The 72,089-nt window shown below is 39.8% G+C and overlaps 2 protein-coding genes across 5 annotated transcripts in view; one reads left to right on the plus strand and one right to left on the minus strand.

Moving 5' to 3' along the window:
- The window catches only part of PPP2R2C (protein phosphatase 2 regulatory subunit Bgamma), a 200,622-nt gene extending 193,708 nt beyond the window's left edge, over positions 1-6,914 (plus strand). For 2 of the 4 annotated variants that reach the window (XM_031048435.1, XM_031048436.1), the window contains exon 9: positions 4,092-4,586. In XM_031048435.1, coding sequence (XP_030904295.1) covers positions 4,092-4,383 — 292 coding nt within the window. In that variant the 3' untranslated portion in view covers positions 4,384-4,586. Of the gene's footprint in view, positions 1-4,091 lie in introns of all 4 variants that reach the window. The other 2 variants (XM_013128901.2, XM_005148501.1) reach the window with 2 other exon arrangements.
- Positions 6,915-18,895: 11,981 nt separating this feature from the next.
- Positions 18,896-53,978, minus strand: WFS1 (wolframin ER transmembrane glycoprotein). Its single transcript, XM_005148500.2, has 8 exons — positions 53,857-53,978; positions 51,705-51,902; positions 32,202-32,284; positions 28,813-28,957; positions 27,789-27,959; positions 27,053-27,133; positions 23,182-23,327; positions 18,896-21,598 (listed from the first exon to the last, which is right to left on the minus strand). Exons 2-8 carry the CDS (start codon positions 51,895-51,897, stop codon positions 19,790-19,792), a joined length of 2,628 nt encoding a protein of 875 aa, XP_005148557.1. The 5' UTR covers positions 51,898-51,902; positions 53,857-53,978; the 3' UTR covers positions 18,896-19,789.
- Positions 53,979-72,089: the final 18,111 nt, after the last annotated feature.

The following is a 72,089-nucleotide window of genomic DNA, read 5'->3' on the forward strand; positions in this document are numbered from 1 at the left end:
TAGCAGCGGCAGCCATATCACTGCCATTTGGTGGTTTTTCCTGCTTTTCTTTTGCTTTTCTTCCCTCTTTGAAAGTTATTATACTTTAATCAGTGCCGCCTGTAGCTGTGGTGGTTCGAGCTGGGCACATTCTATCAATCAGCAGCTTAGCTCCAGCCTGAGCTATCAGTGTGCTGCTCCTCAGCATGCACTGGAGTGTGTTCTGCATCCTAAGCACCCCTGCATGGCTGAGATCATGGTGCCTCTGACCACAGGTAGCACAACTTTTAACATGCTTTACAAACAGAAGTAAAGGTGATTAGGCAGAGCTTTTATGGGCTGCTTCCTTACACACGTATGAATTAATGTGAGACATTTGGGGTGAGAGGCTTTGTTTGATTTCTTGAACCAGCCTCACTTGCAAGGGTTTTGTACAAGCACTTGTCATAACACTGCTGTGCAGAGTAGGGTCTGGGAATACAGAACAGACTCTTCCTGTACTCAGCTACAGTTTTTATTCTAATATATGTATGTACATAAACTTCTCCTTATTGCATACATTCCATTATTGCACATTATATTTTCCTGAACAGGAATAAATTACAGGCTTACACCTAGTTCTCGCTCTCTTTTATTGTTATTTTAAGCAGCAGGTAAGGTTATAATCCATCTGTGCTTGTGACCTTGAACAAGAATGGGCACTTTCTCATTTACATAATGCTATTTTTTACTGAGCCATTAAACTGCAGAAAAACAGGGCCAGCATGGAAAGTAGTCATCTACATATGTTTAAAAAAAATAACTGCAGTAAATCCGACCGGAGAAAGCAGACTTCTGAAAAGACGCGTGTGTTCAAGAAATTAAAAAGCAAATGGACTGTAAAGGCAGTTTTACTGCAAGCAAAACCTCCTAAAATAAGATCCTTGACATATACTGCTCTATGCATTTGGTGCAGTGGTACTCTGCCTGCATCAACACTGCTTCCCTGGCAGTTCCTGCCTTCATCAGTGGGATGTTCCCCACTCCCCTGGAACCACAGCTCTGCAGCCCATGGCCTACGGTGTTCCAGTGTTATGATGAATCTGATTCCAAGTTTTGCCTGAGGGGAGAAAGCCCACAGTGCTGAGCTGGGCTGTTTGAATCACAAACTGTGTGTGCTAGCGCTGAGATATGAAATAGCCGCGACTTTTTCACATTGTGAATAACCATTACAGCAGGAGCTGTAAATGACAAGACATGGTGATTTGGAGGGAGTGAAGCATTAGATTTACTGCTGTTGATTCAGTTTCTGAAATGGGCACTAATCTTGACCCATAGGCTTTCTGCAGCTTCTGGGATATGTTTTATCAAGCTGTCACACTGACTCTTGTTTTTTTTGCTTGTGGGGATGTTAAGTTGTGCCTTACTAAGCAGGATTGTGACAGACCTTTGAGGATGGGGTGCAGGTAAGGGAAACCTCACTGCAGACACCCCAAGGGCTAGCTGCAGCTACACATGGCCAAAGTCTCTGTACTCATCCCCAAACTGAGCAGCCACTGGTGTGCTGCCTGGAGAGCTCAGTAAAGCAGCCTCCTGACAGGGTGAAGGCTGGAGGTGATCTGTTGCTGAGGGCAGTGTGTGCTGTGTCTCTGTGCTACACCCTTCTGATCTGAAGCAGTCTTCTTTAGTGCTTCAGGAGCTATAACAAGCTCAGTGTGGAATCAGCTGTCATCACACTCCAGTATGCCATCAGCAAATGTGGAAGCAGGATGGAGCTGGCAGTCCTGTTAGTGATTCACAGGGTACAAATCCAGCTCACCCGCTCTAGTTACCCCGCAGTGGCTCTGAAGTGAGCAGAGCTGCTGTCAGTCAGTAGCTGTAGGGTAAGAGCAGTTAGCTGCACAGCTCCCATTTCTGCCATTTTCAGTGCATTATTCATTTGTATTACAGTAGCTTCTAATGGCCCCAAATGAGATCAAGGCAACACTGGCTGGAGGCTGTGCACATAGTGTAAGACAGCTCCTAAATCCAGGAGCATCTAATCTAATCAGCTAGTGAGCTTCTGTATGGTGCAGGGTATAGTTTATGCCTTTGAATTCTCCCATGATTGCATATGCTGTGCTTTCCTGGCCAGTGTGCTGCTCAACACAGCTTCTCCCCAAGTGGGAAACAACAGCAGAGTGCTAAAGCAACTGTCATTGGAGATGGATTTTAGTTTGTTAAATGTGAAGCAGGTGAACTATGCTCTGTTGGGCTGTACTAGAAAGGCAAATAGCTCCTGATTGCCTGAGTCTTGGAACTGTGCAGCTTTTCCTGTGGAGACCTGACTGTTTGGGGTGGATGCCCACTTCCAGAATGGAAATTTTGAAGAGACTCCCTATCTGCAGCTAAGACAGGAGAGTTGAGCATGGCCCTGTCTTTGCATATGGAAAAAGTTCACAGGGGATGAGCTTTCGAGAACGGGGGTCTGAAACCCATGATTATGCTAATCCAATAACCTGGGGGCCATGGATGAAATCCTGAATTCATTAAAGTTAGTGACAAAATATCCTCCCCTAGGGACAGGGGGAATGAAGCAACTGGCAATCCATTATTTCAAACTACAAGCTGATTAATGGGGTAATTTGTATACAGATCGAGGGATGTTTTCTATCCCTTTCTCCCAGACCCAGAAATATATCCTGACTTGAAGCTTCATTCAAACTTTATAGAAGAGATGACAGAATCCTGTTTATCAGTGTATTTATTTCTAAGCATCATTGTAAATACAAATTTTAATGGTGTTGAGACCTGCAAGGTGTATGGTCTCAGAAAGGAAATTGGTTTATTCTGGAAAGAATTTACTTGTGCAATCTCTGTCACTTTTCAGAACATTTTGAAACACTTCAAATTATTCATTACAATACATAATTCAATAGTAAATCTTATTAGTGTATCAAAATGTTAGAAATGCATGGAAATTTTTTAGAAGCTTTTTCTGTGATCATGGTAAATCTCAGATGTCAGAAAAGGCAAAGCTCTGGGGAAAGAGAATAGTCTGAAATAAGTGATCCTTAATCATAGAATAATAGAAGAGTTAGGGTTGGAAAGGACCTTAAGATCATCCAGTTCCAATACCCCTGCCATGGGCAGGGACACCTCACATTAAACCATATCACCCAAGGCTTCATCCAACCTGGCTTTGAACACTGCCAGGGATGGAGCATTCACAACTTCCCTGGGCAACCCATTCCAGTACCTCACCACCCTAACAGGAAAGAATTTCTTCCTTATATCCAATCTAAACCTCTGCTGTTTAAGTTTCAACCCGTTACCCCTTGTCCTATCACTACAGTCCCTAATGAATTGTCCCTCACCAGCATCCCTGTAGGCCCCCTTCAGATACTAGAAAAGCTGCTATGAGTTCTCCACGCAGCCTTCTCTTCTCCAGGCTGAACAGCCTCAACTTTCTCAGCCTGTCTTCATATGGGAGGTGCTCCAGTCCCCTGATCATCCTCGTGGCCTCCTCTGGACTTGTTCCAACAGTTCCATGTCCTTTTTATGTTGAGGACACCACAACTGCACACAATACTCCAAGTGAGGTCTCACAAGAGCAGAGTAGAGGGGCAGGATCACCTCCTTCGACCTGCTGGTCACGCTTCTTTTGATGCAGCCCAGAATACAGTTGCTTTCTGGGCTGTGAGCGCACACTGAAGCCGGCCCATGTCCATTTTCTCATCGACCAACACTCCCAAGTCCTTTGCAGGGCTGCTCTGAATCTCTTCTCTGTCCAACCTGTAGCTGTGTGTAACAACTTGTAAAAAGCTGAAGGGTTATTAAAAATAACTTTTTAGGACATATTACTTCTCTTGTCTTATGAAGTTACTCTCATGATACTGTGATCCTGACATTCCTGCATGCTTCGGCTTAACTGTACTTTTCATTGCATACTCTAGAAGGGAAAGGGAAGACAGTAGTAGAAAACTGTACACTCTGGGGAGTAGTGGGGAATCTCCTGGTTTATGTTCTTTTCACAGCTGAAGCCAGAAGCTGTCTCATTCTGAGGTCAAAGCTCAGCTGTCTTGAGCCCATCAAAGTTGACTTCCCACAATGCTGTTTAACTCTTTGTTCTTGTTCTTTCTCTCTCCCTACAGTGTGATAATGACTGGTGCATATAACAACTTCTTCCGAATGTTTGACCGGAACACCAAGCGGGATGTGACCTTGGAGGCATCCCGAGAGAGCAGCAAACCACGAGCTATTCTCAAGCCCAGGAGGGTCTGCGTTGGAGGCAAACGGAGGAAAGACGACATCAGTGTTGACAGTTTGGACTTTACTAAGAAGATCTTGCACACAGCATGGCACCCAACCGAGAACATCATTGCTATAGCAGCGACAAACAATCTGTACATATTTCAGGATAAAGTGAACTCAGAAATGCACTAGATTTATCAATATCCATCTATATTTACAAACCAGCCTCTTGAGAGTTGTAGAAGGATGTGATCTTCACAAAAATTGTGGCTTCTGTGGTGGGATTTGTAGGTTGCATCCTTTCATCCCTCAGCCTGTATCTTTATTGGTGGCAAGCCAACTACTTCAAATTTTCCATCACTGCAACTGTATAAGTAAAAGGCACGACTGCAAATCCAGTACTGTGGTCTGTATTGGTTCCTTTAAACAAACAGGGGTATTTATCCACTTTCAGAGTGTTCCCGAGGAGAGCTGAGGCTCCTCAGCTCCCGTTAGTCTTTTCAAGGTTCTCAGTGGCTCCCAGGGCCATGCTCTTCCTGTGCCCTGCCTGCTTTTGCAGTCCACAGCATTTACCACATTGTTAGAGCTTTTTGCTTCAATCTCTTGATTATTTTTTCAGTAACATTTTCCTCTTTTAACTAAGCCAGGCCTGTTTGAGTGAATGAATAGCACATCCTTTTAGACCATGTGGCACATTGGGAGTGGCCTCATGACACTTACACCTGGAAGCAGAATCCCTGCCAGTTAAAAGCTGCCCTGTCTCACCTATCCCATTCCCTTCTTTACAACACCCTCTTGTTTATTTATGTATTCACATTGCTTTGTGCTTCAACTTCCCAAGTGTCAGACTGGTATAGTTACTCAGCCGGCTTACTTTAAGATGTTTCTTCTCCATAGATCTCTTTGCCCTATTCAAAACAATAACAAGTACCTTCATCACGTGGAGGACTATGTAAAAACTTGGCATTGCCACTTCTGACTGGTCAGACACAGCCTGGCAGTTGACATACAAACCTATCCTGCCATCTGGGGGTTGGAGTTCTGGAAACCTTGGCTAGAAGTGCTGTCCTTGAAGGCAACAGTCAGCTTCAGTGGGAAGAAAGTTACGTCACTGCTAGACACTTCAGAAAGTCCCTCGTTTGTTGATTGCAGCGTGGTTATTTTAGTCGTGGCCTTGGGGAATACAGGCAATGTAACTGTAAAAGGAATGGTGCTGAGGGATGTGGCACTTGTCAGTGAATTTTAACACTTTTAAATGAGTCCACTGCTGGGAGACAAAATTATTCCTGGAGAAATATGAAACATAAGAAGCTCCAAACCCAACCAAACCTTCCACGTACACACTGTTAGATCTGTCTCTGGTTTAAAATGAATAGTGATGCATAAATGGGAAAGTACACACAAACAGTGTGGCACATACAGGAATTGTATGGGAACAGTGCAGCGGGCAGGGAGTCCTCTTAATCTAGGAAAAGAAAGTTCTGCTGCATCCCTAATAGCTCTGGCAGAAAAATTAATATCCCAAAGGATTTCTCCTCAAACCACGAATAAAAGAGCACAACTCACGTGACCTGTTAATCTGCCCATATTAAAACTCCTCAGAAAAAATAAATCTCTAAGCCATTATGCACTGATTTCTTGGTAAGTGAAGAATGTAGCAATGAAGGGATCTGCAGGCTTTTATAATTTGGTTTGGGCAGAAAGGGTGAAAATCTGCTTACAAGAACTAATAAAACAAAACTTTTATATGACAACACAACACATTAACTCTGTACTTTTTAAGTTTTCTAGATCAGTGCTGTGTACTTTGTGTGTAGAAGCACAAACACATGTGCATCACTTCCCAAACACACCAAACATACAGTATGAAATGTGTAGGTTCTTTTGAAAGGGAATTGGGAGCGTTTATAAGACAGTATATGCTGTAGCAGGCATAGACAGTACATGTACATATTTATTCGATGAAATTTAACAAAATTGCCTTTTCCCCTCACTTGTAAACAGGTTTAAGAATGTGGTAAATTGTATAGAAAACTTGTTAATGCCAAAATACTGCTTCAAGGGTGTCACTATTTCTTTGACTTTTGGCCTCCTCCATTAACCTTTGCAGCTCAAAAACAAGTAAAAATAATGCTGTCAGATCATACTGGCATTTACAGCTAGAAGTACTGTAAAACATATATTTAGCTTTTAACATTCTCAAGTTCTATAGATAACTTATTATAAAGCAGATCTTAATAAATACCACAGTTTTTTGTTTTTAATTTGAAGTACCTTACTCTGTTACAGCTTTGGGTACCAAAAAGAACGTTAAAATTAAAGAAAGAAATATATCTTTGGAGCTTTATAGAACTAATGAAATGCCCAACCAAAATACCATGAAGTGATTATAGAGGAAATAAATAGAAACCTTTCAAAGACCAGTATTCCGTTCCTGTCTTTGACATCTCTACTGCAGATCGGTTTCCTGGTTTCTTGAATGTATGGAAAGTTAACATCGTCCTTGTGAGCGTTTCCAACTTTTCTTTTTCTTTTTAATTTGAGCTTTCAGTGGTGTAGAATAAGTGATGGTAAAGTTGGTAAAGCTGATTGATTGTTTTGAAAGCTGTTGTTCATGGCTGCATTCTTTGTGTTGCACAAATTAGCTAACTGTTGTTGAATAAAAATATAAATATGTTAATACCAGCTTTTTCAATAAAACTACAACCAAAAAGGCATAAATAGATGACTTCCAGACACAGCTTATTTTTAAGCTAGACATGAAAGAGTTGTTTAGCTCCTTTTAACAGAGGAGGAAGAGTCACAGGGATTGGGACTCACAGGACAAGCTGCTGCTATGTGAACCTAAGGTGGTGTGGCAAGTAGAGAGGTGAACACAGTGCCCAGAAGAGGGTTAACCTGGGGGTTTAGCATTATGATGAGTGTGTGCAGACAGTTACAGCAGAACTGGAGATAGGCTTTTGATTTACCCCTTGGACCAGCTTTTTCCTCTGCTCATAGCCCAACATAGACTTAAGGAGGTTGGAGTCTCCAGTTTCCTACAGATGGAATGAGGGACATGTGCAACATAAAGGGACACACACAAATACAGGGTAAAAAATGGCACTGGTGTCACCACTGGCCAGGCTGGACACCTTCCAGCACAACAGGCCATGAGGGCACGTCTGGGATGTGTCCAGGCCCGGCCTCCTAAATCAGGCAGACATTGGCCTAGGTGACATACCAGAGGGCTACCAGCAGAGCAGTGTCCCTGTTCCACTCTCCCCCCACTTCCTTTCTACCTCTACAACAGGGGAAAATAAATACATACATAAATAGGTTTTTAATAAGAAGGGGAAAAGTTGCACACACACACACACTTAAAGCTAGGAAAGCATTCACTTCCCAGTGATGCCTGACCCTCCCCATCCATCGTGATGCTTGCCCCAGATTTTGGACTCTTACTTTGAATCTCAGCTAGGGCTGAGATTATTTATATTTATTTACATTTACCTTTACATTTCTATTTATCTTTATATTTATAAAGCATCTGTCACCATACTGATGGTGATATCACCTGTCTGCATGTTCTGTATGGAGCCGTGGGCTGCGAGAAACCACATGCCCATCAGCACACACGCGTTAGACACTGAAAGGCTTAGTCCTTTTCCTGGATGCAGACCAAAATAAATATGCCTCAGCTGTTGTATTAGGCAGTGTGCTGATCTGCACAGCTCCCCCACAGTTTACATGCTAATTCCCCCCCCCCCTTCTTTGGGAAGACACAGTCAATCCCACTCATTTAGGTGGACAAATATGGCTAGGCACTGAAGAGCTGAAAATCAACACTTCAAGCAATGCCCTATTTACCTTCCCAGTTCCCCTTTTCATCCCTAAATACCCAGTAGGACCAGGAGCCAGATGGCAAACTCTGTGCATTTTTCACACTCATACTTAGTGGCTGTATACAGAAATTTAACCCTTTATTGTTGGGGGTACTGACAGGAGCCACCTGCTTCTGTTTGCAGCCAGCAAACTCATCCTGCTTTCGGGCAGTTAAGTCCTTTGGAGCCTTCCAAGGTTGTGGCTATTAATCCCCAATGAGAGGGCAAGTACAAGGATTGTTTGCCTTCTATGTCCAATTTTCACTAACAAACATCATTATCAGCAATTTGCTCCCCCTCCCAACAGTAATCCTTTTCCATTTGCAGTCTTCTCAGCAAATCGCATTAGGTCTAAAATTAGAGCATGAATTCACTTATCTTGCTTATGTGGTAGAACCTCAGAATGCAACAGGACAACCGGAGTGGGCAAGATTCAAAAACTTGGGCCTAATTTCAGAAGATGCTTGGAGACAAGGTATTTCTTTGGCTCTGTGAAACCAAGGTAAGCCTGGCTGTTGTGTACAGGACAGGTTGCTGTGCACACTGGAGAGGTTTGTTTTTAGAGGGCACCATGAGAACGCTTTTCTTAGAAGTGGATGGTTTTTTCCCTCTCTGAAGTTGGAGAAGGATCAAACTTGTATTCCTGTGACAGCTCTTCAGGCAGTCAGAGATCCTAAATCTGGTCCCTGACGCAAAACATTTCACGTGAAGCACCTGACTGAGCAGACTCCTTGGCTATAAAAGCTGCCATGAATATGGATCAGCCAGGCAAGGCACAGCTCATTACTTGTCTTGCCATTTACCAAGTGGAGACAGTCAATGAGTGGGACAAGATCCTTAAACCAACAATTCCATGAAGCAATTATTTTAATTAGCGTGGTGATGCTATGTATTCTTTTTATAACATGGGCATTAACAAGAATAAAACCTGATCTAGTGACTCTGTTGAAGGACAGCCACTCCTTGTTTAAAAACCAGTAATAATCATAGTTATAGCATGTGTATGTCTCCTGCAGCAGCCTCATCCAACACATCTGAGTAGATTCCCAAGCAGATTAACTTTACATACAGGACCAAGTTGCAATAAACTGACTGTGCTCTAGGGAGAGAAGTACTTTGCTCAGAGAACTCCAGAAACCCCCTCACCACCTTTTGTGGCTTCATCATCATTTGTCCAATGGGAGGAATAAGTCTGAGGAAAAATTCACTGTAAATGATAAGTGATAAGTAACTGAAACTGGAATTAGGGTGTCAGATTTGGAGCAAAGAGGTTGGTATTCGTCTGTGCTCTACCTGTACAATAAATGCCGCATGGGCAGGACACCAGAGTGAGACCCCACTGTCAATGACTTGTGCCAACATCCCAGCCCCAGCAGGGTCTAGCTTTCATTTCTCCTTGGGGAGCCTTGAACATACCCAACAGCCCTGGACCAGGCTCCCTTGCACGTCAGTGGGAAGATGCAGAAGGAAGCAGAGCTTTCTCACAGATAGGCAAGATACTGTGACCCCTTTGTGACACACGAGACAACGCTCACAGTAAATTTATGCACATCTCGGATTGTCCCATGGAAGAGGTGGGAAGGAAAGTGTTGCTGGTTCAGTTACCAGCCTGTGACATCTCTGCTAACACCTCTCTGTGATGGACAGCTGCACTCTCTGTTCCTCACATCTATTGATCTGCAAACCCAGATAAATGCTGCTGCATCAAATGCACTCTATCAACATGCTCAGAATACTCTCTGCAATCTCAGCAGGTAAAGACTTTCTTAAGAATTAAACGAGAGAGCAGCTGTTCTGGTTTACACCACCTTCCTCCACACGTCTTGTGAGACCAGGCTTCTTTGTAAAATGTTTGGCTATTTCATGCTGCTATTGTAATATCTCTAATGAGCACCCAGGAACCCAGAGCTCCCTTTAAATCTGGTATCTCCTGATCACTTTGTAGAGCTGCAGGGAATCTTTCTTTGCACAGCTTACCCCCAAGGTCCTGTCAAACCAGTCCCAAACCCAAACTCCCCTGATATCCACTCTTTGCTATAAAAGAGTGGTCCTTGCTCAGGAAGGTCACTTGCAGCCTGAGGCTAAGCCCAAGTGTGGGACAAAGATTTCCCTTGCTCCCTCTACACAGGCTGTCCCCACAGACCCTTACCCCGCACACACCTTGGTCTATTGTGCTGATTGTTTGCCCTTTGTTACCTTTCTTTCCAGCTCATCCTACATTCTCCATGTTCTCCCTTTAGCATCCTCCTTAGGCCACATCCAGCGGCCAGAAGCCACTAAAATCCCATTGACTCCCATCACTGGGGCAAGCACAGCCACCTCTGCAGGCTGCAGGAGCAGTTTCTCATTGGTATAGCAATAAGTGCCCTGTAATCTCCCTCTCTCCTGTCAGAGAAGAAAGCCCCATTTGCCAATACACTATATTTGAAGTGCAAGGTTTACAGAATCAGACTAGTTGTATCTTAGCAACCACCAATGCATTAAGAAAGCAGCTGAACTGTTCAAACCTTCAATTAAAACATCCACCACAGAGAGGCGACTCTCCTGTACAAGACACAAATCCCTTCCATGCATTCACCAGGAGGGATGTGGCCACCTTATGCACATCCACTCACCAAAGTGACCCTGCCTGAATCTTCCCCCTTCCCAACATACATTACTCGGGTGCTGTTATGGCCCATACCTGCATCACTTGCCCTCTTGCAGGAAGTGAAGCAGAGAAAAGGCACCCTTTTGCAGAGACACCCTGAGGGCTTTTTATTGGTCTCACCCCCATGTGAGCCAAAGCAACATCTTCAAGAGTTTCCAAGGGGAAATAAAGAAATCCCAGAGTGAAAACTCAGTAACACAGGAACAGGGCTGTGATTGTCCTGCCTGAGATGCTGTGATGCAACATCTATGATCTGATTTGTACAGCTTAGAAGTGCAATCTTCTCCCTTCCAGTACAACACCTTCAATATCACTCTTCAGATGCACCTTTCCCTTAGTTCTCTTCTTCCACAGACTTGGGCTGATGGCAGACCAGAGCCAGGCCCTGCACTACACACCCCACACAACAGCTTCTATGAGGTTTTCTTACCACCCCTGCAGCAAACCTAGATTTCATCCTGGACCTGACAAAGTTACAACAAACTCAGTGGGGCTTCTGCAAAAGTCAGTTTAGACAAACCACCATTTTCTGCCCCCAAAATGCTCAGTAAAGGAAGTCTCACCACACTATGTTCCATTTCACATTATTCTCAGCTACCGGATCCATGTTGTGTGATGACACACTGCAGCACTAGGATGAACCCCAGCACACTGCAAAGAGACTTTATAGGGCATCTTTATTTCTTGAAAACAAATAGCTGTGAATAATCCCTCAAAGGAAGCTGCTTGAGGAGAGCACTGAGGAGCAGCACAGAGCCCCTCATCCATAGGCTGACAGTTGCTTGCACAGAAATGTAGCTCTTAACCTCTACCTGCAATCCATAACCAGCTTCTGAAGGGAGTAGGAACACATATGGCATTACAAATGCAGGTGTTTGTATAATCCACAGACTCCATGGGATGAAGGAAGGTAGCAGCCATTGTCTATCTTGTTCTAAAGATGTTCTAAAGATTCTAAAGGAGAAAACTACTGTAATAATTACAGCAAAATTAAAGCAACAAAGGAATTCTCTCAGGATGACTACCAGTCCCAAAGAGTACCCATGCTATATGAAAGCTGCAGTATAAGGCATGTGCACATACTCTGTGTATCCATCTGTGCTTAAAGACTGTGCTACCTCTGAGCTGCAAGACAGAAGAGCCGCCCTGGGCTAAAGAAACTTGAGGATGTAGGATTGAAATACTCCCATGGAGATTCACATTTTAAACAACGATTAAAGATCAATCGAACTGTTACCAGAAGCAGCATTAGGAGAGATTTATGAATCATGCGTTTATAACTCTAGGAAAACACCTTCTGTAAAGAGAAGACTGAAAAATCCATTTATTGCAAAACCATTTGCAGCGCTCATCATCTGCCTGTCACAGTGGGTGCAGGGCATGCACACAGTGTGCTAGCTGTGGGCTGCCTTTGGTGGTCAAGTCGGTCAGTTCCTTGAATGTGCTTTCTTCCAGAACGTGCTTTGAACAGAATTTAGCCCCAAAAGGAAATAAACTCAATTTGCATTGCATCCTTTTGATGGAATATGTTTTGAACTTGAAGTTCTTTTAAAACTAGATGGCTCTTAGGGTATTCGGGCAGAGACATCCATCCTGACCTGCAGGTGGTAGCTTCAGCTTTGATTGTAGACATTCGTGATCAGAATTTGGTCTATAGACTACTTCCAAGCATCTAAGCCCTATTAAAACAACATTTCCATTACCTAATTAATTGTTTGAAGCTATTTTCAGTGGTTATTTATTGAAGTTGTAGTTTGTCACCTGAGGCAACAGCAAGGCTTGTTGTCGTGGAAACCTCTCTGCTGTCACCAGTGCTGAATAGGGAGGGAGGAACCAGAGAGGGAACTACAGAAAGATGCTTTTGTTGAAATGCCTCTCTCTTCAAAGTGAAGAAATTATTTCAAGATAAAGACAGGCCAACCGAGATCAACACACTCTGATTTCTGAGGCATTACAGGGGCTCTGGGCTGGGTTCAAGCCCTTTCTAATTTAGCATGACATAGCTCCTGCTGTCAAGCACTGCTGTCTCCTGGGGTTAACAGCAACGTTTACAAGGCCCTTTCTGATGCCAAACTTGCTATTACTGCAGAAAATTCCTGCCATGTTCAAAAATAGAACAAAACCCCTCTAACAACTTGCTGTCATCTCCCCATTTGATTTATAAAAGATGAACATTCAGTCTTTCAGGTCTTCACCTGGGCCATGATCTTGACACAACCTTTCTGCTTTCCCAAACCTACACATTAATTACAATACACAGAGATCTCAAGGAACAGTTGCAGCTAGAATTTCCCTTAAAGCAGCATGTCTCCTGCCTAAGTTTTAACTAAACTCTGCCACAGATTTTCTTATTGTTTAGCTTTGGAAATTGAATAAAACATTAAAGTTATGCAAACCCCAGATTTTTATTTTTAACTTTAGTTTGTTGCACCTAACCCATAAGACACAGTAAGAACCATAGCTCCCACCAGAAGGTCCATCAGGTCCATAAGTCGTCTCCAGTCGCATTACAAACAGAAGCACATAACGCAGATCAATGCTGTTAGATTTAAGTTAAAAGATCCCAGAGCCAGGAACCTTCTTGATGCTGCTGAGCTGCAAAGCCGCCACACTGCACGTTTCACAAGTTTGCCATGCACTGTTTCATATACTGTTAGTTTACCATTACACAGGATTTTATCACCCAAAAATAGGGTTTCTTCCCCTCGGTTTTCACAGCCTTGTGTTGCAGACTCACCCTGCAACAATGCATTTACCAGGCCTTTGTGCAATGCTGTTTGTAACTGGCAGCGAGCTGGGTCTGCAAATGGTTATGTGCCTTTCAGAAGAGATTATTCTTGCTGCGTTTCCCCTCCGAAATGGAGTAAACCAGAACCTGGTTCTTTTGTTCCTTGGCGGAGCCCTTTGGAGACAGCAGCGGAGGAAGAGAAACCGGAGCGTGAGGCTGGAGCGCCATCTGATGGCAAAGCACACATGTGCGGTGGTCACCGGCCGAAGGACCCCAACCCACCCTGTGCGGAGCATCTGCTTGCAAGAAGCACTGAAGATGCAAGGCAAACAAGCACACAGAGGCTACAGACACAGATGCGCTCTATCTGGACATTAATGAGCCACATGTAACTGTTTAGGCAGTGGCCCTATGGTAGGACAGGATTAGACCCCCTAGGACTGTGTTTTCTGACGTTTAAAGAACATATTGAAGTGTAACTCATCAACAGTTGAGTGATATTTTGTACCACGGTGCTTTTGGCATCCTGCATCAAACTGCAGATGAGAACTAAATCATTGTCAATAATTAAGACTGGAAACTGGAACTGTTAATTACTTTTGTACATCATTCACTGACATCTCCACAAAGCCAATGCAGATGTCACTAACACTGACTAATCCAGCCTCATAACAGATGAAATGCCAACCCAAATGAAGCTACAAACTTGTCTACAAAATTAAGGGATTTTAAGTTGGGTTTAGTTTAAGAGCTCTTTCTCTTAAAACTTTGTTTTTCTGAAATGTACACCAATGTGTAATTATTAGATTCAAGAACAGGGTTGAGGGGTCCATCACCCGCCATTACAGTGGGAATAAAATCAGCTGCACTGACAGCTGGAAATGCAAGAGCTGTAGCACAGCTGTGGGGCAGCCTCCCTGTGACTTGAATGGGATCGACAGAGGATGCAAGGGAAGTTTTCTTTTTTTCTCAGAAGAGCAGGTGCATCCCCAGGACAGCAGAGCCTGCAAGGCAAGGACCCACAGTGTCAGCCAAGGCTCCACTGAGAGCAAATGGCTAGGCCATGTGGGCTGAGGTGGCAGTGGTCTAGGGGTAGAAGCTGCTTTATACTTATCCATAGATCAGCAACAGATGTGCAATTTAATGCTGGAACATATTTTCTAAAAATAGGTGAATTATATCATCACAAAGGTTAAAAACTTCACTTCCCACTTATATTAAGATGCAGGATACTGAATGGCAACATTCTGACCACCGTGTGTTATATAGATGGTTATATGAATACCACATGTCACAGTGTCAAATAGTAGCTTCCCAAGAGCAACCCAACTGCACCATGCTCTCTGCTTTTATATTTCTCCTATTGCCAAGTGTTTATTTGGTTTTTCAGCCACAGTCTTTTGAGCTCCATTAAAGCAGCTTTGGAGGTGTGATGCTTCTATTCCACACACTTACAACATTCATACTGCTCAAGCAGTGAAGGTGAGTACTGACTGAACTATTCTCACTGACAAGTTTCAGGCGCTGCAGACCATCCTAAATGAAGAGACCATCTATACAGTGTGCAGAACAAGACAGGCTGTGCTAGGGACACTCAAGCTTCCTCTCCAAACGTCCCATGACAAAAAGACCCTGATGCACATCATCCAGACCAGCATCTTTAAAAAAGACTGTGCATAGAACAAAAGTTGCAACAGAAACATTTTGCCAGGGGTGAGACTAACTCCCCTAATACACAGGATTACAGAGCTCCTGGCCAGGATCAAAGCCCTCATGGTGCTGCAATACGGCTCAGCACCTTCTCTGGCAGCGAGGGAACCCCTGACAAACCCAGCTCCATTAAAGCACTCAGCTGTCTGGAGCAGAGGCTGCTGCCACCTCACTGTGGCTGTACAAGGTGGTGCCTCAGCCCTGAGATTCCCCATAACAATTCCACCTGGATAGTGCCACCAAAAGACCTACCATCATCCAGCAGTGCTCCTGTACTGCTGGAACCAGGGTAGCAGAGACATCAGCACACAGTGGCACTGGAGTAGCCATGCCTGCATGTGACCTGCCTCAATTCTGTTACTGGTGGCAGGTGGGGAAATCCAAAGCTAACTGAACACAGCTGCCTTTGGTAAATCCAGCCCCATCCCACTGGAGCAGTTACAAACCTTCAGGTAGAGCCCTCTCTTCTCTCTTTGGAATGGGGATCTGCAGGAGGCAGGAGGATACAGCAGCCTGTAAATGTATTGGGGTCGATGGTGCAGCCAGATCCATCACAGAGAGCAGGTTCTGATGCAGCTAGCATGAAGAGAAGTGCCCCATCTTCGAGCAGGCAGTGCTACCAGTCTCCAGGAATACACCTATAAGCCTGTGTTGGGCTGTGAATGTCTGGGCTGCCAAGTCAGTATTATCACTGTACTGGGAGCACATGTTTGTTTTTATTGTGAGTTTGAAGATAGAAGCCTATTGTTTGGAAGCAGCTGTAGGAAAACCTGCACATTCTTCAGGAGGAGCACTGGGAATGCCCTGGAAGACACCGGAATTCCATTGCTTTATTTTCCTTGTTGCAAAGTGAGACAGTTAAGGAGGAACTCACATCCCAACATGAAGGTTGTGAGAAATGGGGAGAGGGGAGCTAGGGCTAAAAGAATCTACCAGATGGCAAAGATCAGGGCTAGCACAGGGCTCTGAGGATGTGCTGCTGTGCATGAAAGCTCCCGGGGCACATTTATGTGGGTGTGAGCAAACTCCAGTGTCAGGTGGCTCTGGTACAAAACCAATGCATGCACTAGCTGGGTAAGTTATACACAGGCATTCCCACATGACATGTGTGCTGGGCACACAGCTGCTTCCTGGCTAAAAAGCTCTTGACCAATAAAGTCCTGCTCTCTTGTTTCTGTTGTATTTCTGGAAGTCTGATTGTATCTGCATGGACAGTATCCAGCAGGATTGCACAGATCCTGGGTTTTAGCAGCAGCTGTTGCAGCCCCTCAGAGGAAACACCCCAAGTAACTCAGTACTCAAATCGAATGTGTGGTAAAACACATCACTTGCTGCACAAATTGAAATGGAAACTTCAGTCAGATAAGAAGGCTGAAATGAGTGCTGTGAGGATATAGCCTTATAGAAGCTGCTTCCCATGGCTGCCAGTGGGAAGACACATCCTCTGTATTTCCTTCTGTACTCATGTGAAATGTTTTGTTGCAGGCAGCGTTTCTATGTTCTGTTCTGCTTCAAAACATGAAGTTCAGGTTTATTAGGGGTGATGAAAATGCAAGTTTTCTCAGTGCTGAACATCCCTCCTTAATGGGAAGGTGACTCTCATCTTTTCCATATCAGGCTGTAATTTGTAAGAGGAAATTGCAGGATATTAATGATCTTTTTCTTTCCAGAATAAAAGGTAATTAAATCTGTTGAGTAATAATATGAAAATAAATGAACCATCTTAATTAATGCATATAAAAAGTAATGTGATTTGGTTGTTTAGTTTCTAGGCATCCTATTTGCATTTAAGTAATGTCTGTGTGGATGTAGGCAGTTGCTAGAGTGGGTATATATCCCTTTACAAGTTGGTGGGTTCCACCTAGCTTTTGCTGCACGGATTAATATTTTTCTGACTTAATGATTGAGGATTTTCCTTCGTATCTATCTGCTGTTCAACCAAATGAACCCTGAAGATGAGATCAAAGCACAGCCTCTTTTCACCTCCTTCATTTTGACCCTCATCCTGAAAGGCTGCAATGGGTTTCAAAAGCATTAAAAAAGTATTCACAACCTTGAAGCATCTTTTACCCTTTCCAGTGGAAATAGAGAAGCAAACGGCAGACAGATATGGGTGTGCTCTGAAAAGCAGCATCTTATGTTAAAGACTCAAGTTCACCAGCAGTAAGAAAGGGCTGTGATACCTAAATGGTAACATTCTTGTTACCCTGTTTTACACAAAAATTGCAAGCAATTTTACAATTAAAAATCGTTATTTTAAGGCACTTAAGCCCAGACAGTTCTGGGAATAAAACCACATGTAATTCCTACAGACCTACTGCTTCCCTGCTCTAGAAGAACAGGGCAAAACGCAGGGTACAAACCCTTTGCATTCTTGCCTACCACAAGAGGCTGTTAGTCATTACAGAGGAGGCTCTTGAATTATTCAGACTTTCTATATGTGCTTTATTGTTTTTCTGTGCTTATGGAAGCATGTATCAGTTTGGAGAACAAGCAGTACTTTTTCATATTACTTTGAGGATGAAATTCAAATAACGAGTATTTACCCTAACTTCTGTATATTCTAAATGCTAAAGCTGAGCTTACAGAAGAACAGCAGAACTTAATTTAGATGTGTCAATAGCCATGTACTCTCCTCCTCTTCCTCTTCAGTTAATTAATACTAATTCAAAAGATTGAGTTATCAGCCTAGAGAAAGGGCACCTATCTTTGGAACAGCTCATAACTCATCATGTCTTCAAAACTGAGTAAGAAAATAATAAATGTAGGATTAATTGAATAATTAACAGCAGCTGCCACATTCTGTCTCCTTTACAATCTAGAAGATGGACTGGTTTGGAATATAGAGCTGTAGCACACATGATGGGAACAAAGTTATTTTGTGCTCTGTTTGCTCACAAGATGTGAAGTACATAGAAGCACCCTTTGCAAAAACACCCTGCCTGGAACTGCAATTGCTTATTAAGTACTAGTGATTTTGTGCCTGTCAGCTGAGACAGGATTAGAAAGAACAGGTTTATTTGCTAAAGGTTTCAGAGCACAGAAGACTAGACAGACAAGAAAATGGAGCAGTTATCCTTCACATTACCACTAATGTATCCTCTTTTTCCATGAAAAGCCTCAGAAAAGGAACACTCAGCAACTAGCTTTAAAGGGCATTGTTTAAAGGTTTTGGAGTCAAATTTACCTCCTCTTTCCCTTTTGGATACACAGAAGAGCTGAAAATGTGTGGAAAATGGCCTACCACGTGCTGATGTTCAAAACTTTTCACCTCTGTTGGAAAGAAGCATCTGAGAAGTTCAACTGTTCCCATGAACCTGTCACTACAGAGCACATGGATTACTTTTTCCAGTATCTAGCAGGGCAGCCAAATGCTTCGTTGTTCGCAGAAGCTTCCCCTTCTCTACCAAGGGTTTTCACTGATAACACTTCTCCCCATCCCCACATGACTAATATACGAAGGAAAAAAAAAAAAGAATCTAATGCATCTGACAGGATCTGGGGGTAAAACAATGCGATGTATCAGTGAAATATAGTCATCTAGTGGTCAAAAAAGGTAGCAAGTCACAACGAAAGCAGAGGTAAGCAGTACGTGTAAATTTCACAGCTATAAACAGCCTACTCAGACTTTACTGGTAGTTTTAAATAACGTGAAGCAGAACTTCAAATATCTCACACCACAACATCTTAAACTCTAGATTGTATTTCTCAGTGAAAGCTGTTATAAGTGCAACATAAACAACTGCTCACAACATCAAAGCATTGGGAACAAATGTACCCATTTAATTCAAGTTTGTATTTTGTTTATTTGCACAATACAAATCATTAAACAAACATTCTATTTCAGTTTCCACAGCAGTTTTAGGTACTACTTTCAGTTGCTTTGGCTTGTCCATTACTGGTACCACCTCGATACCAGCCTTACTCTCTGGTGTTTGTCCTTCACACACCAGCATGGATTATATGTTAGTGTTTTAAATGTAGCTACTGTAACCAATCAGGACAAATAGCATATTTTGTACAGCATGTTTAATGCTCAAGAGGGTTTTATAGCCTTGCTGGGTGTGAAATGTTGTTCCCTTCCAGAAAACATTAGAGTTGCTATCTTCTGAACCAATAGTGAAACAAGGAGTTCTGTATGCAGAACTGTATACCACCAGGTACTGACTGTAAGATCACTTCTGTCTAGAAAACACCAAATAAATATAAGCAATATATGCAACACAACCTGTTGTCAGCTACCTATTCTAAGTCATGCCTGTGAAAATACAAACGGGCACATTGTGAATATTTAAAGTGCTTTTAACATCGAGCAAGTGAATTCATCTAGTGTCGTACGACAGGCAAATATATATCCATTGTGGACAAAATAGTCTCCATGCAATTAGTCAGCAGCAATCCCCTGCATTCATTTATAATATTAAACCAGTATATATTACTTCAGTCATACAGGGTTTAAAGTCAGGATACAGCATGTACACTTGCAAAACTCAACCAATGCTCTACAGTAGCATACATTTTGAGCACTGCTACAGGAAGGTGGCTTTGGTTTTTCTTTTTTTTTCCTTAACCTTTTAAGAAGCCAGCCCTTTGATAGTGTAAATGCAGTGTACACTGAACATACCACTGAACCAATATGAGAGCTCATTATGCAGCTGACAGGAATGGGAAGAAGAAAAAATCAAAAGCAAATTTAATGGCTGTATGCACTGTGCTCCTCCAGTCTTGCTCTATTTTCACATGCCTCCCTGCAGGTAAGAGTTTAGACATGCAATTCAAGCAAGTGATTGCTTTCAGTTCAAAGACAGGCCATTTACTGCCAAGACGGCCCTCCAGAATTGTGCTGAATTCAATTATACTCCCTTGCCTCAAGTTCAACAACACTTTTTTAAACTCGCTGCTTGCCTTCAGCACAATATCTTTGGTTATATCATCCTCCTCTATAGGCTTGGTTCCATTTTTGCTACTGAAGGGCATGCCCACAGTTATTTCAAATTTGTACCGATCAAACATTTTCATGTGGCACTTATGCTTTGTCAAATACTTGAGACGACACAATTCTTCCTCCTCTAGTGTAACATTTTTGGGGTCACAGAGAGGGTAGGTTTCACCATACAAGCATCTCATCCAATCACCAATAAAAAGTGGAAGCATATTTATTGCAGACTCTGCACTATTGTCAATCTCTGTCACACGCACATACTTGAACCGCCCAGTCCATGTCACTCTGTGACCTTCCAGGTGACTACATAGAATCTGAGTGCGGGCCATGTTTGTCTCCTTCCACGACCGGGGTCCGCAGAGGAAAGAATACTGATTCCACGTCAAGGTGGAGTTGTAAACTTTCATTCCCTCTGATCGATACACATAGAACCAACAGAACAACACTACAGCTGTAATCCACACTAGAATGAGTTTCACAATTGAGCTACGAGTGAGGGATTTAAACATTTCCACTACAGAAAAGTTAACTTTTGTCCACCAGCGGAAGAGCAAAGGAACAGTACACAAAACCAGAGTCACTAAGATTTTCATGAGCTCCAGAGACACAAACCACTTAATGAAATGGATAAGACACATCAGTGCAATGCCTACACCTAGCACTGGGAGTGCAAAGAGAAAGAGGAAATAACCAATTGATGCACGAACGAGCCCAATGCCAGAGGACTCCCGCAGAATGACCACGGAGAGTTCACACCACATAAAGCAGACCAGGTATGGGACCAGGTAGCAGTAGGTGCCTTTAAAATTCCGTAGTTGTGCCATTCTAAAGAAAAGATAGAACAAGTACAAAAACAGAAGGCATGGGATGCTTACGTTTATCACAAAGAAATGGCCTACAGGAACAGTAAAGAATGTTTTACCCAAAAATTGCAAGTAGCCAAAATTCCCAGGTAATACCTGCAATAGGGATAAGCAGGCTGCTGCTACCTCAGTCAGTAATGCTCTTCGTGTGTACGGTTCTGCACAAGTGCTTAAACTCATGTAACTTGTCACTGTGAAGAAAACTGAGATGGTAGCTAATTCTGAGCATGGTATGCAGTCTTTGCTTGCTATAGGGAAGGAAAAAATGACAAAGAATACTGAGAGTAAAAAATAGATATATGGCTCTAAGTGATTCCATCCAAAGTTTACCTCAGCTTGCTCAACATCTAGGTTTGGTTCAAAACGAAGCAGTAAGTCGGTCAACGTGCGGAAGTTTTCCCAAGCCTTACTGTCCTGAAAAACTTTCAGTGTGCAAATCACCATAGAAATGAAGGACAAATAGAATATGACTAATGGAATAATGAAGGCAAAAAACTCAATTGTCAGATTACTGATGATGAAGAAAAAGATGAGAGCATTGATGTGGTGTGTTGGAACAATGGTAGATAGCCAGTGCATTCCTGCCTTTGATGCAATATCTATCAGGTATTCTTTAATTTCCATAATGGCATGAAGTGGATATTTTACAACCTGGAAAGACAGAAAGAAGCATTTTATTTAAGCATTTTATGTATAGGCAGTCAGTTGTCTAGCATCAGCTGACATGAAAAGATTTATATTTCAGATGAAAGTTGCCAATAAAATTAATTACTTTGAGATTATTAGCTTTATTTTGATTAATTCAGTCAGATGAAGCTCAGAGGTGATTTTGATTTCATGAAAGATGTATTTCATTACCTTTGACACACACAGTTAAATGGCTTCCTAGTCAAATATTCTGCTCTGCTAACTTTATATTGAAGATAAACTACATGGTTCCAGTCTTGTACTATCTTAGATTATTACCTGAGCTGTGAGAGCTGGAGCTTTAAAGCACTTAACTTTGCCACTGTTCTGCAAGGATTATGCTATATATTGTGATACATGTATATACTACAGGAAGTGGTGCATATGATTCATATGCACCTACAGGAAGTCTTTAGGGCTGTGGTTTATCTTTAAAACAATTCTTCCCAAGCAGCTAAAGATACAGCTATCAAAATATCATTTGGAAGCAGCATAAATATTTTAATCTATAATTACTACACGTTTAGGGATTCTTTAAACTCCAGAACAGTAACTGTACAGGATCTTAAAACTACTTATCTGATGTGGCATTTTCCAGCACAGTCACCAGAGAACAGAGGAATTGCTGGATTGAATCCTCTCCCTGTGACCAGCCATGCACTTTACATAGGATCAATAAAAAGGTACAGGATTTTTCAAACACACTCAAATACTGCATCTGCCTATTAGATGCTGCAAACAATCCTCCTTCCTCCATATATATTTAGTTTTTATGTCTTCTCAGAACTTAGGCTTAATTAACTTAGATTAATTAGTTCAAGGGAAAGGCAAAGAATGTTTCAGCACTGTGATGAATTGGGGTAACCCACAACGACTTGGGCATGAGCTTATTTATTAGCAAAAGTGTCCCCTGTTCTTTGTAAATGCATCTACTTCAGAGTATTAGTTATGCAAAAGACTGGAAAGACATACCCCTCATCCTTTTTTTCCACCCCTACCATATGATAATGGACAACAAAATGACAATTACAACAAAACCTCTCATGTCAGCAGCTAGAAACCCCCTACTTCACTTGAAATTTATACCAGTATGAATGCAGGTACCTCAATTTCCCTTTTACTCTCACTACCTAGTGAAGTATCAGTGTAGAAACTAACAGCAAGTTCTGCTGTTCTTGAATTCCTTCATAATAAAATCTTTTCACACCTCAAGCCTACGGCCTGCTTGCCCCTGTTTAAATAGGTATGATATGAAACATATCATGACATCTGTAATAAAAATATGACAGTTATGACAGGGACATTCAAATCCTTGCTGAGATGTAATTAAGGCAGATTGCCCTCTTCTAGGGAAAATAATTCATTCTTTCTCTTAAATTTATGACTCATATAGATGAAACTGTAAACATATATATGAATTCAAGTCCAAAAATAAATTAAAGCAGCAATTTTTGTGCTGACTTATATAGACTAAACATTAGCTCTGAGAGTCAAGTGCAAGTCAATTCTGTCTTGACAGAAAAACCTGTTCAGTATTGCCTTTTTACCTTCAGTCGCAGGGGTAGCTCTTCAGGAGTCTTCCCTGCCAATTCATCATCCTCCTCTTCGTGCATGATCAGGTTAGACGGGATGATTCCCTTTGCGTACTTCTTGGTAATCTCAACAAAGTCATCCAAAGCAATAAATTTTTTAGCTATAAGGTAAAATACAGACATTGAATAAATAGCATCACAACACCTTATGGATTACGTGTTGCCACTTGTTCTGAGATCCGTGCTTGTGCCAGCAACATATGACTACTATAAATCTTGTCAGATCAGCAGGTAAGTTTATTATACTGGTAAGCAGGAGAACAGTGTGTGATGTATCTTATCTGCAAGTATTCCAAGAAAAAGAAAAAAAAAGACTACTGGATTAGGTCAAACAGTTTTAAATCATAAGATATTTTTTTTGCAACTGCTTGAGAGCCATCTTTAACCAACAGCCACACTGAAAGCAAAGAATTGTACAGGAACAGTAATGAATTGGCTGTATGTTAATAACTGAAAAACTAACTTGTAATTTGGCATTTAACATGTCATTTTCTGAGTTTAGAAATTGCAGATATATAATTATGGCAAATGCCCAATTATTCACATCTACAAGACTTAATATAGATTATTTACAGTGCATTAGTTTACTGTGCTGTGTGGGCATACAAATGGCCTCCCCCAAACTGTATCAACAATATCACCTGTGATCTAAACCAAACAGTAACAAAATACTTCGCTTAGCTGTGCACAGAGGCAAATGTACCACTCTGCCCTGAAGATCCTTATCCACTCTTGTGAGCAAAGGGAGGCAAGAGGTTACTTCTGAAAACTGTAGGGATGCTGCAAGACAGAAAATGATTTATATGCTGCTCCAAACTCTGCACAGCCAGTACCTTACATTAGCATGGATTAGCTCATTTCTATAGTAGACAAGTTTGATGTCGTTTGTAAAGAAGGATAATTAGCAGCAACTTTTTTCCATACACTAAAGCAAATGACATTGCTGTAGATATGAAAGACTTTTGAATGACAAAAATCTGTAACACAACTCCTACACAGTAAATTTAGCTAGTCAGCTGATACACAGGTATGAAAGCTGGCCTGCTTAGTACTAGTTTGAGGTTTTAAAGATACAGAAAACTGAATTGCTGCACTAAATTTAAAATCAGAGGAATAGTGGGTTTGAGCCTATTAATAAATTATTTTAGATGCTACATTTATAGAAATTACACAGGAATATATCAGTATTTAGTATTGAAAACACTGTAGATACAGAACAAAATAAAGCATTTGTAGTAAGATACCTGCTACAGGAAAAGGGGTGTTAGAAAACACAACAGAAAAAGAGCAGCTTACAATTGATCTATCATTTGCTTTAATCTTACAACATGAATGTTGCCTTTTGCTTGGACTTCTACTCCCTCCACCACTGCACGAACCTGCATGTTCCACAAAACAGCATCTGGCATGCCTCCGAACAGCCAAGAAAGGATTTATTCTTGCTAACTATTCTTATAATTCACAGACTGAAAGGCAACAGCACTTGCACCAAGAAATCAGTGAGACACCTTAGCTATCTTGGTGTGGTCCAGATCAAGCCTAATGCCAAATTTGTCATCTAAATTTATTGTCTTATTGGGACAAAATATACAGTGCTAAGATAGGATTTTGGTGTGAAATCAGCAAGCAGACAAGGTAAAAACCTCACAAAAATTCCTCAACAGCACTTTTACAGGACCATGGGACATCCTGAGAGGAAAGGAGTTTGAACTTACTGTGTACAGACAACCTATCAAATGTAATGACAAGTGTACTCTCAGGCACGCAACAACTGTCTGCTGACAATGTCAGATCTAATCTTCTGTTTATACCTCCGCTAAGGATAGCCCGGATCAGATATCTGCAAGCACATATGTGGCTCAAAAATTATTTTCCAAATACTGGCAATATATTAAAACTGTGGGAATAATCTCCTGCTAGCAAGATGAATGGAGAAGTTCAGTGGATCAGAAGTAAATGCTGTCTTGTTCATCCATGAAAAGATAAAAGCTCTCCAGAGAAGAGGTAACAGCCTAACTCCTACTTTAAGCGTTTGATGAAAACTTTTCATTTTTAAATGTTATTAGCATTTTGTCATCCAAGTATCTTTAAAATTGATATAAAAAGCATATGTTGTAGATCCTACTTTATTATTCAGAGATTTTTTTCTTCAATTTGGTACTGAAAAATTTCCCTGCCTCCCCCATCCACCATAGAAATAAGAAAAATATGCACATCAATTTCTGCCTACACTTACCTGTAGGTTCATTTATTCTCCTGTTATTTTATCTGCCACTTAAACCTTCAAAAAAAAAATTAAAGAAATTGCCAGTGCCTTTTCCTGACACTCTGAATTACTGAAGAATCCAGAACAAAATGACTTGCTTTGAGCTCGCTCTATCCAGCATGTCCTGTTCAGTTAAGGGATGGAAAGAACATTAGTGCTGTCCACGAAGCACCAATGCAACATAGCTCAAATGAACTCATGGTACACTGACTGGACAATGAAACCCAAAGGTCTCACCCTTGAAGGACTACTTCTAGCTTTCCAGAAGTGGCAAACAAGTCACAAGAACAGCTGACCTCCTCTCACACAAGTTTTGACAGGACCACAAGCATGGTCTCCAAAATGCTATTTCTCCCATCACCTCCTTCCTTACTTATATATACATGCCTGTGTCCCTCCTCCTGTTTTACATTTGTGAAAGTTAATGTAAAACTGAAATACGCCATTCTTCTTAGGAATGTTATTTTCATAAGCCACCTGCATAGTGAACACAATCCTTGAAGGTGAAGGCCAAACTGACCTAATGAAACGTACATCTGATCTTTCAAGGAATTTAAACCTGCAAACCCACAGATTCGGTTCACTAATCCACATACAATGCTTTAATTACAAGTATTCTCAACTATAGATGTACTAGTAAGTAATATGCTTTACAATATTCAAAAGTGCTCTTCAAAAACTGACCCAGATTGCACACAAACTATTTCACATGACCTCTGCATTTCAAGGAAGTGAGATTTTCCAAACAATGATTAATCAAACCTTATATTATATACCATAATTATATGTCTGCAACTGCTTAAAAAAAACACACACATCCTGCATTGTTTAGAATTAATTTTCTTAATGTAAGAACTTGACTTTTCTTCTAAAGTCCCAGCAGCATATCAGCATTTTTTAGGTAAGCAAGGCTAGGGAGAACTGTGTTTCAACTCCAGCCCCCCATCACAACATACCTTGCAGAACTCACAGATCTGGGTCTACAAATCTGACTATGTGTGCTGAGTGGTTTAATTTTCTCCACTACATGAACTATCTGCTCCTGTGTTATGAAAGAAATTTCTTGGTGCATTGCATCTTTCCTACATCATTTCTTAAACAAATGTGAAAAGACAAACATTAATTATAAGAGAATGGCAAACAGAAGCAGGGTAAATAGAATGAGGGATCTGTCTGCGTTAAATGGTTGCATGATTAGTTTCCATCTTGTAATCAGAAAGGTTACTACAGTTTAAACTAAAAGAAAAATGGAAGTGCAAAGATTTTTGTTTTTGCTGAATAGACTTGTATGTGCTGAAAGTTCAAGAATATAAAAATAACAACTGACATGCAAACTCAGAATACTAATCACTGACAAGTTGACTGTAATGGTTCTGATGTCTTCTGTAGTATCGAATGCAGATCAGGTATTTATCATGCACATATAATAAACTGACACTGTCGGTTTATATCAATCCAAACTTACTATACATACCTACTCTGGCAGCACAAAATTACTTAGCTAAACAAAATAGAAACCAGAACCACAGGCAAAGACTGAAAGCAGCAGCATGCACTCACATTCACAGCTCACTAATCGCTCCAGCATTCTTCTCTGCTTCTGCACTGACTTTGGGAGTGGGCCAGGTTGCTTCTCACCATCTGGTTCAACAACAGAAGTCAATGGAAAATCAAAGCAGTCAATTAAAGTGATCAAATAACTGGAATTTTCTTCAAACTGTGGTATCTGGAGAATGGTATTTTCTCAAAATCAGGAAAAAGACAAATGTACACATAAACAGGGAAGGAGTGGCTATATAGCTTTATATACCCCTATTACTGTATTAGAAAAGGGAATAGCATTGATATAGTTAACATATACTGCTGTAACAGCAGAGTGAGACAGGCGTCTTGAAGACTAGGTTTGTAAATTGAAATATCTAGTAAGATATCAGGATGACTGTTAAGGGATAAATAAGTAAATAATCAAATCAAGTAAATGCATTAAAATTACTTTTCAAGGACAGCAAGTGCCAAATGAAGATATTTTTAACATTTGGTCACTTGAATGAGTGCTTAATTGAATCACAGCTACAGCAAGAGTTGGCAGGCCTTTATGAACTAACTGTTGGTCCAGAGAGCACAGTTGGTAAGCAAGTTACAAGTTGTTAATGTTACTTTTTCTTAAGTAGCTCATACATTTACTGTTCCCTCATATCTGATTGTTTATAAGGCCCTTTAAGTGTTTAGCTGTATTCTGCCTGCCAGTCTGCAGTTGTAGCAATACCACAAATCAGTTCATTCATTGTCAACAAACCTTCATTGTCAACTTGCCCAACATTTTCCAGTAGTTCAGAAACCTCTAATTGCTTCTTCTTTTTTGGGTTTAATTTCCAATACATGACTAAGGCAGCTTTCCTCACAGCTCTCTCCAAGTCAGTCTCAGATGATAACTTTTTCACTTCTTGCTCATTCTCAGAAGTAATACCTCAAGAAAAGAAAGACACATTACATACTATTATCCCACACCTGTTGTGCAGGAATGACAGATTTGCCCACAATTTATTTTTCCCAGTTTAGACTAGAACTTTTCAAGTTTCATCCACATCTTGACCACCTAAGTAAATTGCACAAATGTTCTTTGTGCCCATTGCTTATTTAAATTTAATCACATTGCTTATGTTTAAAATGTACTCCAAAGACTGTGCAAGATACGCATTATCCTTATGCCTTGCTTCAGCTTTTGAAGTACAGCTATTCAAGCAAAAAGGTAGTGTGGATATGCATGGGTGACATGTAACAAGCAGCAACAATTTAATGAAAGTTGCTTCGTTGAGTTCTTTGGTTTGGTTCCTCCCTCCTCCTCCCCATTAATAAGAGTTCAGATAGTTCACAGTCAAGAGGAGACCATTCCAAGCGTGGGAAGTAGCATGAAGGAAGATATGAACCTTTACGTGGGACAGTGAAAAAGACCAGTTTGGAGAGGGGATGGAGAGGGGCAAAAGAATGAAACAACAGCAGATATGTGGGTGGTGTGTGGTTATATATGACCTTCATGGTCAAAGAAAAACAAGCTTCAGTGAAAAGTGGGAAGGGGAAGAACAAGCATGAATTCCATGAAGGAATTCCAGCAAATAATCAATAAAAATGCTTTTATGAGTAGCATCAGTAATTAATACTTTTTAAATCACCTATTTGAACAGACTGTCAGCAACTACTCACATAATTTCGCCATGAACATTCCCATCTTATTTTAACTACTCTTTTCAGTGTTACAATAAATATAGTATTACTTCAGATAAAGTGGGAAGCACAGGCAAGAAATCTCAGAGAATCCATACCTCTTCTGTCTGCCAGGCATCTACGCAACAGTTTGACAGCTTCTCTTCGACCCTGCTTAGCAGCAAGGATTAACCAGTCAACTGCACTGCAATTGTTAAGTTCTTCATCTTCTTCTTCTGCTAATCTTAAGAAGTGTTTCCCCACCTACAATAAGTAGGAAACAAAATTACTTCCATTACTGAAATATATTCTACTCTGTCTCTTTCCACTCATCCCCTGGAACACAGCTAGAATAAATTCTCTCTAAACAAAAGGTCAAAAGATTTGGCCCTACCTTTGAAAGATTAATAATTCACATGATTCCCATATAGATTGAACAGACTGGTATAATCAAAAAGATCTTTTCCTTCCAGTAGAGGTTAGGTCTCCAGCCTTTTAGCTGTTTCATACACTAAAGTGAGTGCTTCAACATCTATGTAGATAGTTATCGGGTAGATATCATAGTGATTAAACTCACTGCACATACAGTGAAGCTACTCAAAAACTTAAAAGAAATAAGAAAAAAAGTTGCATTAAGTAGTCCAAAAGTCAGAACAAAACACCGATTACAAAGTCATGCCGGAGCTCAACAGGCAGCACACAGAGTGGCAAGCCAAGAAGAGAGCATGAGACAAAAAACCAAAAGCAGCAACAACAAAGAGGAAATTTCAGCAACTGAGTAATTTACCACCTTTGTCACCCAACTGCAGATATGACTTCAGCTATTTATTTCACAAAGGAACTGCTTGAACAAGTTACATGATAAATAACATCCTCTGACAGGAACAGCTCTCTTGAGCACTGTTTATATTGGTAACTATCAAGACTGAGCAAAGCTTTAAGAGTGGCAGGACTTAATGATGAAGCTTTTAAGTTCTTAAGGATCTCTTGGACACAAACTCATCAGCTAGCAGATTTTGGAATTAGTTGCATTGCACAAGGCTACTTCACAAGCAAAAGGATACTATGACACTATGATTCTGTAACACCTGTTTTATGACAGATGCAGGTTTATGTTTGCTTTGGTTTTGGTATTTTTTTTGGACATTGAGGGTTTTGGAAGATTGCTTCTTAAGTTCAGCATTAAGATTTACTCATTAAAATTACTCTCTCAAAAAAAACCCTTCAGAGCCCACACCAAAAATCTGAGCACACAGAAAATATTTTCCTTTTATTTGGATTATAAAGTTATAAGCTTTTGCGTATGTTACAAGTTTTGGTAGAGAAAGAAAAAACAAACCATCTCCAAGCCCAACACCAAACATAAAGGCTTTCCATCAAATACTACTGGAAAGCCTACCAGCTCTCTCAATAAAGAGAGCAACAGTTACCTTTCACCGTCACAGCAAAGCTCCTACTGGGAATGACCTGAAGAGGGCTCCAAAGTTCTGCCCTGCAGCAGTCAAAGGAGAAAGAACTGATGGGAAAAGGTCTTAACCTCGGATTTATCATTTAAGCAGTTTGGGACAGCCTCTTTCATTTGAGCTAAAACTGAAATGTAGCCACAGCTGATAACAGCCTAACACAGATCTTCATACTGTACTTCTTCAAAGGCTGGTCTCACCTGTGGGCCTGAGGCGATTATCTCTAGCAGTTCCCTTATAGAGATCCTCCAGTTAAAGACACAAGGCTGCCTTTTCTCCATTACAGAATTCCATCTGTGGGTGTCTCATGTACGTAACTGCTCTAACAGTTATTTCTCAATAAACTAACTACATAAAGCTAGGTAATACAGGTTGACAGCCACCCAGATTGTACGTATCTCCATATTCACTGTGTGGTAATTTCTGAATAAACTCATAGGAATAACTATAAGCCAGGGCATGGAGTGATTTCTTGTGTTTGTAATTATTATCAAAAAGCACAACAGTACCATCTCATTCATACTCCTACAAAGGTAAGATATAAAAATAGATGTTTCTAACTGATTCTAGAAGCATGTATATAACAAAAGAGAATAACTATATTTTTTAGGGGTTTTAAAACTAAAAGTTAATACTCTCTCCACAAGGGAAATGACGTTTGATTGCATAGAAAAGAAATGACTGTATTTGCGATTCCTTTTTAGGCAGTCAATTCATCCTGAGTGCATACTGAAGCAGAATTGCATGCTGAATCTCTTTATGACAAGAATCCTATTATTGTGTGGGAATAGAAAGTGTACACAGCAAAAGATCTAGAGGAAGGAAGTGAAGGTGGAATGAACTGAGAAGGAAAAAAAAAAATCCCATTATTTATATACAAACATATGCATACATAACCAACTTAGCTCCATAAATATTCTTTCAGGATTTAACTTACAGTTATGAAAATTTGCTATGTAATCTTCCCTTTGTGTGGATGAGTAGAGCCAAAATGTGAATTTTACAGCAGTGATCCCCTCAAGGCTAAAGCCTCATTCTCCGAAAAGCCACCGGCTGTTTCAAAGGTGGGGAATTTGTTACTCTCAGGTTACAACTCCAAGGACAGTCTGCCCCTCAAACAACTTGAGATGGGAGTGGGGAGCGAGTCTGGCACTGCCCTGTTGGAGCTTTTTTTACCAGCTTTAAAAGAATTTCTTAACAATCCCCACCTTCTATTTTTATTTGGCTATCCTGGGGTAAAAAGCCCAGACCATGAATGAGCATGCAGGAGACCATAACCACTCCTTTTTGCCAGCAAAGCTGAGGCTGGAAAAGAATGCTCAAGGAAAACACTAACCAAGTAAAACATGAATTAAAACTGCTTTAAACAATGTTAAGCTGTTTATACTAGACCAATAGAATGAACAATGGGATGCAGTGGAAAACTGGTACATTTTGTCTAAAATCTAAGGGACACCTAAAGTGCTAAGACATACAGGGACAGAACTACCATTCTTAAATAAATCATATCTGCCATTACACAACTAAACACACCTACTTTCAGGAAATGAGATGGGGCTTCTTTTCTAAAATGTGTTAATTCAACAGAGAAATGCTATAAGAACAAAACATCAACCAACCTCTGTTCCTGCTAAAGCACCTCAATGGCAGTTCCCTACATAGCATCCAGCCTAAGAGTTCTGTGATCTCTGTATATAGTTGTTCAGGGCTGAACCAAAAGCATCTAAGAGTCCCTATCTGCACACTTCCACAAGCCACTCTTTGGCATGTGCAGTTCTGTCCCTTCTGCATACTCTCAGCCCACTCTCCCTGTTTCCATGTGCCACCTAAAAGCTTACTCAAGAGTTGGACCTGAAGCCACTAATGCTCCCAAACAAGCAGCATTTCTCTAAGCAGAGAAACCATCTGGCATCACCTTTCTGTGAATAGTTTAAGAACAAAACAGATACAAGTTCAACAAAACAAGAGATAATAGTTCTTCAGCAGGCAGTGCTACTTTTAGAATTAAAAGTAAACAACACAAGACAAAGAGCATACAAAATTACCTCTGTTTGTGCTTTGGGTTCTCCAGCTTTGGCCCTCTCAAGCAGCTCCTCGAAAAGCACTTCAGGTTCTTCCTTCATGCCTTCTATAAATTAATTTGATAAAGAAAATTGTTTACTAGCAATATTTGAAAGTACTTTCTGAATCATTGCTATATGTGGTTTAGGAATTAAAGAAATGTATCTCAAAAATCCAACAGGAGTGTTTAGCAAGAACAGTGGAAATTAACTCATTACAATATTTATCTCAGTTGTTGTACTTCAGCGTATTTACCATTATGTTATTTGATAGCAGTCACTGAATGACACAAAGTTTACAGTTTCTCATTTACTTCCACAGAATTAATTTCTCAATAGAACACGTATTACAATAAACACGAGCACATGTGGAACATGCAGTACAAAACAGCTTTTGTACTACTGCTACTCTTATTCTGGATAGCACTTCAGTCTTTCACCTGGCAGCCTCTTTATTTAATAGCAGAGCCTTTTCACGAGTTCTGAAAAATTAACCAGCTTTTAAACCATGTCCAGTGTATTTGAAAGCTCAACTCCTCAGCCCCAGCAGCATAGAGAAACTAATGGTGATTACACCTTATAAACCTATTTTGTGTCTAGCTCCACAATCGCAGCTAATTTTTAACTCCTTTCCTATCTGCTGTACACATACATACTTAAACATTTTTTTCTTCAAAAGCAGCATATTGCTCCACCAATCATAAAGAAAAAAAATTGAGAGCTTTATCTTACAGCCATTAAAGATCACCATGCCACGTGGTACTTGATGAATGAAGAGCAAATTTAAAGGAAAAGATGACAAAGGCCAAAACTGTTACATTTTCATAAGATATTTCCCATAAATTAGTTCAGAAGTATTTTGAAGAGAAAAATCAATACAATTTGTACACTTTAAGTTAATTAAGTGTAAGAAAGGACAACATACCACTGATTCAGGGTAACAGCTTTACCAGCCAACCTAAAACTGTAGTTTGAAAGAAGATATAAAATCAACTGCAGGTGCCAAAGCTTGACCTGCACATACCACACAATCCCAGAAGGTCACCAAACACACGGTGGAGGCACAACAGCTACATACTGAGGGCACATACAACATGAGAAAGTGTGGTTGGGAAACAGAATTCCCAACTGCAGGAAATAGAGCAGTCAGTTACTTCAGGCATCCACTCCAAGTTACAGATTGAATTCCCTACCTAATTTGACAGCAGTAACCCAGAAAGTGGGTAAGCATCCCTACTAGCTGAGGTACCATTCACTATCTGCTATTTCTCAAAAGGTGGGGGGCAGCAAAGAATAAACCCCATTTCAAATCATCTCCTGAAGAACCAGGCCACTTATATTCTTCAGCATCCCTGCTACTGGGACTATTTCCAAATAGAAACAGGCTGCGAGCCAATGCTTTCATTAAAATGGATGTATTTTAACAAGAGCAAACCATGAAGTAAGTTTTCCCCTTCACCATCCCACAGTTTTGTCTGCCAAGCTCCACTTGGAAAAATACTAATGCCAGATTAGAACATGTTGTCTGGCTAAACAAGGCACACAATGAAAAATAATTTTCATTTAGTACTTTGTCTTTTCAGAAAGCTGTAAAAACATTACTATAAAATAGGCAAACAGCATCCCACCAAAATTAACCACTTAATCTCCTTGCCCTGATATGTAACCTACAAGACTGAACTCCAAACAAGTCAGAAGCCTGTTTTCCAGATGGCATCACTCACACCAGCAGACATCATTCAGGGGCTGTCTGATAACAATAAACAGTAAGTTACAAGAAAGAGCATATTGTTTGACAGAAACATAATATTCATCCATCTACCCCATCCAAATGGAAAAAGTTGGGCAAGGCAATACTTCACTGTTTCTCCCTGTGCTTTCACATTCATTAACTTACTCTGCATCAAAATTTCAGCAGTGACTGCCTCAGCAATGGATTTTTTTTTCTGTTCAGGGTTTTTTACACATTAAGAAGAGAACACCACAAGTATTTTGGTGATACTCTGGATAAATCAATGTAGGAGGTACCATTCAGAAGCTAGTATTTGCTAATTAGAATGGAATTTACACATACACAAAAAGCAAACTATAGAAAAGAGCTTGCTAAACTGATATAAGCATCAATAAGAAAAGCAGCTGGCAGCTTATAGAGGCAAAGGAGCTTCCTTTCCCTCCTACTCCACTTGCCACATACAGGAGCATGGCATGGTTCCGACCCCTTCCATCTCTTACTACTCAAATGAATGCCTTTTAGATAAGAACACTTATTACAATAGAAAACTGTTGTTTCTTCAACACCAGCATATAGTCACTTTATTGGAATTACATTGCAGATTAATATCTAAATAATATTCTTCACTAAGATGGTAAAAAAAAAAAAAGCAAAATTAAAAATGTGCAACTTTATGGCCCAACTACCACCTGGGAAAACAAAATGTGCTGGTACTGCAGCAAACTTGTGGAAATGTTTGTTCTAACAGCACTGATTGCCAGGAGAAAGAAATGCTTCCTGCTGTTATTTTCAACCTACTGCCCTATCCCTCCTGCTCAGTTATCACTTTTATGTACTCTCACATGTGACCTATAAATATAAATAACAGAGAGTTAATTAAAATTATGCGTGTGGGTTTGTTCCATGGTTGGAGGACAAGGTGGAAGAGCAGGTTGTGGAGTGTTTTGGAGATCAAATTTAGAATAGCTTAGTATCAGTGTTCCCATGATTATAATATTTTGCTTGAAGGATGAGCAAAAAGATAAAGCATGCACAATTCAAGCTTCACGGCTTATGTATCAAATCACAGTCTCATAAATTACTGATGTCAGCCTCAGAAGGTTAAGGTTCAAAACAGTCAAAGTTACAGAACAAGGATGGACACACACATTTTCTTTTAATTCAGCTCTACGCTAGAAAAAATACTATTCAAGAGTAAACACACCCACCACACAAATACCATAAAAAGTGGTGATCTCAAAATTTATCACCTTTGTTCTTAAGGGTGTTTTTAGTCATAAAATGTCTTGATGCGTATTCCTCCCACATAAGAGTACTGCAGTGCAAATGCTGTCAGTAGAAGCTTTTATTTTCCAGCTTTGCTAAAAACTCATGTCTTTTTAATGTCAAATTTTACTCTGTCTTGAATATGAAAATTTCCAGGAGAGAGGAACATTCATCTTACAATACTTCATGTATGACATTATGACAATTAAAATAGACTTCACTAGCTGTTGTGTGTCAGATGCATTTATATAAGCCAATGAAGTCTATCAGTTATTCAAGGCTCACAAGCACGGCAGTCATTCAGATGAAAGCAGGCAACTGAGAGCGCACAACTTAAGTGGTACATAACATTCATATAAGAAACAAATTAAGACAGGACAAGGACATGGAAGGGTGATTAGTACATAATATTTAGCCATAGTTCTTCCTCTGCCACCACAACCTTTTGTAAACCTTAGTTTATCACCAGGCTGCTCTGTGGTTGAGTTCCCAATTAGGTTAATTTTACCTTCAGAGACAGGTCACTCAACACCAGTTATTCAGTGGATACTGGAACAATGACATTATTAATAAAATGTAATGTTTTGGTTTTATTATTCTGTGTGATTAAATCTCACGCTTAAGATATGAAATGCTATGGTATCCTTTCATTTCCTCAGTTCCACTCAAAAGACAGAGGGAAAAAAAAAGCAATTATTTGTGATGTACAAAGGATGAAGCAGATGTATTCCTGAGTCTGCTGCATTTATGTCCTAATGTCACTGAGAGCATTTAAACCTCTGAAGGGCTACAGAAATACCCACTTCCGATATTCCATCTTTTCATTTAATATATACTCATTCAATAGGTCAAAGCTGTCACTTAAAACCTATTTTATTAAAGCACTTATTTAAAAAGACTTTGTACAATGAAACTGATCTGTTTGCTTCACGCTCATATGCAGCATTTAGAATAGTAAGTTAAAATAGCACATTATTAACTGATAGACTTCAAAGGTGCCATCAAAAACTTACCAGAGCCATTTCTGTTTACTAGTAAAAAGTATGTTTTTCAGCTCCAGTAAAAATACTCAGAACACAGAAGTCTAAGCACAGCTGTTTATATAGGTAGATTGTAAACAGGCTGATGAATACTTATGATTACTATTTACTTTCTGAAACTTTACACATTACTTGGCACATAGACTACATAAAGTAAGATTCCAGCTTTGCTGCTATTTAAATGGAAATTTAGCATTCATGTCAGTATAGGCAGGCATTTTTACCGTTTCTGTTAGGTTTTGACAAGAAATAGGAAATGCAGCAAAAGGAAACATTTCAGTTTTTTAAAGAAGATTATGCAGTACTATGTTAGGATTCAATCATTATCCCTTACCTCTGACATTTAGTAATTAAATTGACAAAAAGGCAGTTCATCCATAGTAGGGGACTAGTTGAAATGAGATTGCAAGTTATCACTGCTTATAACTGTTAAGTCATAAAAGGAAGATATCACCACTGACTAAATAAAATATATAAACCTAATTTTTGGACTTCAAGGGATAACACTGAAAGAACTCTCCAACATTCAGACAAGGTTCTGAAGAATGGATTTACAAAATGTAAGTAAGAAATCTTTTCAATGCAAAAGATCTATAGCAACCACACTGGTTGTCTGCAGTTGTCATGAGATTTCCTTCCCTCTATTTTAGCACAAATCAATGATAGATGCAATAGATTCCCAACCTTTCCGATACCCTTAACGTAGAAAACTGAAATACTTTGTGCATCACTGCAGTTAGGTTTACTTGTTGCAAAGTGTCTGATAACATATTTACCATTTTACACACACTTTAGACATGCGTTGTTTCAACAACAAAAAGCATTTAAAATTACACTGTGTATGACACTTCCATTCACCAATGCTAAAATGCTTAAAGGCACACATACAGTAAGCCTTAAATGCAAGGAAAGATTTTTATCTGTATATATACATAGAGATTAGACCATACACACATATCCATCACGTAAAACAATCTCTATTTTCTAACTGCTAGGAATCACTGCCTTCCTTCAAAAGAAAAACCCAAACCATTAAAGTTATGTCATGCAGAAAGAGTCAATAGAGTGCATGCTGAATAATAAAAGTGATTGTTGATTTACTTTCTTACCAACACAAATATATTAAAGGATTTACCCAGAACATGGGACTTTTAGCACCTCGCCTGCTATTATCACCCCCTGGCCAGGTACACACAGCTCTTTCTTCTTAGGTCACAGCTACAGCACCTGAATTCCAGATAAAAGAGGAGAAAGACCATGAACCAACCTTATAGCCTTCTATGAGGAAGTGACTAGGTGGAGGGATGATGGTAGAGCGGTAGATGTGGTTTCTCTTGATTTCAGTAAGGCATTTGATACCGTCTCCCACAGCATCCTCATAGATAAGCTAAGGAAGTATGGGCTTGACAATCAGGGAGTGAGGTGGATCAAGAACTGGTTGAAAGGAAGAAGGCAGAGTTGTGGTCAATGGCACAGAATCTGGCTGGAGGTCTGTGACTAGGGGAGTCCCTCAGGGGTCGCTGCTGGGACCAGTGCTGTTTAATATTTTCATCAACGACCTGGATGAGGGAACTGAGTGTACCCTCAGCAAGTTCGCTGATGACACTAAACTGGGAGGAGTGGCTGACACACCAGAAGGCTGTGCTGCCATTCAGCGAGACCTGGACAGGCTGGAGAGTTGGGCAGGGAGAAACTTGATGAAATTCAACACGGACAAGTGTAGAGTCTTGCATCTGGGGAAGAACAACCCCATGTACCAGTACAGGTTGGGGGTTGACCTGCTGGAAAGGAGTGAAGGGGAAAGGGACCTGGGGGTCCTGGTGGATAGGAGGATGACCATGAGCCAGCAATGTGCCCTTGTGGCCAAGAAGGCAAATGGCATCCTAGGGTGCATTAGAAAGGGTGTGGTTAGTAGGGCAAGAGAGGTTCTCCTCCCCCTCTATTCTGCTTTGGTGAGGCCGCATCTGGAATATTGTGTCCAGTTCTGGGCCCCTCTGTTCAAGAAGGACAGGGAATTGCTTGAAAGAGTCCAGCGCAGAGCCACAAAGATGATTAAGGGAGTGGAACACCTCCCTTATGAGGAGAGGCTGAGGGAGCTGGGTCTCTTTAGCTTGGAGGAGACTGAGGGGTGACCTCGGCAGTGTTTACAGATATGTAAAGGGTGGGTGTCAGGATGATGGAGCTAGGCTTTTTTCAGTGATATCCAGTGACAGGACAAGGGGCAATGGGTGTAAACTGGAGCATAGGAGGTTCCACGTTAACATCAGGAAGAACTTCTTTACTGTAAGAGTGACAGAGCACTGGAACAGGTTGCCCAGGGGGGTTGTGGAGTCTCCTACGTTGGAGATATTCAAGGCCCTCCTGGACAAGTTCCTGTGTGATGTACTCTAGGTTACCCTGCTCTTGCAGGGGGGTTGGACTAGATGATCTTTTGAGGTCCCTTCCAACCCTTGAGATTCTGTGATTCTGTAACCAGGAATACCAAACTGAAAAAATGGTATTTTTAAAGAACATGTTCTCTTATGCCTTTTCAGTTAATATATTATTTGTTTATGCAGCTTTTGGGGGCCAGCCCCAAGACAATTAAATTATCATGCACAACAGATCATTTTTAGACAAACACAAGCCAGATGCTTGCAAGTGCTTTGTACAGTAGAAACCTAATGAGAACAGAATAAAAGGAAAACTGAGTTTCTCAGACAGGAAGCAATAATGAAGATATTCATTTGAAAAACATAAGTTTAAAAGAAATTACAGGTTTTATAAGTGAGTATTACAGATACATGGAAACTCTATTGAAGAAAAGATTAGTGCATTATGCAACACTCACACTAAGTATATGAAGGAAAACCTCTATGGCATACACACTTTATATGATCACAACTACAAGCATTCATTTAGGCTCAGAAAAAAAAAGGTGACAGGAACATGCAGGAGGAGGAGGAAAAAAAAAAACCCATGTAAAACCCATGTGTGGGGAGAATAATGGATCCAAGATGACAAGATATGAAACAAGATTTCTGGATTGGCCACCCCATTTTATTAGCATAGCACATGATCCTGAAGTGACTGAAAACAGTCAGGAGTGTTAGAGTACGCACATCACATATGATACATTCAGTCCTAGCCAGTGATAACATAGTTCCAAGCTCACCAAGTACACTCCTAGAAAAGTAAATAAGCATTTTTACCATTGCATGAGAAGATCTGACAGTTGCCACAGATTAAAATTGCTACCAAGGGGATCCAGCAAAGTGAGCCAGGCAACAGTAAGTAGTCAGTCTCACAACTGATATTTTATATTTCTTTAAATACAAGATTTCAAATGCGTTTTCCTTGATCTTTTGTTGGAATAAACATGACTAAGACAAACTGAAAAATCAGACCAGCTGAAAGGCCAGAAAGCAGCATTAATGACCTCAACTACCTCATCATTGTATCACATTCACAAATGATATCATGGCATTACTTCTAACTGAGGAACACACAGAACCTAGTTTAAGAGGCTAGTGAGCCACGCTTGTAAAAGCAAGTTAGATTTAGTTCCCAGACAGTAGTGTCAGATGCAAAAAAGAAAACCTGCTAGACTTGTATTTAAAAGCAAAGCCAGTTTGAGAAAAGAAAAAGAAGAGAAAAAAAATTCTTAGAAATAAGAAAGTGTCATTGTAAAGCTATGGGCATGGCAAAACAAAGAAAAATAGAAAAAAACAATGAATTTTAAACATATACTATGATAGATCAAGAGAAAGAACTGTGGAGGACAACTCTATATAGAACCTTGTTAACCACCTTTTTATCCCTTTTTCAAGCACACAAGCTTAGCAGGCAGACCATAGGCCCTATAGACAATACAGGGGCAATTGACTATTTGAAAAAAAAAAAAAAAAACAAAAGACAAAGCTGCAATAACGATCTACTAAAAGACATTTTTTTCCCCCCTCCCAGGGGATAGCATTGAGAAGCTCCTGTGCTGGAATCAGATTTAAAGAAGCCATGGTTTCTTCTAATTATGTCTAAAACTATAGTTTCTCTTAATTGTTTATCCAAATAAACTATTGAACTAGACACAGCAGCATGCAGCCTCTCACTTAAAACTGAGAAATAGAAAGCAGGAAGCATGATACCAGAGAGATCCACAATAACAGAGACGGTTACACTGATATCCATGCAAGGCAAATACGTAAAAGATAAAAACCCAAAACCTTCAGTCTATTGGAGGGCACATAAAAGATAAGCTGGGTAAAGTCAGACCTTGTGTGAAAAGCGTTGACATAAAACATCCCTGAAAGAGAGTCAAAAGGTTTGAGGATAGGCAGATCCAGCTCACATTTCTATCTCCAAAGGTAGCAAGTAAGGCTACAGAATTCCTCTAAACAAATTAGAAAGTAGACTGTTACATGGATAAATAAGAGATTAAGAAATAAAAACCCCAAAGAATAGAAATACGTGGCTCCTATTATCCCAGAGGAAAGTAGCAATTTAGACACAAAGTGATACACAGTAAGGCCTATATTGTTCAATGCATTTATGTGTAAAAGAAATGAAAAAAAAAATAAAGAGGACTAACAGGAGGGGACAGTCTGTTAGAGTTCTGTGTTATTCTGGCCAAAAAAACCCAAACCACCTCAGAAGTGCTTACTGAAAGGACCCCAAATAAAACCTGCAAAAGAATTTCAAGACTAAATAATGAATGGCCAGCTGAAAATTTGGTAAATGCCACCAAGATGACACCTTATCATTGTACACACAGTGATAAACTCTGAACTATTACCACTCAGAATAAAACCTTGGAGTTGTGACACTTTTTAAAGGAAAAAATACACCCACTACTGGTAATAGTGTCAGCTCAAGTAGGAGAGAAGAAAAAGCTGGATGGCATCCACAAGAAAAACTGCACTTCATATTTTCACCAGCTTTATCCAGTAAATGTGCTGCTTAATTTAAGCGTGTCTTGTAATTAAAAACTCACATAATGTCAAGCATTTCCCTTAGCTGCACATTATTAACTGACAAGAGTAAACTGACATATTTGATGAAGAGTAGTATGGGACAAGATTTCATGCATAGGTCTTTGCACCAGCTAAATCACTGTGGTAGGAGCAGGGAGGAAAGAATGTCTTCTTTGACATTAGATCTTCTCCCACACATGAACAAATTCTCCGTCTGAACTGATCTTTGTCACACTGCACATCACTACACTTAACTGAAGCTTCAGGCATACATCACATTACTGCTATAGCAAGGAGGCTTTATTGTAATTGAATCTGAAAGGGAGTACTGTCTGAATTACAAAGAAAATCACTTACTTTTGAGAGGTTACTAGCGTGAGTAACTTACATTCATTGCTCAACTTCACCCACCTTCCCCAACAAGATAAGATGAACAAATAAATGTTTGGGATGAGACAACCATGACACTAAATTAGTTGCTGTAGTTGAAAAAGCCTCTTCCATGACTTTATGATGAGCATGAAGCTGGATTCTGGATTCCTATTTTATTTTTTATGTCTAGAGATTTCCATCAAATTGTGTCTCTGAAGTGCAACAAGATAAGATAAAAATAAATGCCTAAGTAGCACTTGCAGGGAAAATCTAACTATTCTATTATCTTTAAGTTCAGAGTTATAAATACACTCTGTGCCACAAGTTTCATCAGATAACCTGGAGTTTATATCAAGCTGTAGGTATCTAACCCAGCACTGGATTAGCTTGAAAATTAAACAGCCAGTAACACCTCAAAAACATGCTATAAATTCTGTCCCAAAGGAAGTTAGGGTGGTGCACAGAAAGGATGTGTATCACCTGATTCCCATAAACACCCACAAAAATATTCAGCTTGCTGGAAGACATTTAATGGCTGTGTTCTGTCCCCTGGATTTCAATTCCTTCTGTAGGATAAAGCTAAAATTAACTAAAAGAAAAAGCAGCATTTGGCTTCTTAAAAGCCAGCCACTGAGTTGCTAAAGACAACCCACCTTGCAAAAACTCTGTATTTGCAGACTGCTTTGAGGTACTGGTTTCAGCTCTGGCCAACAGAATGGGATTTTCAAACCATTCGTGTAAGAAAATTGTGTGTCCTGCTCCTCAGCTTTTACCATTCTTCCTCTCTGTTCCTCTAATATTTACCTTTGCCAGGGGACAGTCAGAAGGAGAAATTGCTACAGCTTCTTATGAAGTTGGTAAAAGTCTTACTACACAATTCAAAGCTATGAAGGGACTGTATTGTCATCATCTGGTCTTATTGGGTTACTAAAAAAAACAACAGGAGAAAAGAAGAAACAAAGCATGACTGAAACATCAGAAATAACAGCCTGTCATGAACATGAAGCAGTTAATTTATGTTAGAAGACTGAATGAATTTGCTTTAAGAAGTTTAAATTAAATATGCTAGCTACAGAAAATAATTTTCTTGCAGATTCTCAGCAATAACTAATTTGTTAGTATGAGGAATATTTTACAATTTTGAAATATGAAGATTTTATAACATTAGATAGGAAGCAAGCAACAAGAATGCATACATACACAAATAATGCAGGCAAGTTTATTCAAGCAATAGTCAAAGTAGGAAAATTAAAGCTTAAGGGCATGCCTGTCCATTTATATCAACTAAAAGATATAGCAGAACACAGTTTGTGCAAAATCTCCTTAGAAGTTATTGCTTTTAGAGTCATGATATGTGTAGTACCTACAGTCCCTTTTGGAAGTGTATGGTAGCAATTCTGATATGGAAGGAAATCTTCCTGCAAAAAGTCCTGTGAGCACAGGTCTGGCATGTTAATCAAAAGCCAACTATTTCAAGGTTTTCAGGGAAGAGGGCACAGCTTTTTATTACAGATTTAGTTTTTGCCATGAAACAAGCTTTCCACATTAACAGACACACATGGGAGCAAAAGCATACACATCTTAATGACAAAATAAAAATCCTTTCATCTGCTAGAAGATGCCATGTAGGCCTTATCTCTGAAATTAAAGGTGTCCGATTTCTTTCTTTAAGGAAAGGGATCTTGTGGAGACAGTGTTCTCACAGGAGAATGGATATTTGGTACATGAGCTCTGAATAACTCCAAGGGATACAGCAAGGCCATGGGAGGCCCGAGGAAGCCTAAGCAAGCAAGATAAGAAGAAGCTGTAATTCACTGAGTTATGAGAAATGTGGACTGTTGGCAAGCGTTCGAGGTCAAGTTCTCACACCTGTGCTTAACCAATTATGTGTTAGTCACTAAGGGTCTTCAAGACAAGTATCCAATCATGATATGCCAAATTGCTGTAGTGTGTGTAAGCAATAGTATATAAGGAGTTAACGCTTTGCAATAAATGGCTTTTTGTCTGATCATATTGATCTCTGACTGAGTCCATTCCACGGCAGGATCTGAATTGCACATCCACAGGGAGACTATTAACAAAAGTTGTTTGCATATTTTGCAAAAGAAATGTAGGTTCTAATAGCTTTTGTGTGTCACTGGAGTGTACTGTTGAGCTTTCAGTGCTCAGTGAAGCCAGTCTGAATTGCCTGGAGAAATCCTCCTACTCACTTTCCACAAGCTCCAGAAGTTTGGTGGTATTGTGCGCAGTACCTATGTAGCAGTAGTTTCTGGAAAAACTGACATTCCACTTAAAAGCATGCACTAAGCATCATTTCATAAACATGGACTTGTACTTACAGAATATAATGACACTGAGGAACTGGCTGGAGAAGGATAAATATTTTGTACAACAAATGTCTTTGCTTTGATACATGGTTTTATTAACTCTAGATGTTTATTTGCTCATCCATGAGTGTTGAATCCTTTCATCCACTTATAAGCCTCCTGGATTCTTACCGTAACTGCAAAATATGGGCTTGGTACAATTAAGAGTACACTGCATATTTTTCTTCTATGCACTTCAACTTCCATGGTTAGATGTTAAGATGGACCTACTTTCCCCAAGAACAACTAAAAATATTTACATTAGCATACACTGATAGGCAATCTATTTTTAAAAGTGGCAACAGGGATGAGAGAGAAAGGAATAACTTTTATTTAGAAAGATGTTGAAGTCTAGAATTCAACTCTGCCTTCTCTGGGAACAGCAATGCATTTGTAGATAGGATAATAGTCTCAGTCACACAAGTTGCAAGTCATTAAACAGCATTAAACTGAAAAGGGAACAACTTCTCCACCACCACAAAATTAAGGCGAATTGTCAGTAGAGCAATGAAAAAAAAAGAAAAATGCATGTAGGTGGAAGACTAAGAGTGATAATATTATAGGAACTATAAATTTTAAAAGTGGAGTGAACACTATTCTTAAAAGGGGTTTCTTTCTTTCACAGCGAATATTGTACAATCATCATTTAAAGTCACTAAAATAACTTTACACACAACTCATGAGAATTGTACTGCTGCTTTTTCTACACAGACATCTCTCATTAAATCCTTTATGGATGTGCTGGGATAAATCTAACATGTTCCAAAAATGGAAAGTTAAAAATAAACAGGCTTTTGTCATTTCTTAGTTAGTAATAATCATTATGAAACCTCCCCACCAAAAAACATTAACAAAAAAAAAGAAAAATGAGATCATAAACCTCACCAAGCCCACATATTTTTGAAGATGAAGACCTGAAGTTATCATAATTGCACAATGCTCAACAGCATTTCAGGAATTCTGCAGTTTAAGCCCCTTATCACACAGTACTATCGACAGTTCATTAGCTTACCCTCAAAATAGACTAGCCTGTAAAAAAAGACCCATCCCAATTGCTTTGCAAGTCCACAGTGCCTTACTGCTTTGCTTAGTAAGCACTTCTAATAGTTGACTGATTTTGCAAAGGATTGGTTTTATTTCCTAGTTTACTGTTTCCAGCCTCACCTTCTAACTTTCACAATGATATGGACCTTCTGCTGCTGCAAGTGGCCCTTGAGCAGCACAACAGTTTCAAACACCTCCTTGTGTACTGTAGCCTAACAGGGATTTGTTGCAGTTTTATTTGAAGATGAACATACAGGCAGGTTTAGGTACTTTCAAATGTTTTCCTTTAAAGCCACTGCAAAATATCTCCTGAAGTTAGCAGTTCTTGCTGCTGATGAGTGCAGATGCTTTATATTAGAGAACTGGCTCAGATGAAGAATGTGCTTTTAATTTTCCAACTTTTCCATTTTTGTTTTCACAGTGAAACACACACACTGGATTCCTTTTGGAGAAACTAAATTGAAAGACTGTATACCAACCACTAGCTTCAATTTCAAATATCCAATAGGAACCATGAGTTCTTAGCATCAAACAATTTATGCTCACTCCTATCTCATTACCTCATCTACCAATGCAAATATAGCTTTTCCCCTTGTACCCTTGGGCTGCTCATTTCTATCCTTATAACACCTAGGAACAACACTAGAATAGACATTTTGCTATCAAACTAACACAGATTATAAAATCCATCCACCTGAAAAATAACAAGAGAATGATTGAGCTAGGGCACTTTTGTTAACTTTGTTCACTGTGTGAATACAAAAACTGTAAGTAGCAGTATCTTTGTTATCAGCTGAAGAAAACATTTATGCTGAGTTTCAAATGCTGAAAAAGATGAAGAATCTTTCCTCAAATCAATGGGTGTCTGATCTTATTCCCAAGTACAGTAAAAAACATGAGCATGTTACTGACAATAATAACAGCAAACCTGAAGAAACCAATTCCCATCGTTCTGCGCCAACTATGACAATGTCCCAAAATTTTATCTGAAAAACACAGTCATTAACTTTTGTTTGGATAGGATCCTTTCTCCCCCACAGCAATGCTTGGCAAATGAGCCTTCCAGAAGCCTGAGTAATTACAGGTAAAGTTTGAAGGGGCATTAATAAACTGACAGGTAAATTGTTAAGTAATTAATACTTCAAAGCATAATCTTCCCCTTCAATCAAAGATTTTTCTGAAATTTCTTCAAGCTTTGCACAAACATTTCTTTCTGCCTCAAGAGTTAGTCTGTACAAGCAAACTGACAGAAAACAAAGACACAGCAGTGCTAAAGCAGAGCTTTGAAGCAAAGGTTCTTTGTGACCTTAAGTGGAAGAGGCTACCACTAAGGAAATATTTGTAAACTAGAGAGGTTCCCTATTCATTAGCTATCTTGAGCAATGCATGCATGATGCACTGTTGTACACTGTTACAATGGGTTGTAAACTGTTTGGAATAATTGTTTTGTACTATTTATAAATTTTGTCATTTAATTTATAAAATAATTATCTTCCAAAAGACACAAAAAAAACCAACCCATAACCTGCGTAAGTACAAGCAGAACTCCACATATCTACAAACAAAACCTAAGAAGTTGATTTCCATCTGGAATGCTGTCAGTACAAATACCTTCCCCATAAGTTCTCAGTTCTAGAGGAAGAGACTTGTGCATGCTTCCTTAACAGCAAAAAACATGGACAACACAAAAATTCATTCCTTAAACAAAGAGATGTTTCTCCAAGCACTGCAACTTAGTTTTACAATGCTCTCAAAGCTTCCTAAACTCTTACCTTTGCATTCCTCCTCTCCGATCTTACTGGTTAAGAAATGTACACGAATGACATAAAAACCAGGTAAAATCTGTTTCATCCACATATAACAACTTATCACCTTCACACTGCTTCCCAGATTTCTCTGTTATCCTAGTAAGTCCTCTTTTACCTGCTGACCGGCAGACAGTCAACTTTTAGGACAGACACTTAACATGTTTTAAAATGGCTAAGCATGAAAAGAAATGGTAACACCTCCAGATAACCTGCACCTCAATAAATATTTACCTGGGTTGGGAGTCAGTCCCAGTTCAAGTTACCATTATGGCTGACTTGAAGAAGTCACCTGAGTCCAGACATCACAGGAATGTATCTGATAGCTATCGTATTGAGAGAAATTTCTCTCAACTCTGTTTTCTTTTTATCTAAATCAAAAGTGAAATATCCACTGGGCCACAGAAAGCTACATGCTGACTCAGCAATACAGACCACTTACCCAGAGTGTGGATTCATGCACTTCTTCCAAAAAAACATTACATTAATAGCAGCACCCTTCAGATACTCACATGGTAACTAAGTGAACATGCCAAAGGTGCTTTTTTTCCTAGCTCTCTTCTGTGTACACAAAGAAAGAAAATGGCTCCACTAGCAAGAATAAAGGTTTTAAGCCTATCTGGAGAATCCAGTGTTGGGGCCTCCAGAGCTCTCATCTAACCTATTTGGTTTTGCATTGTTTTAGAGCTGCCTCTAAAGGAAGGAGAAGACAGACTGGATGAAATACCTATGCCAAAAAGGGATGTACAGCAGCTGGAGAGAAACTGAGGGGCCTGTGCACCTAGGAGGCATAAAGGTGTCTGAGGAGACTGGAGCCTTAGTCTCTTCCAACAGACCTCACCAGATTTCATTATCAAGCAGCCAGTGGTCTTCCTTATGATATACCATGTTCCTCTTGGCACTGACTACTCAAATAATGGCAGAACATTTTTGTTTAAGCAACTGGCAACTCTCCTGTAATTTGTTTACATGAATACTGATGACTCAATGGTTTTAAAACTTCAGAAGCCCTAATTAGTAGTGTATATGCATTGCTCCCTAATAAACTTCCTGTCCAGGAACATCCTTGGATGTATAACAATATTTTTGTATTTGTTAATTTATTTTTAAACATAGGAGTTGACATAGCAATATTCATTCCATTCCTAACACATACACAAAACCCAGTAACTTTGACAGGCACAAGTTTTCTAGAGAATGCTACAGCTTTGGGTAGAAATAAGAATACCCTCCTTTTAAGAAAAAAAAAAAAAAGGACCAAAATCAGTATCTGCAAATCATCTCAAGCTCAACAATTGAATATTGTTTTCTTCATTCAATCCAGATTTGATTTGCACAATAAATTCTCAAATCACTGCTACCTCCCATTCTGAAATGAGTTATACAAGAAATAACAAAACCATTACCTAATACAGAAGCTGGATTGAAAAAATGCTAAGAAAAAAAATCTATAGTAAGAAGCTTGATCCAAATAAAGTACCTGTGCATCTGATGATATGTGTGTGCTTAAGTGCTTTACTGAGTCAGAGCCAGGACGTTCATTAATTTGCTGGATTATGCTGCAAGATATAGGTAATGCCTCAGGAGCAGGAGATGGGCGTTTCCGGGAAATAAGTTACTTAATGTTCACAGTGATGATATAGCCTAAACACAGCACATATAAGTAGAGAATGGAAGAAAAAGCACAGATCAGAAATACATTAGTAAGAATATTTCAAGACTAAGGCTGGAAGGGAGCTCCAGAGGTCAGCTGCTCTGGTCTACAGCTGGCTGCCCAGAGCTGTGTCCAGATGGCTTGTAAGTATCTCTAGGGACAGAGATTCCACAACCTCCTTGAGCACCTGTGCCAGTGCTCAGTCACACTCACAGCAGTAAAGAAAAAAAGAAAAAGCATTTTTAAGCATTTTTCGATGTTTACAGGGAACCTCTGTGTTTCAGATTGTGCACACTGCCTCTGGTCCTGTCCCTGGGCATCACCTGAATGAGCCAGGCTTTATCTTGTTTGCACCCTCCCTTCAAGTACTGATAGACATTGATAAGAACCCTGAGCCCTCTCTTCTCCTGGCTGACCAGCTTCAGCTCTCTCAGCATTTCCTCACAGGAAAGATGCTCCAGTCCTTTCATCATCTTAGTTTAGTGGCCTTTTGTTAGATTCTCTCCAGTCTATTCACATCTCTTGTACTGGGAGCCCAGAACTGGACACAGCACTCAATGTGTGGCCTCACAAGTGCTGAGCAAAGGAGGATTACCTCTCCACCTGCTGCCAATGCTTTGTTTAATGAAGTCTGGGATACCAGTTTACAGGAAGGGCACAAGGGCATGCACTAGACAGTCTGGAGGTAAAAACCCTTTCAAGGTTTGAGACACATGTAGTACGTCTCCCTTTCTCCAAGGGAAAACACAGCTGATTTATTAAAAATTAAATTACTTCTATTACAAATTTAAGTTTGTGGAATTTTGTGCAAGATACTCAAATCACTAATAAAGAGGAGTGTTCCACATATGTAATTTACTGAGATAGCTTTCTTGTACAGCAATATGCTGGTCTCTTCTGTATTCTTTTACATCATTTAGAGTTAGTCATCATCAGAGACATACAGTGACTATTCAAAGTAACTGACTTCTTAATCTGACAAGAAAAAAGTCGAAACAGGCATTCCTAGAACATAAGTGGTCTGGTATAGTGCATACAACCACTGGCACATGGTCTAGTGCATATGTCCTTTCATACAGCCAGACCACACTGTGCCATGGCTTGGAGACCAGATCCTTCACTCTTCCTGTATCTATCAGCAACTTGAAATTTATTGGTAAAGCCTCTAGTGATTCCAAGGAATACCTTCTTGCTCAGTTTAGGTATTTTGAGAATTGCTAAAGTGCCAATTTTCTGTTTGAGACATCATTTTTTTTTTCCATATGGGTTAACCATTCACATATATGACTGAATTTGTACTTCGTTCTATTTGTACTTTTTTTCCAAGGTTCCTGTTAAAAATCACAGGTTTTAAGTTCTGATGACCAGGGCTGTCATGGGTAGAAGAAAAATTCTCTGCTTCCTTTCTTTTAAAGAAGTCTCCAGTTATAGAAACTGTCTGTATTATGACCAATTACACGAATCTAAAATAACCATAAAACACTAGATGAAGAAACATCTAGTGTTTTTTCATTGAAGATGAACACATTTGCTATGTAAATCCATTAAATTCTTGGTTGTTACAGACTCCATCATGATGCAATGTTCATTCTGCAGCATTACACCCTTGTTTGTATGAAGATGAGGATGGAAAATGCAATGAAAGTGGCACCAGGCACTGAGAAGATTTTCACAGGAACAGACTTAAAGTGATCCGGAATGAGTAACAACTGAAATGAAGAAATACATTAATGCTTGGAAGTCCTTTTCTAGGGGCACAAACAAAAGTGTCTGTTTGCTTAGGGGTCATTAGGAAATACACAGGCTTGTAAAGAGAACTAAGACAAAACTCAATATAATTTTAGAAGTCCAATAATATAGAATTAAGAAAATCTGCAAAGTACCTAAAGAAGAATACCTGACACAATCTCATGTAAAACACCAGTAGATTAATAGCTTATATTTATTTTCAGAATCTTGCATGAATATGGGCACCAATAACAGAAGCCTGTATTTTCCTCTTTCAAATCATATTACAACAAAGCCCAGTATAACTCCATACCACTTTATTTCCTAATACTGTTATTTTTTCCCTGATGAAGTGTAATAAGAAACTGGAGAATGAAGAAAGGAAGAAAATATACATATTAGCACTAATACTAAGCTAATAATCATGTAATTAATATTAGAAGTGCCAATTCTCCATCATCTCTGAATCCTTTTACAGGTGGGTGAGATGACAAAGGTGGTAATGATAAACTGAGGCATGTCAGAAACTAAGGTATCCAAAAAACTGTCTATCTGGAATGTGCCTTTAAGTAACAAAGAACCCAGAAAATTCCAACTGATAAATTCTGAATACGAGGCAAACAGTAGATGTGCCAACATCGCTAAAATACGGGCTTGAACTATGTGCAGAGCTCAGCTGCATCTGACACATGCCATGTAGATATTCCCGCATTTGATAATTCTGAACTCTTGGATAGCCTTGTTACCTTTAACAGAGTGACCCATATCTGTGAATGTGAGGGCATGCACACACACAGCTTCAGAATCAAAAGTCCAATTTTGAAGAAAGTTAAAGAGCAGTAATTTTGCTACACCTTGAACACGAGACCTTCTTACCAAAGAGTTAGATTACAAACTGAACTTAAAAACTGAAATTCGGCATCTTAATACTAAAGTCAGATATTTTTCTTTCTACCTTTTGCATGAGACATTTCTCTTATCCAAACAGTTTTCACAATCTTTGAAACTCAATAGTTTCACTGGGAGGATTGAGGGGGGAAGGGAGGAGGTGGAAAATAGGGGAAGTATCATTCTGCTTTTCAAAGTGTATCGTGATTCTAATCCAAATTCTTATCTGCCTGCTAATCTTAACCTTATTTCTGTCACTCTGGTTTCATATATCATCTTATTATTCCCGCAGTCTACATTACAGTAGCATCTATTCTTCCACACTAGAATTCCTATTAAAGCTATAGTTAGCATGAGATCTAGAAAACTAAAGAAATGAAACTGAAACCTTAGTATTATGCTAAATTACATTTTATTTATTCTTTAATCCATTTTCAAAGTTCTCTCTTGTTGGATGGGAAAACTCAAACAGGCACAACGTAAAATGCAGAAGAAAAGTCTCTTCCACAACAGGTTAGAAGAAATTAGAGAAGTTTATTTTCCTACTTTACAGTGTCTCTTTAAATAGAATTTAGAATACATATAACCACCATAACAATGTTTAACATAAACCAAATTTGCATTGAATTTGTTTTCATGCTTACCACTTTTTTCAGCTTTCTCCCTGCTGCGGGAATAGCCAGGAACTGAAGAAGAAAAAGTTGCAGTATCTCCTGAAGATGGTCCAGGTCTCTGATTGCTCTCACTACGGTCCACAGAAGCAGCATTTAGCTGTGACCTTCCACGATGCAGCTGTGGGTGAGAGGGACTTGAAGGGGGATCGGGATCTGAACTCATTTTAGCTGCAAAAGAAAAGACTAATTATTAATTATCAGATAAAGTTAAAATGTAAAACAAGTGTAAAAGTTTAAAATCTGAACATACTTTCATATATTCAAAAAGCCTAGAAAAGGGAAAGATGCTTGACAGCAACTTAAAAATTTATTTATACATCCTTAAATAATTCCAATCATGAGCAACTATTAAGATTGACCATATACAGCATTGCACCAGAGGAGCAACTGCCTTTTTTCCTAACTAAATAAGAACTGGTTTTCAAGTGTAGATAAATGATAAAATTAATGAATCAATCCTATAAATACTGCATATAATAACTTTTTTAACTTGAATATTCTACTTACACCTGCAAGAAATAAATGCTAGCCCCTAGTTTTTTTTTCAAAATGATGTTGATATGTCTGTAATGATAGAAGAATTCATTTTGTATCAAGGGCCTGGTTAACAGCCTAATCAGGCAACAGAAAAAGACAAAAAGATAAGGTGACAGAGGAGGAGATGTAGAACTGCCACAGGAAATGAGGAAAGGGACATCAACAAAGATGCTCTTTCAAGACATTTCTAGCTGAAGTACACAGGATGCAAAATAAACTGACTTTATTTACTACAACATTCAATTTTATAAAAAATAGTATTTATGCACAAAACCCACTAAGGCAGGGAAGGAAAGGCTTTACAATTTCCTTACAAGAGAATACCTTTTAACTTTCACTGTAAATTCTCTCCTAAATGATGAGGCAATCCCTGTTCTACAGTAAAAAGTCCGAGCACATAAAAGTGCTCACTGAAAGCTTAGGTGTTAGGAGACAGGAAGTAGGAAGGCATGCATTTACTAACACAGTGTAACAAATAGTAACTATTTGATGCTTAAGAGCAACTTTGCTCAAGTTAAGCGACTTCCAAGGAACACTGTAAAACGTGTCGGGCTACAAACTATGCTTTTTAATTCTGTTCAGAACACTGACTTAAAGACTTCATTGTAAAGATGGAAATAGTATAGCTAAAATCAAGGATACGCTACTTAGATAACTTCTTCCACTTAAAGGAAGCTAAAATCACAACAGGATACTGAAAGTACCAGGAGTGTCACCACTGTAAAATATATTCCTTGCAATTTAGACAACTCACATGCCAGAATTAAGCTTCCCTAAACCAAAAAGTATTTTACTGATATAACTAAATGTACTTCTGTATTATGTTTCGACATCAAGTTATAAATAAACCAACACAGCTCAGTCCAACCTTCAAAGAGCGCTTGGAAAACACAGAGATTAAAATACTTTCCCAGTAAACCAGCGCGAGTATTTTTAACCTCTAGACAATCACAAAAGTTTCTGTGCCCCTGCTTTTAAACATGACGCTTTGAGACGGACGAGCAGGAGCGGCCGGACCGCGGCTCCACCGCCCGCGATGCGCCGGCACCCAGACACCAGCTCTGCTGGGGCGAACCGCTGCCATTAAGGGGAACCCCGCCACAGAAGCTACTCTATCTCCAGTACACGTGCGGAAAGCAGGAGTACAGCTCGCAGTCAGATAGCTAGCAAAAGCACTACCGTCTCGAAAGTCGCTCGGCACCTGTCCTATAAGGGACCCCACCAACTTTCCCTACTACAGGCGTAAACGGAAGCTACCCCTCAGAGTTGCCTTTATGATCTTTTCTAAGTCTCGGATCCGAAGCCAGCGAGGGAAGCCTGGGGCCACCCGCGGCCCAGTCACCCCGGTTTGCCCTCATGGCCGGCCGGCCCACTCCGCAGCTACTGCCGCGGCTGCCGGCCGGCGGGATGGGAGAGACGGAGATTGCTCGGTCTCAGTCCCCGCGAGGCCGGAGGGTGCCCGGGCAGCGCCTGCCGCCCTAGAAGGCCAGGAAGCTCCGGCGCGCACTCGAAGCACGGCGGGGGGGCAGGAGGGAAGCCAGCGGCTCGGGCCGTCCTGCCCACGGTCCCTGCCCCAGACGCTCACCGAGCCCAGCAGGACGAAGTCACCAGCGCGGACTCCCGGGGACAACTCTGCACGGCTCTGCAGGAGGCAACCGGGTCCGTCCAGCGGGACCGCGGTTGTAAGGGGCGGACCCGGCCCGCCCCCGGCTCTCTCCCCTCCCCGCCGCGCTGTGTGAGGGGGCAGCGCCGCTGCCACTCACGGCCTGCCGCGCCCCACCGAGGCTTCCGCCGCCGGCGGGCGGCACCGGCAGGAGGAGGAGGTGGCAGCGGGCAGAAGGGGTGGGGTTAGCGGGTCGTGTGTAGCCTCATCGCGCTGCAGCGGTGTGAAGAGGTTGGTTCCCTGCCGTGGGGGTACCGGAGGGAAGTGTGAGAGGTGGTTGAGGCGGGCTTGGGCAGCTCCAACATGGCAGCGTGGGAGGGCCCGTGGGGCGGCCGTTGTGAGGCGGCTTCTGGCGGGCTGTGAGGTGGGAGCGGCCTGGAGGCGGTGGAGCCGAGCCGGGCGAGGTGCCCCCTGACATCGGCCCCGGGTTGTCCGAGGTGCGGGTAAAGGCTTTCTCCTCAAGTACGGCCTTTAACTTGGGGAGCAGAAGGGCCGCCCTGGGCCGGGTGTGCTGCGGTGCCGCTTGCTGGCCAGCATGGGGGCAGGCAGGGGTTGGAGTGAGGGAGGGGAGAAAGGGTGGTTACCGAGTAACTAGTTATTCCTAAATGACATCGAAATTACTACTATATACACTGGTAGTTCTGTCGCATAAATGGAAAGCTTCTGGGCTGGTAGCTGTAAACGTACCTGCAAGTGTTGCTATGGTGTTGGTAGAAAATGTAATAAATTACTTTTTTAGCTGTATTAAAATAAATATCTCAAGGCCTGTGCGTGGTACTGTGAATAGCTTCTAATGCAAAATCAAAGCAAAGCCCTCACTAGCTCAAAATAGGATATTAATTTTAAACTTCAGCCATTCATGTGAATAATTTAACCATTTAAGTTATTTTTCACAAGTTCCAAGTTTACAGCAGATTGTGGGGAGCTGTATTATGATTAATATTTTAAAATGTGTTAGATCCTACTTGTTGGTGTTGGTGTTGCTGCATGTTGTTTTTTTTAATCCCCAAACAAAAATCTGGTCCCCAGCATCTTTACTGTTTCCTTGCCTTGAAAGTTGTAACAAAGTTCTTCCTTTTACTTAAAATAAGCTTCAACAAACAGGAGGTTAAGCTTTTGTTTACTTCAAATTGAAATAAAATTTGTAAAAAAACACTGCAGTTATTTTTAAGATTATTTGCAGGCAGAGTGTAACATGGTTTTATGAGAAACATATGATGCCCACCTTGTATAACCTGTTTAGTTGTTTCTTTAGGCTGACAGGATACCTTAACTGAATATGACAAACTCTTGCTGCAATCTGCTCTTCTGCTATCCACCTTTGCTTCAAGATATTATTCTATACAATTGATATTTAGTAGGTGTGCTTAACAGATGTGACTTGCTTAGGGAACAGGTGGAAATGAGGGTGGTATCTGGAAAAGTAACTGAAAAGGAACTGTAAAATAAAGCCTCCCCTGCTGCTTGTGCTGCTGCTTGTGCCACTCCTTTACAACATAAGGCACAGTCACACATGGCAAAAGCCATTCCAGACATGCTTGGTTCAGGGTTAAAACTGCCACATTGACTGTGTGGCATGCAAACCTACTTAACAGTGGCACTTGTAAAATACATTCTGTAGTCACTTTTGACTATTCTTTCACCAAAGTGCCATTGCTGAACTTGATCGGATCCTTCCCTGAGAAAAGACCAACTAAATGGTTGCAGTAAATGAATTGTCACGCCTCCCTTATATACTCATTATATAAATACATATTACTAAGAGTAAACTCAAGTACTATGACAGCTTCTATTTTCAGCTCCAGTAATGTCAGTTTGGCCTACATTTCATCACAGATTGTTAGTTCCCATTTGGCATGATTAAAGTAGCCAGTTGTTACAGCTACAGAGAAGAAATGTGGAATTACTGTAATAACTTGTTGCAACACCTTTTTTAGTTTTGGTTATAGCTTATAAAATCAATAGGATGGTTGAGGTTGGAAGGGGCCTTTGGAGTTCATCTGCTGCAACAACCCTGCTCATGCAGGGCTGTCCACAGCTGATTGCCCAGGACTGCATTCTTACAGCTTCTGAGCAGCACAGAGGATGGAGATTCCACAACTTATCTGGGAAACCTGTGCCAGTTGTTACCCTCACAGTAAAAAAAAGCTTGACCTGACTTTTAGACTGGGCCTCCAATGTTCCAGTTTGTGCCCACTGCCTCTGGTCCTGTTGCTGGGCACCATTGGAATGAACCCGGTGCACCCTCCTCTTTGCACCCTCCCTTCAGGGATATAGACATATCCTATATATAGGACATATCCTAGATATAGACATATCCTCCTGAGCCTTTTCTTCTCCAGACTAAACAGCAACAGCTCTCTCAGTCTTTCCTGACAGGGAAGAGGTTCCAGCCCACCATTCCAGTTCTATCTACATGACTTTTCATTAAGATATATCCAGTCTGTCCATATCTCTTGTAGTGGGAAGCCCATAACTGGCCCTAGACTCCATGTGTGGCTGCACCAGCACTGAGCAGAACAGAAGTATCACTACCCTTCACCTGCTGGCAACACTTCAAATGCCACTCAAGGATACCAGTACCCTTCTCTGCAACAAGGTCACGTTGCTGGCTCATGCTCAACTTCGTGTTCACTGTGATCCTCAGATTTTTTTCCTGCCAAGCTGCTTCCTAGCTGAGTGGCCTGCAGCATATATTTGTGGCTGGGGTTGTTCCTCCCCAGGCACAGGACTTTACGCTTCCTTGTTGAACTGCATGAGTTTCTTGTTGGCCCAGATTGAAAAAAAAAAAATCCTATTGCAAGAGGAAGAAAATAAAAAAGGTTGCAGCTCTGACAGTTTCTTTTTGTATTAGTGAATCAATAATCCTTCTACAAATACTTTGTGATACTTTCTGACTGAAGCTGATTTCTGTAAACCTTGTTTACTCAAGAGATGATAGTAGTAGAAATGATTGTCTGAACATCTGGGGTGCAGTACTGAGACACAGGTTGAAATTAATTGTTTTTCCATACAATCAGCAATGAGTTCTAGAAATTTTCTTGATAATGGACATCTAATGATCTAAGCAACTCATATGTCACCTCTGTTAAACTGCATGTGATACAAACTGATGTTTTCCCATTCTGTTTGTATTTCCCATTTCAATTTGTATTTCAGCATCTAGGCATGCATGCAGTATGGAAATGTTTAAGAAAAGTCTGTTAGAAAATTTAATTTGTAACAGCAAAAGACTTTTTCATGCTAAGCCACTTTTAAATGCAACATTTAAATATTAAATCAATTCAAAATGATTTACCCATCATATTACTGAAGTTAAATCGCATTTGTAGCATTCCTGGCATTCAACTAGTTTCTCAGAAGTCCAGAGAAAAAACTATTTAATCAATCTGCAGTGAAAGTGAAGAGAGAGAGCAGTGATCATCCAAGAAAATAGACCTACATGAAGCATGAATCATTCCAACAAATAGCCTTCAACTCTGTATGTTTGTCACAACACTGCTGAGTAAGAGTCCATTTCTTGAGTCCGTGGTGCATGCGGGAACAGATTTGACGTAATTACAGTGGATGTTTCTGGAATATGTTAATCCTAGCAAAAATATTGTCAGCAGTGCTTTTGTAAGAGTAAGAAGAGTTGAACAATTCGTAGAGAAATGCCATGTGCGTTTTCAGTAGTTATGAAAGGAAGTACATTACAGAAATGACAGTATCTGAATGGTGCTAAATAACCTATACTAAAGGTTGTCTTAAAGATCATCTTTAATTTTTTGCCCCACCTTACCAATTAAGAGAACAGCTGTTACTTCAAAATTACAGGGCTTGTTGTTTACTCTGTTACACCCATTTTAGCAGTATAATTTAATTGATGAAAGCATTACATCAGCATAAAATTAGTGCAATAAAAGCTCCAGCATACTTCATGAGCAACCTTAGGCTATGGACCAAGCTGAAAACAGATATTTTTATTTTTTAAAGGCAGTGTGTAAATGTAAAGCAGCAGGTATGTTTTTCTGTCACAAAGAGCATAATGCATTAAGCGTACTGAGGAGATAGACATAAAATCTGGAGAATTGACAATATGATGTTGGTAACTAAGATGTTTGTGCCATTGGGGATGGATGTATGGGAGGAAGTATTAATAAAAGGAAAGAGTAGGAGGAAATAGAAAAAAAAACACAAGAAAGTGGGCACAAAAAGCAGGTAAAAATAGGAATTGAGTTTTGTGAAGATGGCAATGGAGACTCTTCTTCACAGATAATGCATATTAAATACACCTCTATCACCTCAGGGTTGGATTAGCTTTTGCATAAGTGCCTGTTTTCATGTGCTAAAGTATGTAAGGTAATGTGAGCATCTTTCCCTGTCCACTGCTCTTTTAACCTCTTTATTCCATTATCCTTATACCAAATGCTGTTTGGATTATGGCACACAAACAATATTAATCATCATTGCTTTATACAAAAACCCAACACTGTCATTCTCCCATTAGTTCTCAGCTCTGAGGAAAGGGTCAACATTTTCCTTTTCATGAATACCTACAATATAGATGATGTGGCATGAGATGTTCAGTTTTGGGCTATCTTTTCTGATCATGAACATATGCTGTGAAAGAGGAAAAGATTTTTAAAATGGGCAGATAAGCCATGTTCATGCAGGTGATAATTAAATAAGGCTGGGAAGGTCTGACAACAGTTACTGGGAGGTAAACCCTGGATTGGATGCATTCGCTGGAGCAGGTAAAGGGGACTGTGCTTCTGTTTCACTTCCTGGGATGTTCTTAATTTGTTCTTTTCACAACTTCACTTTGGGAAAGCTACTGATTTAATTACTAATCCACAATCTAAATAGGACTTGGCTCTCTTAACTCCCAAAGCTGCACCTGAATTAAAGGTGTACTTCTGTTCTACTACAGCCTAGAAAAAACAGGGCAGTTTTCTTAGGGAGAAGAAATATTAACTCAAATTTTATACATGAAAAACCAGAAACAAGTATCAGTGATGCTTGAAACTCTTATCTTGAATCAGTTTGCTGTTGCCAGAGAAGAAATCTGGTCTAAAATTGAACTGGGCATAGTTAAACCCTGAGGATTTCTTGGTGGGAGTAACGTCATGGTTTGTAATTCCTAGAATAGTTCATAAGTAAATGAGGTTGCATTAAGAAGTACCATGGTACCCCTCAAACAACAGATATAACACACATAAGTTTCCATCAACCTTTAACAATGGAAAGTATGCCACAAATTTCACCCTGTAAATCAAGCTGATCCTTCAATGTTCTTTCCTTTGCAAGTGGAGCATAATCTTTTGCTCACAATGACCTCTAGTGTGAATAAATGAATGAAACAATTTCATGCAATACAAGGTAGTACAAGTATTACATACGCTGTCTTTGCCCAAGTATGTTGAAGTGACCATTCCCCTCTTCTCTTTAGCAGAACAGTTTGAATTAGGAAAAAAAATGTTCTAAAGCTAAGATTTTTCTGTTCAGTTTCTCCCAAATTGCAGAAGAAAAGAAAGTGAAGCAGATCATTATAGAAAGTAAGTTAGCAAGGAACATTCCTGATGGTTGGCAGTCTTAAATCTCAAATTTGATAGCTAAAGGGGATTTAGCTCTGGAATTACCCAATTCAGATATTCAGATATAAGCATCTTCACACATTTCAGGAGGAAATCTCTTGCTTGTTTTGGACAAATAGAAGTGAGCATTCCTTTGTCAAACAAGCAAATTTACATTGCTTGAAATACAAAGCGTTGTTAATTTGCACAGGGTACTTCCATTTTTTTTTCTATATCTGAAGGGGCCCTAGGATGCTGGAGAAGGACTCTTCTTCAGGGACTGTAGTGATAGAACAAGGGTAATGGGTTTGAACTGAAGCAGGGAAAGTTACTTCCATGTAAGTTTTTTCCTTATAACTAATGTAAGTTATAAGGAAGAAGTTCTTTATTGTGAGGGTGGTGAGGCACTGGAATGGGCTGCCCAAAGAAGTGGTTAATGCTTCATCTCTGACAGTGTTCAAGGCTAGGTTGAACAGAGCCTTGGGTGACATGGACTAGTGTGAAGTGTCCCTGTCCATGGGGGGGACGGGGTTGGAACTAAAGGATTTTAAGGTCCTTTCCAACCCTAACTATTCTATGATTTTCTGATTCTATGATTCCATCCTTTCCAGGATTCCATTTACTACACAGCAGCAAGCACAGACATGTTCTCCATCCACAAAAAATTATGTATAAATTGCTACCTCTCATTTTTGAGCATGTTTAATGTAAAGGATTCTGTAATAGAGATGGTGCAGAATTTAATTAAGGTTTTAGAAACATGTGAAACTGTCAAATTGAAAAATTCAGTTTCTGTCAGGAAATATATGTAATTAGTCCTAAACATATGATATCAAATTCTGTCACATTGTGGCTTTCAGTGTTTTAGTTGGGAAGCCTTTTTAGAATTATATTAGTCATTAAACTTCCAAATCATGTTTATGTCAATATTACTGTCTCCAAATCTTATAATTTTGTGCCTAAAAAAAAATGGCCACTGATTTCAGTTTTGAATAATTTGAACATTGGCAGAAATGTGAAAGGAAAGTGAAGTTTAAAGAGATTATTAAATAGAGGATTTCAGAATTATTATAGGCAATGTTCACATTATTCATTGTTGGTTACATAAAATAATCAAGAGAATGGGTTCAGTTAATTTGAAACATAGATTTAAACCTCTGTTCTTTGTCCATTAGGCTCTTATCGTCCCAGAACGTTTTATATACTTTTGTTTTCTATTATATATTTTACTATTCTTCTTCAGATTTTATTTATACATATCCATACTCCAATCCTATTGAGTAATGTCAAAAGCTGTGGAATTCACTAATTTTATCAGTGACTTTACCTGACATGAAAAGGAGTGTTGGGGCAGGTTGCAGTGCTCTGATAATGCTGTTTTATCATAGCAAATGCAATCATCTAATTATTCTTATGATGCCAAATGTAGTTTGTATTCTCGCAGGACAGTGTTGGTCATTTGAGCCGTTTCAACATCTTCACAATGCTGTCCGTGATTGGTAAATGATACACAAGACTCCCACCAGGTGGCAATAACACTCTACATGCTTTAAAGCATGTGCTGTATTTTAGATGGTAGAAATGTATTTTATGCACTAACTAGAAGGAAAAAAAAAAATAAAACCACAAAAAAAACCCAGATTTATGATAATGTGAAGGTGATAGAAAATTATTTTTCTGTCTCTCAAAGTACACGCATTTATTAAAAATCATTTGTAAGTGGGAAGAGACTGCAGAGTGCTGGGCGATATCCATTGTTAGGTTCTGCACATCTATTTCAGTATAAATACAAACAACATAGTCCATTTTGTTCCTGAGAAACTGTAATTGTTTAAATTTGCCGTTTGATGAACCTGCAGAGAGCAGCCAGTGTGAAAATCTAATTTACTTGTGGGAGCTTAAGTCTCACTGAGGTCTCACAATTTTAGCTTAAATTTAGACTTATCAAATTCACACCTTGAGCTACAAATTAAAATGCTCTTTTCAGACTTAATCTAGGTGTACTTCTGTAAGTGCTTTGCAGCTGCTATATTCCTAACCTGTATTTCTGGAGGAGAAAATATCTTGCACGCATGCTCTGTAAGAATCCCGTTTGCCACAAGTGCTGGACTTGCCATGCATCATTTTTCAGATGTTCTGCACATGGTCAGCAATCTTTGTACAACACATTACAAAACGTGCTCTACCTGCAAAGCTGTGTACCTGCTTAGACCAGCAGTTCCACATACTCAGGGTTTCCAGATTCATTGCAACTCAGTTAAAACTACTGGTCTGACACAGGCATAAAGTCCTCAACGAGTAAAAGAATATCCTTACATTTCTCCTAGAAAAGTTTCCAGGAAGACAAAAAAGGGCATAGCTGAGGAAACCAAAAGAGACAACAGTTGTGGTATCTCAAAGGTAGTGCACAACCGTTGTCTGACTCTTCAGTGCCTTGTCACGTATAAGCATACAATGTACTTATTTTCTTGAGTTCCCTATATGACAGGGAATACGATAATATGTGAGAAGACCTAAGTGCCCCAAATAGTCCTCACAAGCAATGAAGAGAATGTCAACTAACTGGTCAAGTAGAAAGTTCTAAGGAATGAGGTGGAGACAAAACACTACAAACTTTATCACACAGAGGAGACTGGTCAGAACAAATGCCTGTACAGTACAACCTACTGTTGTTTTTAAGGGCTGAAGTAATCTCATGTACTTTACAATCAGTTCTGTACATTTTTAGTCAGCAGAACTCTATGTTCCAGCAATGCACCTATCATTTAATATTTTCCATGCAAGTGGAATTGTAAGGATTTTAATAAATCCTACACAAGTAACATAATTTTTCCTGCTGCTTCATGTAGAGGTGTACATGCATAAAATTTAATCAGTATTTCCAAACCATTTCAAAATAACCTAAGACACCAGAACTGCTCAGAAGCTTTTCTTTTACATTGTCAATTTTTAACCTATTGCAAATTCTGTAATCACATAAACTGCACACTTTAATTCCTGCCCCCCTCCCCCAGTGCTTACACTTGCTACAAAGAACAAGCTGCTGTAAGAAAAGATGGTATCAACAGAGGCATTATCTTTTCCTACTATAGTTTTATAGAATTTGAAACTGCAGAGAAAAGTAACATAACATTGGTTGAAATAGGGATATTGCATTCAGGTCAAGGAAACTATAAGGTGATTGCACAAGTTACTATCTTTGATGTAACAGCTTTCAAAACAACTGCTGGTTTTATTTGAGCATATTATGAAAAACCCATAAATCTGAAAAAAAATTGTACTTAATAGCCACTTTTATGTTTTGTGTGTTTCTAATAGGTTATTGGATAAAAAGCCTTTGAATACAAAAAGCTAAGGCTGCAAAAGTTATTCTTGAAAGGGATCTTGAGTTAAGCTTTTCTTTCTTTTTCAGTTCACTTCAAACAACACAATTCTAAAACATTATTTGAATAGGGAATGTTGTATGCAGAACTAAAAAATTTACTGCCTTCTATATCCTTGAATAGTCCAGTAATGTTAAGACACATGCTATCTCAATGGAAGGAATCATTCAAGTGTAAGAAAATTCCAGCTGCAGAAGCTCACTGCAGCTGTAAACCATCCTATACAACCACAGAGTTAAGTTATCTAAGGCACATTCTCAACTATGCATAAATATGCTTCACTAGGAGTGCCTGACAATGGTGTAATTAATTCACTGAAATGGAGCTTATAGTGACAATAAATAAAAAATGTCCCCAAGCTATCGAAGTCAGGTGTATATTATCATAGAGCTCACACTGCAGTTCTTTGTTTACTCACAAAATATTTTTTCTTTCTTTTTTCCTCCCCCTTTTTTTAGCAGTACCATTTACAATGCAAAACAATGAAGAATGAAAGTAGAAAAAACATCTTCAGGCAAATTTTGGATCAGAGTCCATGTAGCCCTCAGGATGCCAGAGCCATTAAAGAGCATCTCAAAACCAGCAGCTGCCGTTCCCTTTTAATGATGACCCTGTTCACTGTGACAAAATTGTTACCTGCTGCACAATTTTATACCTTTATACAGAAAGAAAAGGTGAGGAAGAACTCTAAATTACTTTTCACAGTAGAATAAAAAAACCACCCAAAAACCAGCAGTAAAATAACGTCTGTGCAACTGCACTCTCAAGACCATGCTGTCCTGTACTTTTACATAATCCATATCTAGATAGATATATTAATACTTTATATCTACATGACACACTCAAATACTAAATACATAGCTGAATTTTATCCTTGCACACTGTTCAGCCACCTATTCCAATGCAAAAAAAAGCATTTTTCCTACCACCAGGCTTTGGGAATAGTGTCCCAAAAGCAGGAGGCAGCCTTAGCTGAGTGTCACTAGTGATAAAGTGTCACCAGCAAAACCTTCATGTTCCTCATACCTTAGTCACTTCTGGCAAGTAACTTTTGCCCCATTCATCCCAATCTCCTGCAGAACTCTATTATGTCCAACTATTTCCCAATGATAATTTATGTATAATTTCCCTAATTACTTTATACTTTCTGTGTAACATTATTCTTCACTTTATCTGACTCATTTCCAACTCGTGCATGTAGAAATAATGTCTCAGTGTCCATCAGTTTTGGATCCAAGCAGTCTCTAGTATGAGTAGTCTCTAGTATGAGTAGTAGCACATGGGTGAGATTTGTGCCTGAAATTTTACACACTTTGTGATACAAGTTTCCTTTGCATTTTTGGCACAGTTAATCTACAGTGCAGATTAATTACCTTGGTGTGGCATGTTGACCCCGGCTGGCCACCATGTGTCCACCAAGGCTGCTCTATAGCTCTCCTCCTCAGCTGGATAGGGGAGAGGAAATATAACAAAAGGCTAATGGGTCAAGATAAGGACAGGGAGAGATCACTCACCAGTTACTGTCCTGGGGAAAACAGACCTGACTTGGGGAAAAAGTCAGTCTGATTTATTACCAATCAAATCAGAGCAGGATAATGAGCAATAAAAGCTAAATTGTAAACCACCTTCCCTTTGCCTCTTCCTTCCTTCCAGGCTCAATTTCACTCCTGATTTCTCTCCCTCCTCCCTCCCAGTCATGCAGGGGGAAAGGGAATGGAGGTTGTGGTCAGTTCATCATAGGTTGTCTCTGCTGCTCCTTCCTCCTCAGGGGAGGACTCCTCACACTCTTCCCCTGCTCCACTGTGGGGTCCCTCCCACAGCAGACCTTCATGAACCTCTCCAGCATGAGTCCTTCCCACAGGCTGCAGTTCTCCATGAACTGCTCCAATGTATCCCTTCATGGGGTGCAGCTCTCCATGAACAGACGGTTCCAGTGTGGGTCCCCCGCAGGGTCACAGATCCTGCAGCAAACCTACTCCAGTGCGGGCTCCTCTCTCCATGGAGCCACAGGTCCTGCCAGGAACTTGCTCCACTACAATCTTCCCACAGGGTCACAACCTCCTTTGGGCATCCCCCTGCTCTGGTGTGGGGCCCTCCATGAGCTGTACATGGATATCTGCTCTCCATGGACTATCATGGGCTGCAGGCGTGCAGCCTGCCTCACCATAGGCCTCATCATGAGCTGCAGGGGAATCTCTGCTCTGGTACTTGGAGCAACTCCTCCCCTCCTTCTGCACTGACCTTGGTGTCTACAGAGCTGATATTCACATATTCTCACTCTTCTTTCTGGCTGCAATTGCTCCTGTGCAGTGACTTTTCCACTTCTTGCATACATTATCCCAGAGATGCCACCAGTCACTGATGGTCTTGCCCTTGATCAGCAGTGGGTCTGTCTTGTAGCCAGCTGGCATTGGCTCTGTTGGACAAAGGCAAAGCTTCTAGCAGCTTCTCACAGAAGCCACTCCTGTAGGCCCCCTGCTACCAGAACCTTGCTGTGCAAACCCATTACACTCAGGATAAAAGACAGTCAATTTACCACATTTTTTTTAAATTCATGTTATTCCAATTTAATGATTTTCTTTTTTCTCTCCCCCTCCCCCCCCCACCCCCTTATTTATATTCAGTTCTTCATCCATCAGTGTTTGGCTCATGAGAACTTTGGGCTGCCCAATACGAAGTAAACACTCTCACCATTACTGCTGAGTCAGATAGTAGCAAATTATTTGGTTTGGCACACTGTACACAGTAAATAGTTTTTCATTCTCACTGCATTGTAGCATCTGCTGTATGCTCTAGGCCATTCTAGGATTGCTGCTTGGCCAGATTCTTATTAAGGATGTATGACTCAGACTGCTTTTCCCCCAGGTTGATTGGTATTTCTGAGATTAATCTTTTGTCATACCTTTTCAATCTGCGCACTCACACTCTTTGAGTTTCATGCATTTCTTTCCTTTCACTGTATTCCTGATATACCCCTAGATTTATCTTGAATGTCTGTTAAATAAACTTTTAATAAAGCTTAGATGAGACAAAGGCAGCTATAGATGCTTATGATTTCTTTTTCCTCCATATGTTAGTTCTCTATGTGTTTTGATTAGAAATGACAACGTGTGCAGTAAAATCATTGGAAATGGAAAATATCGCAAGGCTTTGGGAAATCGATAAAATAATGTCATACATCTGCAAAACATTCTGGAACCTGAGAGGTGGCATATTCAGGATGGCAGCGCACCTCTGCTGTATTCATTGTAGTGTGCATACAGGGAGTCAGCATGGGATGTGGCTGGCTATGAATCCTGCTGTGTGTGAACACTTCATATCCTAGTCCTGTCAGGGTATTAAGGTTTTCCAGTATTAATGTGTGGATCTGCCTTAAGTTAGGACAGTGTAAAGAAAACAAGGATTCAGCAATAGTTTCAGACCAAGAGTCTCATAAACAAACATTGTGAACAAATAAATGACAGGCAGATTTCAGCCTGCAGGCTCAAATAACAACTGTTCTAGCAGTCGGGAATTGTAAAGAACTGAGTAATTTTAGAAGCAGAGACATTTCTAACTGGTTAAAATGCAGCAACCTTATAAAAGAGCTATGAATATATTTTTTTAATTTCTTCAGAAATGGTACTTCATCAAAATAAGTTGCAATATTTGATGGAATGAGAAATTCAGAGAAAGAAGCCAGTAGGAATAATTGGCAGGGAACTAGGCAGACTCTCCTATAATGGAAGATGGAGAGACAACTGTTAAGGAGAATCTGTGTTTCATTGTTTCAGGACACAGCTTCTTGCAATTTTTTAGGTAACAATGCTCTATGATTAGAAAAATATTTGATAACTGTTTGCCAATTTAATTGCCCCAGAAAAAAAGAAAAGTGCAGACTTGGTGAGGTAAATCATAGCTCATTCACTATAGACTGCAATTATAGAAGCAGGAAAAAGAAATCCCCTTGATGAACATATGCTATTTGAGCTCACAGTCCTGAACAACTGGACTTTCAGAAACCAACCACCCAGGGAGAAGATTTCTGATACTTGAAGTGGACATAAGCTTATATTAGATTTGTGAAGTCTCTTAGATGACCTCAAGATTCTTTTCTCCTTGTTCTGAACAGCCTCACATTAATTCACAGGAAGGCTCTCAGCAATTTTAAAAGGTATTAAAAGCTTTTGTGATCTTAAATATGATTGTTGTGGTTTAAGCCCAGCCACACAGCTCTCTCTCTCACTCCCCCCCCCGTCCCTTCCCCCCAGCTCCTGGAGGGATGGGGAGGAGAATTGAAAGAATGTGACTCCCACGTGTTGAGATAAGAGCAGTCCAGTAACTAAGGTACAACACAAACCACTGCTGCTACCACCAATAATAATAATGGTAAGGGAAATAACAAGGGAAGAGAATACAACCACTCACCACCTACCAATCAATGCCCAGCCCGACTCTTGCAGTGATTACCCCTTCTGCATAACTGCCCCCAGTCCTACATCCTGGGCATGACATGCTGTGGTATGGAATACCTCATTGGCTAGTTTGGGTCAGGTGTCCTGTCTCTGCTCCCTCTCGGCTTCCCCTTCTCCTTGGCAGAGCACGAGACTCAGAAAGTCCTTGGTCAGACCAAACATTACTTAGCAACCACTAAAACCATTGGTGTTATCAGCACTGTTCTCAGGCTGAAAGTCAAAACACAGCACTGCACCAGCTACTAAGAAGGAGAAAAATGACTGTTACTGCTGAACACAGGACAATGATTTAATGATAACAAAAGAGAAGACTTAACATAAAAAATGGCTTATTATCATTCAATATGTGCAGAGGAAACTGAAAGAGCACAGAATCATGTCTGAATTTTCAGACTCCTTAAAAAGAATTTCTAAGTAACTCAAGAGCCACAAAATCTGTTTCCAGCTCAAAATGTTAATTTCTAGAACTGAATAAAAGCTGCTTAGCTTGAGGGAATAGATGATGGTACAAAAGAAACCCCAGCCCCAAACTTTAATTTTTGGCTCCTAAATGTGTTACCATTGTAATGGGGTAACTTCTTCAGAACAAAACTGAATTCTGGATAATGTTAGCAGAAGTTAAAGGGAATTGAATTTTAAATTAGTTAATGAATAAAATGTATAAACAGAGAGTCATCAAGATCAACATGAAAATAGAAACAGTAAGACTAGCAATAGCAAGAATGTGAGGTTCAGAACAGCAAAGACTGATCTGTAAGTTAAACTATTACAGTCCTACTTTTGCCATTACATTTAGCTATTACTACCTGTGCCAGAGCTGAGGTTGACAGGAGGATTATCTGCAATGTGAAATGAAAAAGGAACTGCACAGCCATGGTAGACCAGCTAGCTATCAACAAGACATCTGTACAGTCCAATTTTGTGTGGAAGTCTTCTGTGATGACTGAGGAAGCAATATTCCCTGCGTTTTCATGTCAAGCATAGTATCAGCAGAATAATTCTGCAGCCACAGAGTGTTCTCTAGACCTGCTGCTGTGAGCCAGAGGAAGTATTATACTCTATTTCCTAATATAAAAATGTATTTAGTTGTTCTCAAAATATGTGTTCCCCTGATTAGTATTTTCCAGAGAACATCTTTTTCAGTCCTCAGAAAGCTCTTTGTAAAATTGCCTCAACGCTAAACACAAAAGTAAGTTTTTTTTTGTGGTTTTAAGATTTCCATGCCAGAGATCTGTGCATGAATGTTCCTTTTCTGGCATAGGTCTTCAAATGGCCACTAGAGATACAGAAAAAGCTATTGCCTAATGAATTAGTGAGCTTCCCTAGATCTGTACTATGGATGTTCTTTAATCCGTACCCCTGAATGTTATTATCCATTTCTAATCCTTTCTTTCCCTCTCAAATAGGAGTGCTATGTTCAGTCAACCTACCTCTAATATACCCAATAAGAGCACCAAATGCATCTTCACACTTACAAATTTCTCTCTACAGCTAAAAATATTCACGATTACACATTCTGTTTTATAAGCTATAATTTGCCTTTTACATAGTTTTTAATATGCATGTCCAAAAGCTTTCTAGTCATACTTTCCAGATAGATTAAGCACTGGAATAGAAAGTTACACAGCAGGATTGAGAGCCCATGTTCTAAAGTTGCAAAAGCATTTGCAAAACCACTTATCTACACATAAGTAGCCTGAACCCTAGAAAAGACATACATTATCATGTAAATTATTTTTTCATGTCAAGTTTTAAAATCCTTTAATCATTTCTTTTTTAAATTTCTCCTCATACAGTTCTGGCTTTGAAGAGATAAAGACCAAAGCTGAAGACTTGATACATACCCAGCAGCGATGGAGAAGAGTCAGCATTGTAGTACTATAATTCAATATTGTAATACGGTAATAAATCAATATTGCACTACCATGAATCCTGTCAGTGTACCTAGGCATATTTATAAAGATGTCAACATTAAAATAAGTTGTGGTGATAATAAGCAAAGCTTAAAACCTTGAGCAATACAAAAGAAGAGTCAAGTCTTGCACTTGAGGAGGAATAATCACATTAACCAGTATGGGTTGGGGGCCAATAACCCACAGTAACTGGTACGAGTCAGTCAGATGAAAAGCAGCTTTGCAGAATAAGGTCTGTTGGATAACAAGACCGTGAGCCAGCAATGGGCTACTGTGGCAAAGAGGGTTAGTGGTATCCTGGGCTGCATCAAGAGGAGTGCTGCCAGCAGGTGAAGGGAGGTGATCCTTCCCTTGTACTCAGCACAGGTGAGGCCACATCTCAGTTGTGTGTCCAACTCTAGGCTCTCCAGTGAATGGCCACGCAGATGGTGCCACAGAATCATTCTTATGAGGAGAAACTGAGAGGCCTGGAGCTATTTAGTCTAGTTCAGGAGGATCTTATCAAAGTTTACAAGTATCTGCTGGAGGGAAGTAAAGAACCCAGACTCTTCTCAGTGGTGTCCAAGGCGCAATGGGTACAAACTGAAACACAGGAGGTTCTCCCTTGAAATTTCTCAGCTCTTGCTTTGCGTCACTAAATTTAGCTGGTGAATATTTGTTGATTCTCCTGAAAGCAGTGGGGTCTAAATGCTAGCTATTTGATGTACATGATATATACGATCTACAGGATAGATATAATGTATGTGATTGCATGTAACACACTGCCAAGTTAAGTTTCTTAGCCTGCATATGGTAAAAACAAAAATCACCTAAGATGTTGTCAGGTAAGTTCTGTAAAGTACTGCTTTTCTATAAGGTGCTCTTTCAGTATGAAGAGACCTGAAAAAAAAAGAACCAAACCACCACACTACCCCCCATTTATGTGTCTACCAAAATAGGTCATCGTTTCATTCCCCTGCTTAGATGAAAAAAACCCATTACAGAATGGTGAAGACCAAAAGTATTTAGTAAAGCTAGAAGCTAGTATCCACTAAATAACAAATAATTCAGACCTATTATTTGCTAAAAGAGGAAAATTGCCACAAAGTGTTACAGAGCCTTAAAAGCCTTACTTTTAAGGCTTTCAGCAAATCCTGATTCTACAGATAAGAAGGATATTTTATGTGATAGGATTCTGCAAAGGCATTTAATACACACGCATATGCTTGGTAAACCTCATTGCTACTGCAAGTCCATTTTGTAGATATGCATATGCAGAACTCCCTTGTCCCCTTACTTTCCAGGTTCCATCACTTTCAGGGAATGAGAGAAGACAAGCTATGTTTAACTTCAAGACCCCCATAACTCTGTTATAAAGGAACTTTGTTTCTAGAGATACACCATTCATCCCTTTTTCTCTCTGGAGTTCCCCATGTCAATATTTAAGGGAGTAACTTGAGAATTTCAGTCTGAGCAGCTTTGTTCTGTCATAATGTCTCTTTCTTTATCACAAGAGGACAAGGGCTGTCTTCTTATCTACCAAGAGTTGCATGTAACACCTCTAAACTGAACACAGACACACTCTAGTGTTGGCATTAGCAAAGAACAGAATGTGGGCCTTCAGAAGACATACATGCTTTCTGACCCATAGAGGAAACCCGGACAGTCACCTGAATGTATGGTGCAGATTTATAGCTGAGACACATAAACAGAGAACAATGCAAGTGAAAAATGAATCTACCACAGTGAAGAAGAGCAGCCAGGAAATGATATTCCCCTTAAGCAATAAGCTCAGTAAGCCACATTAGCTGCATCTCATCCATGAAAAGGCACTTCTTGGGAGTGACTAGTATTAGGGCCAAATTGATGCCTTGCCTTAGGCCTTACATTTGCCATTTTCTATAGCTCTTTGTTTACAAGATGTGCTTAAGTGCCCTTCTGAAGGACCTTACAAATTGTTAGATAAAGATTTAGAGAGAGTTACTATTGTTCATTAGGTGAAGAGATATACTTGGAGAACAGCTTGTGGGCACACAGACAGTTAGGGTACTATGAAACATTACAAAACTTGTAAGATATTAAACACTAGCAAAAACCCATCTAAAATTTAACCTAATATTTTTAGTTAAATGCTTACTTGTACTTATATCTGTACCAATTTAAGTTGTTAATGGAATACATAATTTAACATTAAAGGCCATAGTAGTGACTTCAGATTTTTTTGTACCACTCCCCCCAAAACTCTGAACAAACCCAAACAGTTACACAGAACAGTAATCCCTTCACAAAGAGCTTAATAGTATGAAAACTCCAAAGATAAATAAATTAGGATGTAGGTAAGGAAAAAAAACCACAGCAAATATACCAAAAAGAACAGGAGTAGTTGCAAAGACAAGTATAATTGTGGTCTCTCCTAATATTGTGCCTCTTATCTTTATATTCCTAATATCCTTTATCTTAGGCCCATGTATATTTAAGCCAATGCTTGCAAAACCCCATCAAAGTAATATCATCTGTCTGGCTTTTAACATGTGCCACCTATTCCTCTCCACTGCTAAAATGCAGTTATAATGCATTTGCATCAGTCATAGCTGTAGCAAAAGATACAGTCAGAAGATACACTTCCTAGAAATACTGCTCCTGATGAACAAATAAATCATGTAATTCTGACTTTCATAAAAAGGAAATGAATGCTAGCACATTTTCAACATATGACAGAGTCTGCAGTTCCCTGTTTGCTTTTCCTGGCTTTCCCCAATATATTAATCAGAAGATACCATTCTACTCTGTATTGAATGCGGAATTTAGATGTACTTTTCATTGAAGAAGATTACTTAGCTTCCTGAATGGAATTAGTATTCACCAACATAG

Source organism: Melopsittacus undulatus, chromosome 7, assembly GCF_012275295.1.
Source record: "Melopsittacus undulatus isolate bMelUnd1 chromosome 7, bMelUnd1.mat.Z, whole genome shotgun sequence".
In the NCBI taxonomy this organism is placed as follows: Eukaryota; Metazoa; Chordata; class Aves; order Psittaciformes; family Psittaculidae; genus Melopsittacus; species Melopsittacus undulatus.

What these genes read in the sequence shown, in the direction of transcription:
- WFS1 (XM_005148500.2), bottom strand. Translation starts at nt 51,897, where the DNA reads ATGAGTTCAGATCCCGATCCCCCTTCAAGTCCCTCTCACCCACAGCTG. An exon ending in GGAGAAAGCTGAAAAAAGTG is followed by an intron (nt 32,285 to 51,704) that starts GTAAGCATGAAA and finishes ATTAATTTATAG; the next exon opens with AAGGCATGAAGGAAGAACCT. An exon ending in TGGGCAAGTTGACAATGAAG is followed by an intron (nt 27,134 to 27,788) that starts GTTTGTTGACAA and finishes TTGTTGAACCAG; the next exon opens with ATGGTGAGAAGCAACCTGGC.